This window comes from Phoca vitulina, unplaced genomic scaffold, assembly GCF_004348235.1.
Source record: "Phoca vitulina isolate PV1807 unplaced genomic scaffold, GSC_HSeal_1.0 scaffold36, whole genome shotgun sequence".
NCBI lineage: Eukaryota > Metazoa > Chordata > Mammalia > Carnivora > Phocidae > Phoca > Phoca vitulina.
The window spans coordinates 9,958,873-10,030,961 of NW_022589739.1; the positions used below are offsets into that span (position 1 = coordinate 9,958,873).

At 37.8% G+C, this 72,089-nt stretch overlaps 5 protein-coding genes across 5 annotated transcripts; 4 read left to right on the plus strand and 1 right to left on the minus strand.

The window, feature by feature from the left end:
- The first annotated feature begins 13,950 nt into the window (after positions 1-13,950).
- Positions 13,951-15,370, plus strand: LOC116646479 (olfactory receptor 6-like). The gene is given in 2 exon segments (XM_032427251.1): positions 13,951-14,309; positions 14,312-15,370. Coding segments are annotated over 2 exon segments (1,047 nt in total). The 5' UTR covers positions 13,951-14,086; the 3' UTR covers positions 15,136-15,370.
- Positions 15,371-25,889: 10,519 nt separating this feature from the next.
- LOC116646481 (olfactory receptor 2AG1-like) lies at positions 25,890-27,967 on the plus strand. The gene is given in 3 exon segments (XM_032427253.1): positions 25,890-27,372; positions 27,375-27,575; positions 27,578-27,967. Coding segments are annotated over 3 exon segments (1,020 nt in total). The 5' UTR covers positions 25,890-26,780; the 3' UTR covers positions 27,805-27,967.
- An 8,387-nt stretch (positions 27,968-36,354) lies between these two features.
- Positions 36,355-39,860, plus strand: LOC116646460 (olfactory receptor 2D3-like). The gene is made up of 2 exons (XM_032427212.1): positions 36,355-38,008; positions 38,928-39,860. The coding sequence occupies exons 1-2, from the start codon at positions 37,804-37,806 to the stop codon at positions 39,644-39,646; spliced, it is 924 nt and encodes a 307-aa protein (XP_032283103.1). The 5' UTR covers positions 36,355-37,803; the 3' UTR covers positions 39,647-39,860.
- A 7,755-nt stretch (positions 39,861-47,615) lies between these two features.
- On the plus strand, positions 47,616-49,702 carry LOC116646483 (olfactory receptor 2D3-like). The gene has a single exon (XM_032427255.1). It carries the CDS (start codon positions 48,652-48,654, stop codon positions 49,624-49,626), a length of 975 nt encoding a protein of 324 aa, XP_032283146.1. The 5' UTR covers positions 47,616-48,651; the 3' UTR covers positions 49,627-49,702.
- Positions 49,703-67,570: 17,868 nt separating this feature from the next.
- Positions 67,571-69,742, minus strand: LOC116646438 (olfactory receptor 2D3-like). The gene has a single exon (XM_032427173.1). It carries the CDS (start codon positions 69,252-69,254, stop codon positions 68,349-68,351), a length of 906 nt encoding a protein of 301 aa, XP_032283064.1. The 5' UTR covers positions 69,255-69,742; the 3' UTR covers positions 67,571-68,348.
- Positions 69,743-72,089: the final 2,347 nt, after the last annotated feature.

Below are 72,089 nucleotides of genomic sequence, written 5' to 3' on the forward strand. Positions count from 1 at the left end.
AGCATGCACTATGGTGAGACACCTATCCTTGATTGAATATCACAAATTATTTGCTTATTGAGGGCCAACCATGCATCAGGAACTATGTTGGACACTAGAGCTAAAAAGATGAACAAGATGAAAACAGGATAAAATTGGTATTTTCAAGGAGTTCACAAATCTAGTAGTGGTGAAAGGTAAGCAAAATGATACATGTTGGGGTGCCTGGGTGGCTCAGTCGTTAAGCGTCTGCCTTCGGCTCAGGTCATGATCCCAGGGTCCTGGGATCGAGCCCCGCATTGGGCTCCCTGCTCAGCAGGAAGCCTGCTTCTCCCTCTCCCACTCCCCCTGCTTGTGTTCCCTCTCTCACTGTGTCTCTCTCTGTCAAATAAATAAAATCTTTAAAAAAAATGATACATGTTGTCATGATATGATGCTCTGGGGATGTTACAAAATGTTACAAAACCAGATAGCTGGGGATGATGGGCGGGAGGTAGGTGATAGTAGGGGGTGCGTAGGGGGTTTATAGAGAGGATGAATCTGAGTAGGCATTTGCCAGATGGCAAGAGCTAAGAAGAATTTCAGGTAGAGGACAGAGTATGCACAACTGCACAGTCTTGAAGAGGGATGTTGCCCTGAAAACTACAAATTCTTCAATGTGGCTTGAGCTTCAGTTGAGTATCTAACAAAGGAAGATTAAGATATGAAGAATGTGGGGGGTCAGATCATGAGAGACCTGCTATGAAATGTAAGGAGTTCGGATGTACAGTTGTCACTACAGGATTTGAACTGGAGAGTCCATGATCATATTTATTTTAGCAAAATCACTCAGTCTGGAAAAAGGAATACTGTTTAGTATCTATATGTGTTGTCTTAAGTGGACAATAGTCTTTTTTGCTAGCCTCTGTATGGGTTCTAGCCTCTTGTAATGCATGCCCACTCTACCTCTGCTGAGACTTGAACTTTCAATTTTTCTTTCCATCCTACTTTCACCCAAATTATACAAACTACATTCCTTTATTTCACTATTCCCCTAGTTCTCACCTAACTTCCCCTTCCTTCTATTTCCCACCTATAGCATCTTCCAAGTAATACACATCAATCTAGGGGTACCTCGGTGGCTAGGTCTGTTAAGAGTCTGCCTTCAGCTCAGGTCATGATCCCAGGATCCTGGGATTGAGGCCCACGTCAGGCTCTTTGCTCCGAGGGGAGTCTGCTTCTCTCTCTCCATCTGCCCTTCCCCCCTATACCCCCCCACGCCCAGCTCATGTCTCTCACCCACTCTCTCCCTCCAATAAATAAATAAAATCTTTTTAAAAATACACATGAATCTATTCCTTTGACTCAGTCAGTGAGCCTCCTCTAAGCCAACACTCTTTTCCTAATAAAGACCTTCAGAGTTAGGAAATGGTGACTAGGTGGAACACACCAGGTCAGTGTCTGGATCAGAGGTCAATGTGCAGTGGGAAAGGCCATATAGATTCAGACATGTATGGAGGTCTAACTAGGGATGGGTGAAAAGCATTATGAGTACTAGGAGGTCTTGAATGTTATACATGTTTGGGAGGCAAGTTACTATGGAAAATGACTAGATAAATCAGGTTTTGGAACTTTAGAACCAAGGCTCACATTGGTATAAAAGCTATGAGGAGCTTGGACATGAAAGACTTGAATTAAAAGGAAAATTGGTTTCAGTTTGAGGATCAGGACTGAAGATCAGGAGAGTGGGTGAGATGGTAAAGAAATAAGGAAAGAACAGACTGTGGATACACAATATTGGGGTATGAACTGGAAGCATGGCAGTGGGAAGAGAGAGAGTTGAGAAGCAATACTTAAAGAGGGAGGATTATGCCTTAGTAGAAAGAGCATAGGCTTTGGGCACTAACAGTTTTAGGTTATAATTCCATCTACACCACTTCTTACTTGTATGAATTTGGCCAAATTATTTACCCTGTTATCTGTAATGTGGGACCAATAATATCTACCTTATTAGGTTGTGGTGAGAATTAAGTAAGTTAAATATGGAAAGAACCTAGTACAAATTCTGCCATACGATAGACACCCAATAAAGGATGAATATTTTTATTATTGGATAGATTATATTGGGGAAGGCAGAGATGAGGAGTGAAGATGATGAAGGCCAAGTAGGAAAACTGGGAGAAAGTGAAGGAGAGTAGTTCCATGTGGCCCTCATTCATGTACTCAGAATGGTGGGGTATATGCAGAGATCTAGGTCATGCTGGAGGAAATACAGTAATATCAACTTCCTCAAAGTTTCAAGAATAAAATACTAATCTTAAAAATCAAGGGAGTTCAGGCTAAAATTATGCAAATGAGACTCATCTTGTTTTCCACATGTGGTCAGTGTGACAAGAGGTATTTTGTCAGATGTTGTAGGACGCAGTGTGTGGAAATGGGGAGGGAATTAGTAAAAAATTATAGGAAAAAGTGTGAAGAGGACTAATCATATACAACCTCATGCTCCAGTCTTATCTTGATCCATTTCCCTCCTCCATGCCACCAATTCTTTCTAATCAAAATGCAAATCATTCCATCATTAACTTATTTTTACTTTGTGCCTTTGCATTTGCTATTGTCTCCTTGATATTTCTCCTCCTCTCCAAAACTCTACAAGCTTCATTTCAGTTCAAATGGCACCTCCTTTGTGAAGGGGCTTTCTGGGCTCCTCTGACAAAGAGTTATTCTTTACCCTGGGTTCCCAATACTTAGTATTTTATTGAGAATTAGAACACTCAATATTCTATTTCAATGCTTATTACATTATATTCTAATTCTCTGTTCCCTTCTCTTTCTCCTTTACTAAATAGTTCCAATGTCTATTTGTCTTAGTGTTCTCAGTACATGGAACTGTCATGGTAGGATTGAAGGTGTAGGGGCTAAGGTTAGGTGAGGAGTTAGGGAGTGGGAAACTAAAGCTAACATTTTTAAAAAGGTAATATTACCAGAGAGGTAGTAGCAGTAGAAAGTAGGCAATCAAAGGAGAGGAAAGAGAGGGATTAATTAATTGCACAATTTTTTCAGGCAGATGCAAAAATATGACCGGTAAAGAAGGACTATTTTTAGAAAGAGATAATTCATTAACCATTAAAAAGTTGTAGGAAATGATTTAGATAAGAAGAACCTGCCAGAAGAACTCTTTTTTTTTTTTTTTTTAAGATTTTGTTTATTTATTTGTCAGAGAGAGAGAGAGATTGATCAGGAGCAGGGGGAGCTAGAGGGAGCTCAGCAGGGAGCCTGCTGCGGGGCTTGATCTCAGGGACTCTGAGCTCATGACCTGAGTCAAAGGCAGCCACTTAACTGCACTGAGCCACCCAGGTGCCCCAGGCCAGAAGAATTCTTAAAACATCAATAAGATCAAGTCATTCAACTGATCTAACCCTTTCTAAGTGTCCCCTATCTACTCAGAGTAAAGGCCAACATGATTACAACTGCTTAGAAAGCCTGTGGTGATCTGCTCATCATCACTTCTCCTACCCCTTATTTCTCTGATTTCATTTCTCCCTTCCACTCACTCTGCTCCAAGCAACTGGACTTGCTGTTCTCACATTTTATTTCACTTTAAAGTCTTTGAACTAATTGTTCCTTTGTCTGGAAAGCTCTTCCAATCAGACAGCCAAATGGCTGTCACCTTCATGATTCTGCTCAATGAGGCTTATCCTGATCATCCTATTTGAAATATGAATCTGCTCAACTCTCTGCACTCCTGATTTTCTTTACCTTCCTTGCTCTATTTTCTCCACAGAGCTCATCAATTCTCACATTTATATCCTTATTGTATTTATTCAAAGTCTTGAGAAGAACTGTGTTTACTACCTGTATCCCTCCACTAGGATGTAACTTCTTAATATTAGGGCTTGTTGTCTGTTTTGTTCAGTGAGCTATTTCAAGTATCTAGAATAGTGCCTGTCACATAGTAGGTGCTCAATGAATATTTGTGAGAAGAATGATTTTAATATACAGAAAGAGAGGGGATCTCTGATAGATGATTTTCCTGAAAATGGGATGTGTAGAGCAGATGGAGGGACTGGTCTTAGATAAGAAATAAAGAAGGAATGGGCAAAGATGTGAGAAGGTGAGCATAATGATTTGATAGTGGGAAGTTGAATAACTATGCATCCTATAGCCTCATTTGTAAAATAAAAGGTAAAATTGTCTGCTGAGAGTCAGAGAAGTGAGTAAGGGTGGCAGACTGGAGATCAGAGGCAAGAGTCTTTGGGAAGCGTGGAGAGTGAATTGATTTAAAACATAGTGTAGGATAGCCAGCCATTATTTGTGAATCAGTTGAGCTCCATGACCATAAATTATGGCAGTATCATCTGTCTTCTTTTGTGGCAGTATCATCTGTCTTCTTTTGTGATTTTTCTCTAGCAGGGCTCAGCTGCCCAGGTGCAGATAAAGAAAACCCCATTGCTTTCTTTTTTTTTTTAATTTAAATTCAATTAGCCAACTTACAGTACATCATTGGTTTCAGATGTAGTGTTCAACAATTTATCACTCGCATATAACACCCAGTCCTTATGACATCACGTGCCCTCCTTAATGCCCATCACCCAATTACCCCATCCCCACCTTCCCTCCAGCAACCCTCAGTTTGTTTCCTATAGTTAAGGGTCTCTCATGGTTTTTCTCCCTCTCTGATGACTTCCCATTAGTTTTCCCTCTCTTCCCCAATGGTCCTCTGCCCTGTTTCTTATATTACATGTATGAGAGAAGTCATATGATAATTGTCTTTCTCTGATTGACTTTTTTCACTCAGGATAATACCCTCCAGTTCCATCCATTGCTTTCTTTGAAGGCCACTTCTAAAGGCACTATTAGGACCTTCCTCATATGGGCTACTTGAATATGTATCTTTCTTATGGGTGTAACACATTGGACTATAATGGCTTGCTTACTTGTGTTATCTATTTGTCAAGATTTTGAAAAGGGAAATCTGACTTTTTCATCTTTATATTTTCAAAGTGCATTGTGGGACCAGGTCCCCAATACGTATTCAATAGATCTTTCTCTTAACCACTAACAAGGCTATAAAATGTCTGCATTCATGATTTGTTGAATTTTTTAAGATTATATCCTTTTTTCACTCTCAAGGGAATTAAAATTTAGATAATCTGAGGTTTGATTCAGATTGCAAAGTTGGTAAGAGATAGATCATGGACTAGAATTCAGCTCTTAAAATTATTTGTTCCAGTGGTCTGAAGTTTTTTTTTTTTTTAATATGTCAATCACCATGCATTACATCATTAGTTTTTGATGTAGTGTTCCATGATTGATTGTTTGCGTATAACACCCAGTGCTCTATTCAGTACATGCCCTCTTTAATACCCATCACCAGGCTAACCCATCCCCCCACCACCCTCCCCTCCAGAACCCTCACTTTGTTTCTCAGAGTCCATAGTCTCTCATGGTTGGTCTCCCCCTCTGATTTCCCCCCCTTCATTTTTCCCTTCCTACTATCTTCTTTTTTTTTTTAACATTTAATGTATTATTTGTTTCAGAGGTACAGGTCTGTGATTCAACAGTCTTGCACAATTCACAGTGCTCACCATAGCACATACCCTCCCCGATGTCTAGCACCCAGCCACCCCATCCTTCCCACCCCCCACCACTCCAGCAACCCTCAGTTTGTTTCCTGAGATTAAGAATTCCTCATATCAGTGAGGTCATATGATACATGTTTTTCTCTGATTGACTTATTTTGCTCAGCATAATACCCTCCAGTTCCATCCACGTCATTGCAAATGGCAAGATTTCATTTTTTTGATGCTGCATAATATTCCATTGTATATATATACCACATCTTCTTTATCCATTCATCTGTCGATGGACATCTTGACTCTTTGCTCAGTTTGGCTATTGTGGACATTGCTTCTATAAACATCAGGGTGCACGTACCCCTTCGGATCCCTACATTTGTATCTTTGGGGTAAATACCCAGTAGTGCAATTGCTGGATCATATGGTAGCTCTATTTTCAACTTTTTGAGCAACCTCCATACTGTTTTCCAGAGTGGCTGCACCAGCTTGCATTCCCATCAACAGTGTAGGAGGGTTCCCCTTTCTCCGCATCCCTGCCAAAATCTGTCAGTTCCTGACTTGTTAATTTTAGCCATTCTGACTGCTGTGAAGTGGTATCTCATTGAGGTTTTGATTTGGATTTCCCTGATGCTGAGCGAGGTTGAGCACTTTTTCATGTGTCTGTTGGCCATTTGGATATCTTCTTTGGCAAAATGTCTGTTCATGTCTTCTGCCCATTTCTTGATTAGATCATTTGTTCTTCAGGTGTTGAGTTTGATAAGTTCTTTATAGATTTTGGATACTAGCCCTTTATCTGATATGTCATTTGCAAATATCTTCTCCCATTCTGTCGGTTGTCTTTTGGTTTTGTGGACTGTTTCCTTTGCTGTGCAAAAGCTTTTTACCTTGATGAAGTCCCAATAGTTCATTTTTGCCCTTGCTTCCCTTACCTTTGGCGATGTTTCTAGGAAGAAGTTGCTGTGGCTGAGGTCGAAGAGGTTGCTGCCTGTGTTCTCCTTTAGGATTTTAATGGACTCCGGTCTCACATTTAGGTCTTTCAACCATTTTGAGTCTATTTTTGTGTGTGGTGTAAGGAAATGGTCCAGTTTCATTCCTCTGCATGTGGCTGTCCAATTTTCCCAACACCATTTGTTGAAGAGACTGTCTTTTTTCCCATTGAACATTCTTTTCTGCTTTGTCGAAGATGAGTTGACCATAGAGTTGAAGGTCCATTTCTGGGCTCTCTATTCTGTTCCATTGATCTATGTGTCTGTTTTAGTGTCCGTACCATACTGTCTTGATGATGACAGCTTTGTAATAGAGCTTGAACTCTGGAATTGTGATGCTGCCAGCTTTGCTTTTCTTTTTCAACATTCCTCTGGCTATTCGAGGTCTTTTCTGGTTCCATACAAATTTTAGGATTATTTGTTCCATTCTTTGAAAAAAGTGGATGGTATTTTGATAGGGATTGCATTGAATGTGTAGATTGATCTAGGTAGCATTGACATCGTACAATATTTGTTCTTCCAATCCATGAGCATGGAATGTTTTTCCATTTCTTTGTGTCTTACTCAATTTCTTTCATGAGTATTTGATAGGTTTCTGAATACAGATTCTTTGCCTCTTAGGTTAGATTTATTCCTAGGTATCTTAGGTTTTGGGGTGTGATTGTAAATGGGATCGACTCCTTAATTTCTCTTTCTTCTGTCTTGTTGTTGGTGTATAGGAATGCCACTGATTTCTGTGCATTGATTTTATATCCTGCCACTTTACTGAATTCCTGTATGAGTTCTAGCAATTTTGGGGTGGAGTCTTTTGGGTTTTCCACATAAAGTATCATATCATTTGCAGAGAGTGAGAATTTGACTTCTTCTTTGCTGATTTGGATGCCTTTTATTTCTTTTTGTTGTCTGATTGCTGTAGTTAGGACTTCTAGTACTATGTTGAATAACAGTGGTGATAGTGGACATCCCTGCTGTGTTCCTGACCTTGGGGGGAAAGCTCTCAGTTTTTCCCCATTGAGAATGATATTCACTGTGGGTTTTTCTTAAATGACTTTTATGATATTGAGGTATGTACCCTCTATCCCTATACTCTGAAGAGTTTTTTTTTTTTTTTAAAGATTTTATTTATTTATTTAATTGACAGAGAGAGAGAGACAGCGAGAGAGGGAACACAATAAGGGGGAGTGGGAGAGGGAGAAGCAGGCTTCCCGCGGAGCAGGGAGCCCGATGCGGGGCTCGATCCCAGGACCCTGGGATCATGACCTGAGCCGAAGGCAGTCGCTTAACCGACTGAGCCACCTAGGCGCCCCACTCTGAAGAGTTTTGATCAAGAAAAAATGCTGTACTTTGCCAAATGCTTTTTCTGCATTTATTGAGAGGATCATATGGTTCTTGTTCTTTCTTTTAGTACTGGATTGTATCACATTGATTGATTTGCAGATGCAGAACCAAACTTGCAGCCCAGGGATAAATCCCACTTGGTTGTGGTGAATAATCCTTGTAATGTACTGTTGGATCCTGTTGGCTAGTATTTTGGTGAGAATTTTTGCATCCATGTTCATCAAGGATATTGGTCTGTAATTCCCCTTTTTGATGGGGTCTTTGTCTGGTTTGGGGATCAAGGTAATGGTGGCCTCATAAAATGAGTTTGGAAATTTTCCTTCCATTTCTATTTTTTGGAACAGTTTCAGAAGAATACGTATTAATTCTTCTTTATATGTTTGGTAGAATTCCCCTGGGAAGCCATCTGGCCCTGGGCTTTTGTTTTTTGGGAGATTTTTGATTACTGCTTCAATTTCCCTAGTGGTTATAGGCTAGTTCAGGTTTTCTATTTCTTCCTGATTCAGTTTTGGTAGTTTATACATCTCTAGGAACACATTCATTTCTTCCAGGTTATCTAATTTGCTGGCATAGAGTTGCTCATAATATGTTCTTATAATTGTTTATATTTCTTTGGTGTTGGTTGTGATCTCTCCTCTTTCATTCATGATTTTATTTATTTGGGTCATTTTTCTTTTATTTTTGATAAGTCTGGCCAGGGATTTTTCAATCTTATTAATTCTTTCAAAGAACGAGCTCCTAGTTTCGTTGATCTGTTCTACTGTTTTTTTGGTTTCTATTTCATTGATTTCTGCTCTGATCATTATTTCTCTTCTCCTGCTGGGTTTAGGCTTTATTTGCTGTTCTCTCTCCAGCTCCTTTAGGTGTAGGGTTAGGTTGTGTATTTGAGACCTTTCTTGTTTCTTGAGAAAGGCTTGTATTGCTATATACTTTCCTCTTAGGACTGCCTTTGCTGTATCCCAAAGATTTTGAAAAGTTGTGTTTTCCTTTTCATTTGTTTCCATGAATTTTTTAAATTCTTCTTTAATTTCCTGGTTGACCCATTCATTCTTTAGTAGGAATCTCTTTAGTCTCCATGTATTTGAGTTCTTTCCAACTTCCTCTTGTGATTGAGTTCTAGTTCCAAAGCACTGTGGTCTGAAAATACGCAGGGAATGATCCCAATCTTTTGGTACCGGTTGAGACCTGATTTGTGACCTAGGATGTGATCTATTCTGGAGAATGTTCCATGGGCACTAGAGAAGAATGTGTATTCCGTTGCTTTGGGATGGAATGTTCTGAATATATCTGTGAAGTCCATTTGGTCCAGTGTGTCATTTAAAGTGTTTATTTCCTTGTGGATCTTTTGCTTAGATGATCTGTCCATTTCAGTGAGGGGGGTGTTAAAGTCCCCCACTATTATTGTATTGTTGTCGATGTGTTTCTTTGCTTTTGTTATTAATTGGCTTATATAATTGGCTGCTCCCATGTTAAGGGCATATTTACAATTGTTAGATCTTCTTGTTGGATAGACCCTTTAAGTATGATATAGTGCCCTTCCTCATCTCTTATTACAGTCTTTGGTTTAAAATCTAATTTGTCTGATATAAGGATTGCCACCCCAGCTTTCTTTTGGTGTCCGTTAGCATGGTAAGTCGTTTTCCACCCCCTCACTTTCAATCTGGGGGTGTCTTTGGGTCTAAAATGAGTCTCTTGCAGACAGCATATTGATGGGTCTTGTTTTTTTTATCCAATCTGAGACCCTGTGTCTTTTGATTGGGCATTTAGCCCATTTACATTCCGGGTAACTATTGAAAGATATGAATTTAGTGCCATTGTATTGCCTGTAAGGTGACTGTTACTGTATATTGTCTGTGTTCCTTTCTTGTCTACGTTACTTTTAGGCTCTCTCTTTGCTTAGAGGACCCCTTTCAGTATTTCTTGTAGGGCTGGTTTCGTGTTTCCAAATTCCTTTAGTTTTTGTTTGTCCTGGAAGCTTTTTATCTCTCCTTCTATTTTCAATGACAGCCTAGCTGGATATAGTATTCTTGGCTGCATATTTTTCTCATTTAGTGCTCTGAATACATCATGCCAGTCTTTCTGGCCTGCCAGGTCTCTGTGGAAAGGTCTGTTGCCAATCTAATGTTTCTACCATTGTAGGTTACACACGTCTTGTCCTGAGCTGCTTTCAAGATTTTCTCTTTGTCTCTGAGACTCGTAAATTTTACTGTTAGATGTCAGGGTGTTGACCTATTTTTATTGATTTTGAGGGGGGTTCTCTGTGCCTCCTGGAGTTTGATGCCTGTTTCCTTCCCCAAATGAGGGAAATTCTCTGCTATAATTTGCTCCAATATACCTTCTGCCCCTCTCTCTCTTTCTTCTTCTGGGATCCCAATTATTCTAATATTGTTTCGTCTTATGGTATCACTTATCTCTTGAATTCTGCCCTCGTGATCCAGTAGTTGTTTCTCTCTCTTTTTCTCAGCTTCTTTATTTTCCATCATTTGGTCTTGTATATCACTAATTCTCTCTTCTGCCTCATTTATCCCAGCAGTTAGAGCCTCCATTTTTTATTGCATCTCATTAATAGCCTTTTTGATTTTGGCTTGGTTAGATTTTAGTTCTTTTATTTCTCCAGAAAGGGTTTCTCTAATAACTTCCATGCTTTTTTCAAGCCCAGCTAGTATCTTTAAAATCATCATTCTGAACTCTAGTTCCGACATCTTACTAATGTCCATATTGATTAGGTCCCTGGCAGTCAGTACTGCCTCTTGTTCTTTTTTTTGAGGTGATTTTTTCCATCTTGTCATTTTGTTCAGAGGAGAATAGATGAATGAGAGAACAAAATGCTAACAGGGTAACAACGACCCCAGAAAAAATACACTAAATAAATCAGAAGAGACCTGAAACCGGGGGAAAAGAGAGGGACAGAAAGAAAAAAGAAGAAAAAAAAGATAAAAAAACAGAATATGATCAAATATGATCAGGCTGGTGCATAGATCAGTGCCACACACTAGATTTCAGGCATATTTTGCTTTGTTAGAAGAAAGTGCCTCCCAAAATTTTAAAGAAAGAAAAACTTATATATGTACAATAATAAGGGTAAATACGATAAAGGGATGGAATATGACTGTACAGATGAAAATTATAAAAGATTTTATAAAAAGAATTGATAAGATAAGAAGTTGGTTGAAAAAAGAAAGAAGAGGAATTAAAAAAAAAAAAATGGGGAGAGAATGTCATCAGGCAGGAGACTAGAACAAAGCCATACAGTAGATATTAGGGTATATTTTGGTCTGTTAGAAAAAACTGTATGCCAAAATTTTAAAGAAAGAATAATACACACCAAAAATAAGGTTAACTGCTATGAAGGGATAGAATATGACTAAAAATGAAAAATAGAAAAGATTTTTTTAAAAAAGGGATTGATAAGATGTTGGTTGCAAAAGGGAAAAAGAAAAATTAAAAAAAAGGAAAAGAAAAAGAAAATTTAAAAAATTAACTTTGAAAGACTAAAGAATCATGGGAAAAAAGCCATGAATTCTATGTGCAGTATTCCCCTAGTGCTGGAGTTCTGCCGTTCTCATTGCGGTAAACTTGATCTTGGCTGGCTGTTCTTGCTGATCTTCTGGGGGAGGGGCCTGTTGCCGTGGTTCCTGAATGTCTTTGCCGGAGGTGGAATTGTCCCGCCCTTGCAGGTCCAGGCTAAGTAATCTGCTTGGGTCTGCTCTCGGGAGATTTTGTTCCCTGCAAGCTTTCTGTACAGCTTTGGAGGACAGGAAAGAAAATGGCAGCCTCCCATTCTCCGCCCTGGAGGAGCCAAGAACTTGGGGCCCCACTCCTCAGTGAGCCCCAGAGAAAAGCAGTCAATCACTCCCATCTCCCCGGTCTCCAACCGCACTCCCTGCTCACCTGGCCTGTGACTGAGCGTTTCTATCTCTGGCACCCGACTCGCTGTGGAGTCTCCAAACCCAGGAGATCCCTGTGGTGTGCTCCCACGCCGCTCCTCCCAGGGGAGGAAGGGGAGTCTCCCCAGATCTGCCACTTGTTGGGTCTCTGCTGGAGGAGAAGTGACCCGACTGTGCCACGGATCACGGTTTATGGCAACCCCGAGTTGAGAGCCCGCGCCTCAGCTCCATCTCTGCAGCCGGCTTCCCCGCTCCCATACCTGGGAGCTCTGCTGCACTCAGGCATCCCTGGTCTTCCTGTGACCCTGAGGGTCCTGAGACCACACTGTCCCACGAGGGTTCCACCCCCCACTTAGCCACTGGAGCAACGTCCCTCAGTGGAGCCAACTTCTAAAAGTTACAATTTTGTGCTCCGCTGCTCTATCACTTGCCAGTAGTGGCTGAAGGAGGCTCCCTCCCCTGCCATCTGTCTTCCCGAATATCTCCTCGGATTCACTTCTCCGCACGCATCCTACCTTCCAGAAAGTGGTCGCTTTTCTGTTCAGAGAGTTGTTGCTATTCTTTTCTTCGATCTCCTGTTGAGTTCATAGGTGTTCAGAATGGTTTGATCCCTATCTAGCTGAATTCCTGGGACCAGATGAAATTTAGGTCTCCTACTCCTCCGCCATCTTGCTCCTCCCCCCTTGAAGTTTTCTTCATGCTTTAGTACACTCTGAGTATTGGGGCTCCTTTTGTCCATGGCAAGTCGCTTATTATGTTACTCTTTTGTTTTCTATGATTCCTAGAATATCAGACATGAATGAGTATGCATTCACATGTAAAAATTCCTTCACAGTCTTGTTTTGTAATTGTTCCAATTTAGGCTAGGTCTTCCATACTGCCTCACGATGGGCAAAAATGACCTCCCTGAGAGAGTTGTTAAAATTAATTAAAGGATAATTATTTTTAGTGGAGAAAGAAGTCAAATTTGAGTTCTATTTTACTGTGGTAATTTTTCAACACATATAACCAACTACTTTATTGGAGATCTAGGGGCTTTGGCCCACACAGTATATAACAAATCAGAAGTCACTACCAAACATCTAGAAAATTCCATATCTTGTGCTTTTCAGGTCCCTAAATTCTGCCTTTCCCTTTCTAGGTCATCTCTATTGGTGTCCTTGAAAAATATGTTTCTCTTTTCAGATTAATTTTATTTGTAATGTCAAGCAAATTTTTTTTATTGGGTTCTTTTTTTCCCCTTTTTTAAAATTTTAAATTCAATTAGCCAACATATAGTACATCATTAGTTTTTGATGTAGTGTTCAATGATTCATTAGTTATGTGTAACACCCAGTGTTTAAACTTTTATCTCTACTTTTCTCTTTCTTCTATCCCCACTTGTGAAGAAAGTATTTTTAAATTTCAATTCTCTCCTCAGATCCTATTGTGCCCTAGGAAACCCAGGACTCTTCTGAGTTGTTGAAGTTCCTTACTCTCCACTCTCAAGGTGGCTCCTTAAATGCAACTTGTGCTCAGTAGTGTCCATATTGAGGAGAAGTTTCAGAGTTAAGGAGTAGATAGAATTAATCAGGTAACACTTCTAGCAGTATAAAAATTTTGAACGAGTCTTTGGAGAGGGTATAGATGAAATGTACAAATTAATTTGAGATCAAATGTGAACTATTTTATATGTATATATACAACTATTTTATATATATATATATATATATAACTATTATTATTATTATTAGGAGCCATCTAAAAAATCAAAATGTATTTAATTACTTAATAGAGCAGACATTTCTTCATTCAATATTTTAAGCCATGGGCCTAAAAATAGGCAAGTAATTGTTAAATAGTTTTGCCAGCATTTTCAAGAGACATACTATATAGCCAAGGAGTAGGCCAAAGTCAGCAATTCTCCTATCAGGAGGGTATTTTCCAGTTAGTATTCTGCTTTCATTTTCTCCAGAATTTGAACTACCCTGCTTCCTTGCCTTGCCCTAGACCATCCTTGGCACTTATTCCGATCATGATGGTTTCCTGCCTTATAGCTGCTTGTGAAATCTGGAAATACGCTGATAAGGAAAGTATTTACTCCTAGTACTACCTGAAGACCTCCTTCTGACCCAGATCTGAAGGCCTAAATCCTGAATCTGACTTCATGATTCTGCTTTGAGATTCTTAACTTTGTGTCTTTGGTGGATTTATTTTCAGGTCCTGTTCTAATGTCTGATTTTCTGGAGAGGATCTTGTGGCCTCTCGTGACTCTCAAATCACACCCCAGGACCAGATTGTGGCACTAGGGTTAAGTTTAATGATAAAGTACCTGTAGTCCGAGGGCACCTTGCTGCTAATGTGGATCTCACTAGCGCTATTTTCATTAAATCCTTTGTCTTTTGGTGTCCTGGCCATGTCAAAGGAAAATATCACCCATATTAGTGAATTCATCCTGGTGGGCTTCCCTACTTCCCCTTGGCTACAAGTTCTGCTTTTCCTCCTCTTCCTCATCACCTACCTGTTTGTGCTGTTGGAGAATTTGGTCATCATTCTCACTGTATGGATCACTGGGTCCCTGCACAGCCCATGTACTATTTTCTGGGCACCATGTCCTTTCTGGAGACTTGGTATGTATCTGTCACAGTCCCCAAGATGTTGGCTGGATTCCTACTTAGTCCCAATACCATCTCATTCCTGGGATGCATGATCCAACTCTATTTCTTCATCTCACTTGCCTGTACTGAATGTGTGCTCTTAGCTGCCATGGCCTATGACCATTACGTGGCTATATGTTGTCCTCTTTGTTATCCAGCCATGATGACCACAGGATTTTGTGTGCAGCTGACAATCAGTTCCTGGGTGAGTGGCTTCACCATCTCCATGGCAAAGGTATACTTCATCTCCCAAGTTGCTTTCTGTGGCAATAATACCTTGAACCATTTTTTCTGTGATGTTTTCCCCATCCTCAAACTGGCCTGCATGGACTTTTCTATGGCTGTGATGGTAGACTTTGTGCTAGCCATTCTCATCCTTGTGTTTCCTCTCTCAGCCACTGTCCTTTCTTATGGCTTCATTGTCTCTACCATTCTGCACATTCCCTCAGCCACTGGGCAGTGGAAAGCCTTCTCTACCTGTGCCTCTCACCTTACAGTGGTGGTCATCTTCTATACAGCTGTGATCTTCATGTATGTCCGACCTCGGGCCATTGCTTCATTCAATTCTAACAAATTGATCTCAGCCATATATGCAGTCTTTACTCCAATGCTCAACCCTATTATCTACTGCCTGAGGAACAAGGAGGTCAAAGATGCCATCAGAAAAAGCATGTCAAGTGGCCAAGCCCTTTTCTTGAAAGATTCTTTGCTAAAGAGACTTAGACATTCCTTCTCTTTTCATTTGACTTAACCTCAAAACACACCTACATTAGGTGAAAATCTGCAATTTTAAACATACTGACTTAGTACACAATTAAAGGATAAGAGGCCAGATATCAAAGAAAATCTCCTTTACTTTCAGGATTTAATTAAATGCTTCCTTTTATAATGCAGCGAGTGAAATAACCAGAATTTTATGAGACATGCATTGGTATTGGAGTTATAAAATAATTTTATTTTTATGAAGATGCTAAGAAATAATCAGTTATTATCCAACTAGTTTTTAGAGCTCTATTGGTGAGATTTCTCCATTTTGATTTTGTTTTGTTTTAAAAGCCCTCTCTGTCTTAGGAGGAGTAAACAAAAAGAGGTTCTGCAATCATCAATTTTATGGTTAGGATCTGTTTATTGCTTCCTAGAAGGCTAGGAGCCTGGTTCCTTTTATAATAATTGATGATATCTCACTGTAATTACTTTTTTGAATTTAAGGAAATATGAAAGATAACTCCTTTTAGGATGTAATAGAAACACCATAAGATAGACAACATGGCAGAGAGAAAACAAGATTAATATACATATGTGTGTATATATATATGTGTGTGTGTGTTTGTGTGTGTATATAGTTATATATTATTATATACAATATTTATATATAAAATATATAATTTTATAATACAAAAATGTATACATAATATAGAAGTTCCAACAAATTGTATGTATAATATATAATTTCATGCTTAAATTTTCTTCCCTTGTTGGAATTTCTACATATATAATTTTTTTAGATGTAATAGAGTCAGCAGCTAGACCTTCAGAAAAACTAGTAGCAATTCATTAAAGCCCATTCCTTTTCAAGTGAAGAAAGTATTGACATTGACAAGAGGTCATAAAAGTGCTTTCGCTTAGATGGTACTTGGCCTGGATGTGCAGGATTTTCCCTCTTCTCATTTGTTTTCCTTTTGATTTTAGAAGGGTGGATGCAATATCTTAGTATATGCTTTCATTCAGCCATTATAAAATGATAGGAGAGATGGATTCTGTCTGGCTCAGCAACAATACTGGATGAGTGAATTAATGAAATATAGTCTGCCAAGAGTTTAAGGATTGCAGGTATACTATTTTACCCCAACGCTTTGGAAACCACATTTCATAAGTTTTAATTGGGTTATTGATTTAAATACCCTACTTGCTTTGTTTTGACTTTATTTACATTGTAACTACATGGTCTTCCCATTTTGTATTAAGTTTTTGTATACGGTCACATGAGATTGTTTTCATTTATTTTATATAGATTATTATATTTTATAGACTGTGGTAGTTTCCAATTTATCTAAACCTGTTACAGTCTCCTGGCCATCATTACTTTAGCCTAACAACTGTATATTCATAATGATATATACCATTTTTCTTTAGTCAAAAAGAAGGGTTATGGGCCATGGCCTTCACACAGGCACTAAAAATAATACAAGATGCTCTATTTTGAATCATAGAATTTCTTAACCCAATGTTAGAATTTTCTAATCTTTTTATCAAAAGAGAGCAGTGTTATGCTATATATATTTCTGCTCAAAAATCATTTGTTAATTCCTAATAGACAATTAATGCTATTTTGAAATCTCACAAGTTTATTTTTTATTCTTAAAATTCATTTCAATTTTGGTTAAGCAGCACTGTGGTCATTTATTGTTATAACCTCAAGTATCATCTATATTTATAACCTGACATTCCTTTTCTAGTCTAGACTGTCTGATTTTCAAGTTTTCTATATAGCCATTAGATCATTTGTTATACAAATCCTCTGTGAACTTACTTATCTTCTACTTTATTTGATGAACTTGATTTCCAAGAAAGTTAACTTACTGTTTCCATACAGTGCATTGTTTTCTCCATTTATGATGTTTGCTTTTCATATTTCTTTTACTTTAATATTTAAAATATTTTACTTTTAAGTGTTTAAAACATTCAGAAAGTAGAAAAATAGTAAAATTAACAACTTCATCCACAACTCAGATTTTAAAAATTAAAGATCAAAAGCTGTATGTAATTAGATTTTATAATTATGCTACATATTTAATGTTGTACTCCAGTTATATTACTTTATTCAAAACTGGAAGAGTAGCATTCAAAAAGGGAAGACAGAATGACCTGTAGCTGAGTAGAAATCTGCAGAGAAAGAGATGGATAGGAAAAGGCTATGATTTTCCTGGACAACCATCAGACAGTGAACCAGCAAGAAAGTAATAGATAAATTGTCAAAACTGAGAGTAGCAGGAAGTTTTCCAGATGACTAAATTGGTAAAATTTTCCCTTTATTGCAGAAAAGTTTGTATTGGATGTACAAGTAAGACTTCAACCAAACAAACAGAACCAGTAGGAGATATAAATTAAGAGATTTATTACGTGGAGCTGGCTTATCCAATTGTGGGGGCTGGCAAGGCAAATCTGAAATGTATAGGGCAGGCTGTCAGAAAGGGCAGCCTGGAAGTCTCAGGACTTCAGCAGCTAAAGCTGCTTCCCCACAGGTGAAATTTCTTTTTCCTCAGGGAAGTCTCAGTTCTGCTCTTATAGCCTTTCAACTGATTGAATCAGGCTCCTCTAGATTATCTAGAATAATCTTCCATACTTAAAGTCAACTGATTATAGACTTTAATCACATCTACAAAATGCCTTCACAGCAACACCTAGATTAATGTTTGATGGAAAAACTGGGGACTAAAGCCTAGCCAAGTTGACACAAAAACTGACCACCACAGTCCATCTCTTGTCAACCTGGCACTCATACACATCTCTTTAAACCACACAATCTCCAAATCAAGACAAATACAAAGTCACACTTCCACCTACCACAATACAACTATCCTGTGTAAAACTGAAAATATGCTAACCCTTGCTCCAGAAGATGCAAAGTCCTTGGAGAATGTTTGCTCTTCTCCTTTGATATCCTATAACTTAAATATTGTGATATAAAGTTAATTTATTAATATATCTTATGTTAGGTGGTACAGGGATAAAGGAGATAAGAAAATGAAAACATATTTGTGATATATATAGATATATGTATATTTATATACCAAATATTATGTGTGAGTAATTCATAATAGAAGAAATACTAATAACTATTAAACTATTACAAATCTCATTTCATTTCTGCAACTGCTCACAGGGTCTTAATTAGTATTTGTGATTGACTTCTTCAACCACCCATGCCATATTCTTTTTGTTCTCAAAAAGCACCTCAGCGAACCATGAGAGACTGTGGACTCTGAGAAACAAACTGAGGGTTCTAGAGGGGAAGGGGGGTGGGGGGATGGTTTAGCCTGGTGATAAGAGGGCACGTATTGAATGGAGCACTGGGTGTTATACGCAAACAATGAATCATGGAACACTACATCAAAAACTAATGATGTAATGTATGGTGATTAACATAACATAGTTTAAAAAAAAAAAAAAGCACCTCAGTGGTTCATAGTTCTTTGCCAGGTAGGGTAACCCAAGACTTCATTTCTGAAAGGTCTGAGCCATTAGAAGTACTGCCTGAATTAGATTGTTATAATTTTCCATTAACTATAATCACAGTCATGGTAGTTCTAAGAGATACTCAAGAGATCTCTTGTATCCCAGACATATTCTTCCTTACCTCCATTATATAGTAGCAACCAATTTCCCCTTGGATCAGAATCAATCACCTATTGATTTAGAGACACAAGAGACCAAAGTGGCCAGGTGGCAGTCTCAAATGACAGTTCAATGAAATTAGTGTATCTCCTAGTGGAAACATCCCTTCTTTTGGAACTAAGACCTCTAGACCAGAAAAGTCACAGGGACAGGAAGCAAAAATTTTACTAAGACTCACTAGGGGTAATAAGGAATGGAGCCACTCCCATTTTAACCCCTGATTCCTGGACATATGAATATTGGTATTAGGAGAAACAGCACTATATATTGGATGCTGATTCAGAGCATAGACAGCATCCTGGAGGACATTACTCCAGGCCTACAAAGTATTGCCAGCTGGCTGGTACTGTAACTGCATCTTTAAAAGGTTTTTCTACCATACGATCTAACCAGCTACTTCAGTGACGGTGGAGAACATGTTAAGATCAGTGAATTCCATGAGGATGGGCCTATTGCTATAGTTCATTTACTATGAAGTATACTTCATTTATTGATCAGAAACAATGCTATGTGAAATAGCATGACAGTGTATAAGGTCATTCTGTAAGTCCACAGATGGTAGGTAGTCTTGACAGAAGCACTGCATTTAGGAAAGGCAAATCTATATCCAGGATTAGTGTCTCTTCCAGCGAGAACATAGTGCTGCCCCTTCCATGTTACAAGTGTTCCAATGTAAGATCCATGACAGAGGGATAGTTGTCTATTTTTTTCATTGCTATATAATTTAGCATCTTGCATCTAGCACATAGGAGTTCAATAAATATTGAATGAGAAAATTTAAAAAGAAAACAGATCTATGGAGGGAAAACAAAGCAGAAAACTCTGTATGCATTTGTTCTAGTTAATTTACTCTGAGATACTTATTTATGTTCAGTGAAAGGACTACCTCTTGGGGAAAGATTAAGATAGCCTTGCTTCCACAGCTTTTCTGAGACCATGTGGGATCTTCACTATACCCCGGGACTTGGAGCAGATTGGTAGTACTAGCCCAAGGCATGGTCACTAAGTGCACAGTCAGAGATGTGAAAATGGCCCTCCATGTTTCCTTTACAGGTGGAGGGTTCCCTCTGGGCCAGCAGAGCTCATTTACTGGGAGGAGAAAGCAGAGGTGGAAGGTCAGGAATCACACCTAGGGGATTTATTAAAATCCTGTCTCCTAGACTACCATTTCCAGTGAGGGAACATGTCAGCTGGGGAGAGATTTCCCTTTAAATAAATAGAAGGTCAAAGTCATTGTCATCACACAGGAAGGCAGAAGAGCCATCCTCAAAGACAGGGTCCTGGAGGCAGCTGGATGGCTCAGTCAGTTAAGCATCTGCCTTTGGCTCAGGTCATGATCTCAGGGTCCTGGGATCGAGCCCTGCATCCGGCTCCCTGCCTGCTTCTCCCTCTGCCTGCTGCTCCCCCTGTTTGTGCATGCGCTCTCTCTCAAATAAACAAATAAAATCTTAAAAAAAAAAAAAAAAAAGACAGAGCCCTGGCTCACTGTGGCCCCCAAGGAAAGTGAGGCCAGGCATTGTAAGTTCTACTTTTGGGTCTTCCTCTCATATCCTCTTTCTTGGATTTTTCTTTTATTCAGCTTTTCCTTCAGAGCACAGTAGGAGTGAAAGTGTTTTTAAAAGTCTAAGCTAACTTAACAGACACATGAAAAAATGTTCATCATCATTAGCCATCAGGGAAATTCAAATCAAAACCACACTGGGATACCACCTTACACCAGTTAGAATGGCAAAAATTGACAAGGCAAGAAACAACAAATGTTAGAGAGGTTGTGGAGAAAGGGGAACCCTCTTACACTGTTGGTGGGAATGCAAGTTGGTACAGCCACTTTGGAAAACAGTGTGGAGGTTCCTCAAAAAATTAAAAATAGAGCTACCCTATGACCCAGCAATTGCACTACTGGGTATTTACCCCAAAGATACAGATGTAGTGAAAAGAAGGGCCATATGCACCCCAATGTTCATAGCAGCAATGTCCGCAAGAGCCAAACTGTGGAAGGAGCTGAGATGCCCTTCAACAGATGAATGGATAAAGAAGACATGGTTCATATATACAATGGAATATTACTCAGCCATCAGAAAGGATGAATACCTACCATTTGCATCGACATGGATGGGACTGGAGGGGATTATGCTAAGTGAAATAAGTCAAGCAGAGAAAGACAATTATCATATGGTTTCACTTATATGGGGAACATAAGGAATAGCATGGAGGACATTAGGAGAAAGAAGGGAAAAATGAATGAGGGGAAATCAGAGGAGGAGAAGAACCACGAGAGACTATGGACTCTGGGAAACAAACTGAGGGTTTCAGAGGGGAGGGGATGGGGGATGGGTTAGTCCAGTGATGGGTATTAAGGAGGGCACGTATTGCAATGAGCACTGGGTATTTTACGCAAATAATGAATCATGGAACACTACATCAAAAACTAATGATGTACTGTATGGTGACTAACATAACATAATAATTTTAAAAAAAGTCTAAGCAGTAATCTCAGCCTGACAATTTCTCGGTGACTAGAAAAATTCCTTCAAAGGGTAACTGGGTCAGAGAAGCAGTCTATCCTAACTCTTACATAAGAGGAGACAGGCAACCTCTTGTTCCTATGTGAATCTTCTCTCAGTAGTGCTGGCCATTCAGAGACAAGGCTGCCCATTCCCAGAGGGGTCTGCAAAGCCAGAAGAATGGGAGGGCCTTGAATCACTGATCTCACATACCTCCTCACAGCTGGTACCTTCCCCAATACTGGCAAATCCACCTTTTTCATCAATTTCTATTTGCACTCCTTGGTTCCCTCAAACAAGCTACTACATCTTACAGTAAAATCTACCAGCAGTGTCTCCAATCCATCTGAGGTAAAGATTTTATCTCTGTTTGAGGGGATATTATGAAGTATGTGTCTGTGAATGATTAGGAATTAGGCAGGATCCAGTTAGGAAATGTGGCTGGTTAGGAACCAATACCTGTCCCTTTGACCATCTCAGTAATGTTAGTCTCCGTAATGAACACCGCAGTAATGTTGGTCTCTTCATTCATTCATTCATTTAACTAATAATCATTAAAGATATTCTATAATTCAGACTCTGTGCTGTATGTTGAACAAACACTGTGAATAAGACACAAACCCTGTATTTAAGGATCAATATAAGAATATTTAAATATAATAGTCAAGGTAGCTGCTCACTCTGCGAGAAGCAAGTCAAGTTTCTAGGAGGTGGTGGCAGCTAATGTTCTGGAGTAACCAGGAAGCTGTAGCCAAGAAAAAATGATCAAAGGTATGAAGGATGGGATGAGAGGAAAGAAATGAAGCATTCTAGGCAGAGGGACATGCAGTTGCTAAGGCCTAGAGACAAGAGAAAACAGTTTCTTGGGGAATTCCAAATTGATCACTATGGAGGGAAGTGGGGTTTGGATAGGGATGGAGGAGTGAGGGGAGGCTGGGGTCACTGTAAGAAATGAGGCAGGACAAATCAGAGGGGGAGACAAACCATGAGAGATTATGGACTCTGAGAAATAAACTGAGGGTTTTAGAGGGGAGGGGGGTGGCAGGATGGGTTAGCCTGGTGATGGGTATTAAGGAGGACACGTATTGCATGGAACACTGGGTATTATACGCAAACAATGAATCATGGAACACTACATCAAAAACTAATGATGTAATGTATGGTGATTAACATAACATAATAAAATAAAATTAATTTTAAAAAAAGAAATAAGGCAGAACAGATCAGCCTAGCCAGATTATGAACTTTTTTTTAAAAGATTTTATTTATTTATTTGAGATAGGGCAAGAGTTTGAGAGGGAGAGAGAACAAGCAGGGGGAGCAGCAGGCTCCCCGCTGAGCAAGGAGCCCGACGCGGGACTCGATCCCAGGACCCTGGGATCATGACTTGAGCCGAAAGCAGACACTTAAACAACTGAGCCACTCAGGCGCCCCAAGATTATGAACTATGTTGCGTAATATGCCAAGAAGGTTGGAGTGGATCTTGAGAGCAGTCATGAAAGTATGTTAAGTAACAGAGTAACATCAAAGTTGTAATATTAAGATTTCTATAACAGTGCAGAAATGAATTGCAGGAGATAAAACTGAATCCAGGGAGAAGCCTAGTAAGTTAGGTGACCTTGAGGTCATGACTTCCTCTCAGTTCTCTGTCAACGATATATATAAATTTAAAATCCATCCTCAGTGTTACCCCAAGGACTTAGATCATAGCCTTCTTTTCATTCCCTAGTTGTCATTATTTTCGATGATTTTAGTGTCCATAGGAATGATTCATTTTAGTTCCATAGTTTTAAAACTCAAATAACTTACATGTTTAGATAATTTAAGTCACCCATTCCAGTGGGTGAAATATTTCTTCACTTTTCTTTCCTGCCCTGTGGGTTTAGATGTCCTACAAAGTCTCTATCCTTTACTTATACCTCCTTCACATTGTATTGTGAATATCTGTTTATTAAGGATATGTCTTTCCTTTTAGACTGTGAAATTCTTAAGAATACTGATCAAAAATTTTTGCTCATCAAAGTACTAGGTTACCACTAGGCACCAAACCTATATTTCACTAGACAAATATAAATGCTTTTTGAACATTGACTGAGTGGCAAATTTTTATGTTGTATTAATATTGTCAGGCTTGGATGTCATTTCGCATATGTTGTATGGGATTGTTGTTTCCTGAGAACCCAAAGTCTCCCTGGTGTTTGCTGACTCCTGAAAGAGCTCTCAAAATAGCCCTCACAAGGGAATGTCAAAATTAAATAATGTATTATATATATGCCCTAAATTAGTGGTTTGAAGGCATTTGGAATATTAAGATGAACTGTTGGAGGTCCAATGCTATGCAGACCTAATATTAATTAGAAAGGCTATTATACAGAAAGAATTGGAATGAATCAGGTAGACACCAGATATGCAGGGAAATTTTTGAATCTATCATTATGCTTAAAGAAGAAATTTGACACCAGGAGGGCTGAATAGCTTAACATTATATACTAGCATATTATAAATATTACATATTTTGCTTCCTGTAAATAGGTTTGGAATATTCTATTCATGATCTAGAAACTTCTTTTGGCTTAGGATCAATTTGAGTCTTTTGTGAGCTAGAATAAAATTATTTTAAAAGAATGGGTTTCCCCTACTGATATACAAAATATATGTAGCTTAGAGGTTTTTGTCTTGAGGCAAAGTAATATGATGTGATTTAAAATTCTTTATAAGATGGGCTGAATAACATGGCAGTTAAGAAGTGTTCTCTGGCACCAGATTGTCTGAGTTCAAATTCTTACTCTGTCATTTAGTAACTGTATAATCCTAGAAAGCCAGATAATATCTCTGTGCCTGTTTCCTTATCAGTAAAGTAGATTTAATAATTCATCCACTTCATAGGATTGAAGGAAGAAAGCTCTCAAAATAAATCCGGCACATAATGAGAGTTTAATATATTTTCTCTACTATTCTGACATTAATTCTTTGGAGCCTGGCCATAACCTATGATATATAAGGTACAGGACTCCAGGAATAGCCTCAGACACCTCTCCAATTGCCCCTTTTCTTTTGGAATTCACCATGCTGATTTGGAGGCGACAACAATGGGACAGAATTGGCAGAGATATTTTAATATTAGAGTTTAAAATAACTTTTTTTGAAAATTTGTCTTTGAAGTAGACTTGTGTAAGTACATGACCTGCCTACTGCATGTGAGTCAATAAAGTGTCCTAAGTCTCTTTAGGACAAGTGGAGTTGGAACCAGTAGCAATAAGAGCAAAGTCTCTCCAGTCTATAAAAAAATAAATAATAAATAATTAAGGACTAGGAATACTGAATAAGGATCTGAGCTGTGTTGAGCTGGATAACATAAGTTAGCTGACAAAGGTAAATGTATAGACAATACAGAATATTGTAATATTGTCATTGTGATGCATAAGTCACTTTCAATTCTAGTATAGACCTAAAACTATGCATTTTGCAAGAGGAAAGAGTCCCTGAATTCCAAGCTTTCCCACTAAGTCAATACCTCTTTTCCTTCTATCCATCTCATTCATCTATACACACTGAGCAAATAGATTTCATTCTCATGGGAGTTTCTGGTTCTTTAAGAACTCTTAACTCTTCTATTTATCACCTCCCAAACTGGCTTTTCTTGACTTATTTCCATTGCAAATATCTAGCCAATCACCAATTGTTGTTTCTGCTTCCAACATGTATCTTGAATCTATCCTACCTGTGCTATTGCCCTGATTCACCTTACCTATATGACCTCAATCACTTCTGCACATATCATTTTTTATTGTTGTTCCAAGTTTTTATTTAAATTCTAGTTAGTTAACATATAGTGTAATATTGGTTTCAGGAGTAGAATTTAGTGATTCATCACTTACATATAACTTACTCCTGCCCATCTTCTATTACTCCTTCGTACAACTGTAAGAGTTATCTTTTAAAAATAAAAATTGCCTACTGTCACATCTCTGTGTGTGTGTGTGTGTGTGTGTGTGTGTGTGTGTGTGTGTATGCTTTGCACTGCAGTCCATATCCCCTAAAAGGCCAAACATGATTTGGAACATGTGTATCTCTCCAAATTTATCTCAGTTAGTACCCACCTCATCAGTCTTTATTTAGCTCCTCAGAAATTATAAGCTCTTTTCTTTTTCAGAGACTCTGGATAAAATGTATCCTCTGCTCACGTACCTCTTCACTCCTCTTCATTTGAATAATTTATGATCATCTTTAAAAACTGAGTCACTCCTCTTCCTTTGAATAATTTATGCTCATCTTTAAAAACTGAGCCTGAAATTCAGTCTCAGAGAGGTATTTCCTTAATTACCAATCTACATGAGAACCACTATTATTTACCTTTATGATAGTTTTCACATTTGTAATTACACCTATCTTTAAATGCTGTTCACAAGAATGTAACTGAAGATAAGTGTACTCCTAAGGTAAGTGTACACTTATCTTGATGAGCACTGAGTAATATATAGAATTGTTGAATCACTATATTGTACCCATGAAACTAACTTAACACTGTATGTTAACTATACTGGAATTAAAATTTTAAAAAACAAAGTAAAAATCAGAGAAGTGAAAAAAAAAAAGAATGTAACTGAATGTGGTCAGGTATTCTATGTTATGTACTCCCTTCTATACTTGGGAGCTTCACAATGCCTGGCACACAAGAGCCATGGGAAGGGATGGTTCTTTCTCTCTTCCAAAATTTGCCTCTATGTCAAGGGAATGGTAATGTAAGATACCTAGTCTTCACTCCTCATTTCTTCTCAAGGGATTATGAAATTGAAGAATGCACTGGGATAAATTTCTCTTTTTTTGGAAGATACAATGGCTAGGACTTGATCTATCTGTTCCCCTTTCCCACTATTCCTTCCTTGTGGGAATACCAATTTATTCCTATATTGCCTGTGATTGCAAAAGTAATTATGCACTTGGGGCTTAGTATTAGTAAGCCCATTGCCCACTGACGTATAAGCTTCATTCTTGAATTTCTGCTTTATGAAAAATAGAGGTGACACTTTGGCCTGCACAAATACCTTCTCTCTCAATTGGTTCAAAACCTGGGTGGGATAGAGGGGGATATATATTCCCTCTCAAAGACCCTGCATCTCCTGAAAAGAAGGCTGGACAGTACGTGTCCAGATTTTCCCTTTAATTTCTCCCATTAAGTTGCTCCACATTTCTCAGAAAAAGTAAATGGAATGAAAGGCAGAGATAAGCCCAGAATTATTGTACAATGGGACTCCCCTAACATTGAAGAAAACATCAGAAGTGGGGGAAGAAATGTGCTCTTATAACAGTATGTGATCGGTACATATTTGGTGAGTTAATTCATGAATGAAAAAGTGTAATATGATATGATAAATTGAACAACCAATCCTGCTGATCAAGGGCTATAACATTGTAAAGCCAGAGAGTCCCCAGGTACCACATCAGAACTATTTTGCCTAGATCTTATGTAATTTCAGATAAGTAAAGAAACCACAGAATGGAGCTGTGGAATTCCACCTTGGGAAATGGCTTCATCTTGGTGGGGATTCTGAATGACAATGGACCTCCTAAACAGCTCTGTGCCACAAATGCTGTCCTGTACATGTTTGCCCTGACCAGCAATGGCCTGCTGCTCTTGGTCATTACAATGGATGGTTGGCTCCATGTGCCCATGTACTTCCTGCTCAGCCAGCTATCTCTCATGGACTTGATGTTTGCATCTGTAGCTACTCCCAAAATACTTGTGGATTATCTCCATGGGGAGAACACCATCTCCTTTGAAGTCTGCACCTTTCAGATGTTAGTAGTTCTCACTTTGGGAGGTGCAGAGGACCTCCTACTGGTGTTCATGGCCTATGATAGGTATGTGACTATTTGTCATCCTCTGGACTACATGGTTCTCATGAGGCCAAGGATCTGCTGGCTCATGATAACATCTTGGATCCTGGCATTCCTGAATAATGTGATATACACCTCATATACTATGCACATTCCTTTCTGCATATCCCAAGAAATCAGACACCTGCTCTGTGAGATCCTGCCCTTCCTGAATTTGGCCTGTGTAGATACCACCATATATGAGCTCATGGTATAGTGATGGGTATGACCTTTCTCATGCTTACCCTTGCTGCTATCCTTGCCTCTTATACATTTGTCCTAATTGCTGTCCTTCACATGTCCTCAGGTGAGAGACAGCAGAAAGCCCTTATCACATGGTCTTCTCACCTGACTGTGGTAGGAATGTACTATGGAGCTGCCATGTTTATGTACATCTGGCCCAATTCCTACCATAGTCCCAAGAGGACATCCTCTCTGTATTTCATATTATCATTACTCCAACACCGAACCCTCTTATCTGTAGCCTGAGAAACAAGGAGGTAATGGAAGCCTTCAGGAGAATACTGGAGAGATTCACTTCTGTCCAGAGACGGGAGATGCCAGTGTCCTGTGGAAGCCCTATAGCTTCTAGATGGGACTCCATATCTGCTCTTGGTTTTGAGCTCACATCTTCCACATTTTGAAAACTCTGAAAACCTGTCACATTGGAGATAAGTCCTCATGTTTCATGAGCTATGTTTTAATAGCTGAGAATGCATTCATTTCTCTGATCAACACCCAAGGATCTGGTTGAAATTCCCTTTCTGTTTTAACAGAGATGAGTTTATTTTTCACTTCATGTTTTTCTTTCCCTCCTCTACAACAATCCTACACCCAGCCACACAGGAAGTTGGGCCAGAACTTTTTCTTGATAGTTCCATTTAAAGCAGGAGATAAAAACTAAAGAGGAAAATGAAGATACTGAATGAAGATTCAAATGTTAGACTTTACTAGTTGCTAGTGACAAAATTTCTCAATTCTTACCTCTTTATTAGTGTGAATCTGTAGTCATAGAATATTAAATGTTTTACTGTGGAGAGATCTTCCCAGGTCCATATCAGAGTTCCAGACTCTGGAAAAAGTTCCTATCAGACACCTATGTTTTGGATTCTAGCATCAGCTCCTTAAGCTGCCCATATTACATTAGGACAGCCACATGCATTCCATGTCACATTATTTATAAATAAGCTTCATTACAAAATATTGATGCCTTAAAGCTAGTGTGTGAAAGCAGCCAGAACACATGATAGTGAGAACCATAATGCAAATGTTCTCTGCTGGGAACATGCTCCATAAAAGCCTCAGCCCCAATTAATACTGAATGTGAACAAATGGTCGAAATCAACATCTGAAACAAAAATGGTGTTTCCGATATCTTTTCCATATCTGCATCATTGCAATTACACGTTGGCCAGTGACTAGGCTTTTCCTTTATGACTCCGTCCTGACCCAGTCCTTTCAAGTTTGCTTGAATTCCCAATTTAAAATGGGACTTCCCTTTTTTTTTAAACAATAGAATCAGAATTTGAACCAAATTCTAGTTGAGTCCCAGCCTCTCTTTTTCCCACTGCATGAAAAGATTTTAAATGTCCTTCTCTCCCAATACAGTTTAAAGTCCTTACCTGCAGGACCTGTGACTGAAACATTTCTGTCATGAAAAGTACCTAGTCTAAGTTGATGCTCAATTGTTTATTTCCTTATGTTTCCAAAAGCATTTATAAAACATTTTACACAGGCTTAGCACTAAAATATGTTTCAGAAACTCAAGAAATGTTCCTATCTGGTACTATTAATCTAGAAGACCCAGATCCAATGAAGCTGTTAAAATAAAACTGTTCCACAAACTAAACTAAAAATTAAAATTAAAAAGAAATGGAACTCCTCTTCATTCCAAGCCCCTTGCCTGAAAACCAACCAAATCAGTTACCCTGTAATGCTTGAAGTTGACTCATAATGAAAAAGATTAAAAGGTACCTTTCCACACACACACACAAACAGAATTAATATTTCCTTTGGACAAGAGTTAAAAAAACAAACAGAAAAGGCAGAACAGATACTGAAATTAATGCTCATGAAGGAAAGAGATATCATATACTCACTCAAGCCAAAATCTTAGGAATCATTCATAATTTTTCCTTTTCTCTCACAACTAATATACAATCTATCAGCAAGTCCTGGGTTGTATTTTTTTTCCCCCTGAATACATCCCAGATTATATCAGTTCTCAAAACACAAATATTCCACACCTCTGCCCTGAGCTTTTACCACAGCAGCTTACTAACTGGTCTCCCTAAATACCACCACCTAGCATTAGCAATACCATTTAGGGCTTCTGCCTATTATTCCTTGCCTTTCACCAAATATCCCAGTTCCCGATGGCAACAACATACTACTCAGTTGTTTTATCTTACCATACACACATCATGACCTGGATATATAGCTAGATTTGTTTATTTCATTTTTCTTTTAGTTTTTAGGGATTGCTTTTAATTTTTCAATTTGTTTTATAATTATGTAAAATATTTACCTGATTAAAAAAACCAAACTATAAAACAATGTCTAACCAGAGAAGTCTAGTTGATATCTCTCTGTCTTGTCCAATTTATTCACTTCCATTCCCTATGGGTAATTATATATGTATACTGTTTGTATTGTAACAATCTATTGAAATTTATTGAGATTGGGTTTATAAAAATATTTGCAATATTTCAGTTACATTTGAAAGAAGATATAATTTTTATTATGATGGTTTACAGTTTGATATGTACTTACATTATCCACTTTATTGGTTATATTTTTAGGTCTTTTTATTTTTGCTATTTTTGTCCTTTTGATCTGTCTTGAATTACAAAAGGTATATTAAAATAGTCTCTCTTCACATATTTCTGTCTATACCTCATTGCATCTTCTGTAGAGTCTGCTTTGTGAACATTATTATTTTATGTATAAATATTAATAACTGTACTTTTAAGTCTTTAGAATTATAAAGATATAAGCAAGACAAATATTATTCTATTCCACATATAAAATGACTAATTCCCAGAAATGTTTGGTGGCTTATCCATATTCACATAGCTATTAAATGTTCTCTCCTAATCTATATTCACAGAACCATTATATGTTATCTCAATCAAAGGGGGTTTCTCCTCTGCCTTTGCTGAAAAAAGAATTTTTATTCAGTACTAAATCAGCATATATTCATTCCTCTGCTGACTTTCTGCTGTCTTGAATGGAGAAATGATCAGTGAATACTATTAGTTCAATTACTCTGTCAGATTGTTGTAAGAATTTCTTATTGCTGCTTGTACAAAAGTAAAAGTAAAGTAAATTCAGTGAGATAACTATGAACAGAAAAAGTACTTAAACACTGTAATAAAATTGTGATCATATTGTTGAAGATCTATAACTAATAGGAGAAACACATTAAAAGAGGAAATAAATATATCAATAAGTAAATAAGCCACATATGTGTGCCTGTGAGTGTGTGTATATGTGTATACCAAGTTTTACACAGCAAGAGCTTTTACTCCCAGTTGAAATGTAAATAATTTGTATGAGAAATAAATAAATCCTGACTGGAAGTCCCTGAACCTTGATTGTTGTAAAAACTGCCATCATAAGACTTTCCTTCACCCATTTGCCCTCGTGATAAGATTTTCCAATAGATAATTTTCTATTCAAACAATCATAAAATTGAAATTTATTAAATACATTCATCAACAGGATTTTGGTTCCACTCCCACCTTGGAATGATTCTCAAGGAGACTCCAGGCAAGGAAAGAGAGGAAGAGATAAGTAATAAATTCTGGAGGACCTATCATATGGGGGTTGGTGCCAGTTCAGCTTGGGAAAGTACCTTTGTCTTTCATACTTACCCTTCCTTCTTGGGACTTGGCAATTTCATGCCTTCAATTGCCCATTTAAATTCATAATGATCCAAAATGTAGACTTAAAATGCACCTTTCATTCATCTTTTCACCAAGGCCTCATCTTTTTTTTAAAGATTTACTTACTATTTTAGAGAGAGAGAGAGTACAAGTAGGGAGGGGGCAGAGGGAGAGGGAGAGAGAGAATCCCAAGCAGATTCCATGCCCAGTGCAGAGCCGGATGTGGGGCTTAATCTCACTACCCCGATATCACAACCTGAGCCAAAATCAGGAGTTGGATGCTCAACTGACTGAGACACCCAGGCACCCCAAGGCTTCATCTTTTTATGGGGTACAGAGAAGATGTGGGAATATATAGCACAATTCTGCTTGGTGAGTCCCATCTGAGCAGTAGCCTTGAATTCTTACTATATTCTGTCATAGTAGGTAACTTTACAATATACCCTCATTTCACCATAGTGATTTTTTTCTCTCTAACAAGACCCAGTAAATATGGGAAAACTAATGGAGATCTTACATCCACCACTATTGCTTTATTGCAACTGGACTACTTCAAGTTAATATTCCTATGTCAAGAAACCTCCTTATTATACAATGAGATTTCACTTTCCTATGTGGTAACTATCACCTCTATCGATATGCCTTTTAATGGCTCACTGATGCCAGAGGGCTAAACCTCACTCCACCACTTCAAAAAGACAGTTCTACAGGCCCTCCCACCTCTTCCCAACAACTTTAATCTGGATTCATGAGATTTTGAGCTCAGATCACGTGTATGTTTCATCCATTACTAAGATCCATCTATATAGGACTCAGTTATTTGAATAGTAATCCATGGGATTTGAGTCATATTCCTTCCAAATATAAATTATAACCCTATAAAGACATAACTAGGCCTTTTCAAGTGGGTCAGCTTAATCTTTCTGCAATGCCTCCAAGAAAAGAAAAAAAATACAAACAAAAATTTAATAAAGCTCTAAGTTAATCAAAGTTAATCAATTTTTTTAGTTTCTGAATCATCAAATAAATATGGATTCAGAGAAGTAATTTAATTTGATTGGCTTCTGTGGTTAGTAAAATGGGTAATTTCAAGAGACAAGCCAAAAACAGACTCTTAACTATAAAGAACAAACTGATGGTTACCAGAAAGGAGGTTACTGTGGGGGGATGGGGGAATAGGTGAAGGGGATTAAGAGTATACTTATGATGAGCACCAAGTAATGTAAAGAATTGTTATATCATTATATTATTCACCTGAAGCCAATATAAGATTGTATGTTAATTATATTGGAATTAAAATAAAAATAAATAAATAAAAGAAATTGGGTAATTTCTTCAAATAATTAAGTGTAGTTTAACTCACCAGATATGTAAATATTCATCGTACTTTGTAGGAAAATATAAATTTCTCTCCGTCCATAGAAATATAAATCAAAAAACCAAGTAGAATTTAACAGACTTGGCCCTATCAAATCCAAGGTCCCACCTCTCAAATATTCTTAACAAAGACAGCAAAAACACTTAGTAAGGTATAGCAACAATACAGTCATGAAATCATAGTCAAAGCCACCTGAACTAAGATAGAAATAAAGAGAAAAGGATGTTTTTCAGAGTTATTTATAAATTAGAAATGATAGAACTTGTGCCTGAGTTGTTATAGCTTAAGGAGAGAATTTAATGGTATAATGATTACTTGTGATATATATGAATTATGAGCAGGCAACTAGCAATGTCTAGGTTCTACCCACTATCCTGAAGGAGAAACAATGAGCAGCCCCCTTCTTTTCTGAGTTCTCCACCAGTAATACATGAGGAGATATGGTCCAAGAGTCCTTACCCTTCGGTTCCGTAATCTATCACACACACCTTTCTTTTTTCCCCAGTAGATTTAACAGACAATCATGTGTCAAACAGAAGTATGTTTCTTCCTCTTGAGGGATAAGAGGAGTGGATCTGGTAAACTCTGCCTCTACGTTTATGAAGCCACAGACACATTAGCTATCATTGCTCTTTTATGTAGTCTGAGACCATCAGGTGGGCAGTCTTGGGGAGGGTAGAATATTTCATGTCTCTCATTATATCTCTTCCTCTGCTTATACAAAAGAGGAAAACCATTCTACTTCCATTTTTTACTATTCCGAGCATATTTGCTAGCTCTTGTACAAGAAAAAAAAAAAAAATCCCATGGTAATATAGGGAATAATACAGGACATGAATTTGGGCATGCATTTCCTGGTGACCAGGGTACCTGTGTCCTAAGAGGGCCAAGTTTAAACTCCATATCCTTTCTTGCACTACTGAACATGAATAGGAATGTAAAAAGACATTGAATCTTCTGGGAAAGTTGGCCCTTTCTTCTCTTCATTTCTTATGTCCATGTGGCAAGTACACAGGTCCTGGCCCGTAGGGATGGATTGTTCATCTTGGTCCATGTCATTGTTGGGTAGCAGACTCAAGGGCTCTCAGGCAGTTCTCTACCTCTATGTAGACATGCTTTCACATGCTTGTCCCAAACTTTAAGATAACCCAGATAACACACATTGGCCTTAAAACTAATGTATGAACCTTATGCTTGCTAAAGGGTATTAAATATTAGGAAGTGGTACAGCATGAAATAAGAGAGATACCCTTAAGACTAGTCTTAATGTTAAAGATTAGAGTCTTAGCTTATTTCAACTGTGACTGACCTTGGTTAGGCTACTCACTTAATCTATATGACTTTCAATGCCTTTTTCTATAATATGAGAACAGTAATAATAGCTAGTCATACTAATTGTCCCACATATCCTTAATCAGGACAAATGTCACTAACATCTACAGAGTCTTCTAAACTAAATCTCAAATCTTGATTTTTTTTTCTCACCCATCCCATTCAATAGACAAGTTTTCAGATCCTATAAATTCTATTGAAAAGTCTAATAATTATTAAAGAGTTAAGCAATTAGAAATTAACATTTGAATCCCGTTAAATGGAAAATATAAGAATATAGATTTTTCTTACCACATTCTGACAGACTGAAAACATATTCATGCTAAACTGATTTGAATAAAGAAAAAGCAACAGGGATGTAGTAGAGAGAATTTGAAAGGATAAATTAGTCCCATTCCTCTGGAGAGTTGTAAGCATGTATGAAATCATCATGAGATACCACAAACCAGAATAAGTAACACCTTGATTGAAAAGCCAAGGATCAAAAATATTGTCAAAAGTAAAGAAAAGAACATTTTTATAGAATATCTATAATATAAATAATGAAATTTGGAGTAAAAAACACAATATATGAAATATGGAAATATTTGACTGATAAAATGTATAAATACTGTTGAACAATAAATAAATAATCATATTAATGCTGTCATTAAAGAAGTAAATAGGGAAAATTTAGTAACACATATACAAAGGGTTACAATATTTTTCATATAAAAAGAAATAAACATTGACAGGAAAATATAACATTGAGTAATTTCAATCTAGAATCCCTCAGAAAAATATGGGTCTGTCCTTGCATTTGACATATTGGCTCAAATATTTGATTTTTACAGAGATTTTCTCAAACCTGTTGCTTTTTAGGACCAGTTAAAATTACTTAACAGTGGCCACTACATCCTAAAATAAGCAATAATTTTAAACTCATTTTAATAGAAAAATACTGTCAGAGTGCAAATATACACGTTTCTCAGGATTTAAAGTAAAGAATGCACAGATATGCCTACAGGTACTTTACACTCTAGATTCTGCTCCCAAGAAGAAAATAGGAATGGTATAGATGGCTTCCTGAGTTCTCCTCAGGCCCAGAATATATGAATTTTTTTCCCTTAGAGAAAAATTGGAAATTAAAAGAGAATCACAGTATTCCATATGACTACCAAAAAAAAAAAAGTCCCATGGTAGCTCATTGTGTGTAGACATAATAGAGTAAGCTGTGCCCAAAAGAGAACGCTAGGGACCGTCCCATGTGCATCACTTCTCAGGGGCTCATCTTTCAATAACCTCTCAGAATAAGGTTCATTTCACTGTTGGTGCTCAAAAAGTATTTAACTCATCCAAGAATACAACCTGAGTTTGGAATGGAATCCACTGAAAAGTCCATTTCAATGTATCCAGCTCTTAGGAGAGAAGGCTGAGAATCACTGGGATCCAATACCCAACTCTGGATCTGCATCTTGGATCTCTCATTCTTCTGTACTCTGTGTGAGGTACCCTCCCATGTAGTTCCACGCATCTCCAAAACAAACTCATCCCATGTCTCCAGGTAAAAAGAAGGAAGATACTAAAGGAATAAAGTCTCTCCAGAACCAAAACTTTTGTGTCTATCTTGGAAGAAGGTCACACCTCTATTATTATAAACCACAGCCTATTTGTGAGAGGAGATTTTTCTTTTTCTCTCTTCTCTAGAATCCTCAGTCTTAGAAATCTTGCTACTGGACTCTTTTTGAGGGGGTCAGTTTATGTGCTGAGAGGTGCAAGGAACAAAAAGATCCATTGTCCCTCAAACTAGCTACTCCTTTTCAACTCCCAGAATCTTCCTTTACTTTGACCTTTTACCCTTGTTATTATATTCTTTTCCTCTTTCAGTTTGCCCACACTGTCTGGGTGATACCCACTGGACTCATAGGGCACTGCCTAGGATGCACGACAGAGCTTCTTGCAATGTGCTGCTCATTGTTTAAGAGGTGAGAACAAGCCAGAGCTCAGTGAGTGCTAATGTTGGGTGTGTGGCCACTCCCTGCCACATTGCATATACCCTAGTACTCAGGTTGCTACCACATTGCATATACCCTCTCAGGGACTAAAAAGAAAGAAAACAGGATTGCATATTGAGGACCTATTCCACTGGAAGAACTACCACTGATGTACTCTCACCCATACAAGCGGTCCAAGTGATCATCCTTTGTGTTTCTCCTTCTGACTGGTCACAGGATACCCCCATTCCAAGCTGGACCACATAGCTGGACCAGTAAGTATTAGCTATGCCTTCTGAATGCTTTAGATAGGACGACTAGCACTTAGGAGTGCCTTAGTGCATGTGTGTGTGACAGAGATGGTGTGTTGAAGAGGAGTTTGTTCATTGCTGCGTGCATTCAGTTATTCATTCATCCATTCAGTGAACATTTCTTGAAAATTTACTTTATGCCAGGTAATGCAGACATACGGGTTGAGATAGAATTTCGACCCTGAAGAAACTTATAGCCCAGTCAGAAAACAGGATTGTAAATAAACCATAATGTATAAGTTAATAAAAACCTTGTATTATTATATCAAGGTATATTATTATATACATATATCAAAACTCACCAGATTGTACACATGAAATATGCATAGTTCATTAAAAGTAAATTTACCATGATGAAGCAGTGAAAAAATGCACTTATCAAAAATTATTGGAAAATGATAGTATATATTATTTTGGCTACTGAGGTTATAGACTATCAGTGATCCTTTTGTGTATTCTCTTTACACTGTATCTAAAGAAAAGATATTTCTCATTTAATTTTGCCAATTCCTCAAATAATTCCCTGACTCTGCCTTCCTGGTTTCTTAGACCAATGGACTTCTACTATAGGTTCAGGCTGGACCCATTTCATTTCCATCTGGGTGAAAATTCATGAATAGAAACCTCACTGTCAACTTGTGGTCCTGAAATCAAGTCATACTTGGCAGCTCATGAGCCAGTGGTCCAGCCACAACTGATCTGACCACACTTTTCCTATACTTCCAGCTAGATGTAGAGTCTAATGTGTGAAAACAAACCTTTCTATGTTTGCAGGCTTTGATTTCTGTCTATCTCAAGATAGCATTGCCAGTTGGGCTATCTGTTCTGACATCGTTCTAAAGGTCAATTCTAAGACTAGTACTTCAACCCTTCTCAAGGATAGAATACTCCAGCCCAAGTGCCAACTATTTGTCCATCCCCCCAGCTACCTTCCCTCTTTCTAATTTCCTTCTTATATCCAGCCATGTTATTCCTTGCTTGTTCCTGACGTACAGTAATATATAGACTGAATAGTATTTCTGCCTGACTGCAAAGCATTGGGCCAGTGCCTGATTTCCTACTGAAGTACCTATCCAACTCATTGGATACTCTGAAACAAACTGAAGCATGAATGAGCTCAAACACTAGTCACACCAGAAAACAGCTATTGTGGTGCCATCTGGTCTCCAGAAAGGGTTGTCCCTGCTTCCATAGCGTGTGGTGCTACCTAAGTCTGATCTTGTCTCCAATGTCTTGGTTCAATAATGATGAAGTCCCATCATGCCTTAATATTTAACACTGCCATCAAGCCTTAATTCTCTGATACAGTAAAGAATTTAGAAAAGGACAAGGACTGTGGATTACAATGTGATCTAAATGGTTTCTTAAAACTCCCTTCCTACTAGGAAGGATGATAAAGTATCCCTCGGAAACACAAAGGAAAAGATAATTATTGGTTCTGCTCCTTGATGAAATGAAAGTCAGAATCTGCTGACTGAAAAATAAACTAGAAAAAAGAAAAACCTGGGCTTTCTACTAAAGGCAGAACTCTTCATATTTTTTCAGATCCATATAATATGTCAGCATCTTTTTTAAATAGCTTCAGTAAGAATTAGGAATGGAAATTTTAGAAAATCAAGTGTCTTAAATGCTTCCAATAATTTTTTTCAGTCAAGTACATTTGTTCTTCCAATGAGACCTTTGCTTTCCGGATTTGTTTTTCCATCATAGTCAACTTCTGATTGCTCTATTTATGCTAATATGTAGACAGAAATAAACATCAATGGGCACAGAAAACCAAACGTATCTGACTGAAGTCATCTTGCTGGGCCTTTCTTCAGATTGGCAGATCCAGATCCTACTCTTTGTGGTGTTTCTCATCATCTACCTGCTTACTCTGTTTGGAAATCTTCTCATCATAGTGCTAATTCATATTGACTCTCGACTTCATACACCAATGTACTTCTTCCTTAAAAACTTGTCATTTGATGTTGGCGGGGATGCGGAGAAAGGGGAACCCTCCTACACTGTTGGTGGGAATGCAAGCTGGTGCAGCCACTCTGGAAAACAGTATGGAGGTTCCTCAAAAAGTTGAAAATAGAGCTACCATATGATCCAGCAATTGCACTACTGGGGATTTACCCCAAAGATACAAAAGTAGGGACCCGAAAGGCTACGTGCACCCCGATGTTTATAGCAGCAATGTCCACAATAGCCAAACTGTGGAAAGAGCCAAGATGTCCATCAACAGATGAATGGATAAAGAAGATGTGGTATATATATACAATGGAATATTATGCAGCCATCAAAAGGAATGAGATCTTGCCATTTGCAACGACGTGGATGGAACTGGAGGGTATTATGCTGAGCGAAATAAGTCAAACAGAGAAAGACATGTATCATATGACCTCACTGATATGAGGAATTCTTAATCTCAGGAAACAAACTGAGGGTTGCTGGATTGGGGGGTGGGGTGGGAGGGATGGGGTGACTGGGTGATGGACACTGGGGAGGGTATGTGTTCTGGTAAGCGCTGTGAATTGTGCAAGACTGTTGAATCTCAGATCTGTACCTCTGAAACAAATAATGCAATATATGTTAAGAAAGAAAAAAAGAAGAAGAAGAATGTAGCAGGAGGGGAAGAATGAAGGGGGGGAAATCGGAGGGGGAGAAGAACCATGAGAGACAATGGACTCTGAAAAACAAACTGAGGGTTCTAGAGGGGAGGGGGTTGGGAGGATGGGTTAGCCTGGTGATGGGTATTGAGGAGGGCACGTTCTGCATGGAGCACTGGGTGTTATGCACAAACAATGAATCATGGAACACTATATCGAAAACTAATGATGTAATGTATGGAGATTAACATAACAATAAAAAAAATTAAAAAAAAAAAAAACTTGTCATTTACTGATCTCTGTTTCTCTACAACGATCATCCCCCAGATGTTATTCCACTTGCTGGTAATGAGAAAAACCATTTCCTTTGCTGGGTGTTCACTTCAGATGATTTTTCTCCTAGTAGCTGGGTGTACAGAAAGTTCCCTCTTAGCAGTGATGTCCTATGACCGGTATGTGGCTGTCTGCAAGCCCCTTCACTACTCCACCCTTATGACCCAGAGTTTGTGTGTACAGCTGACCATAGGGTCCTGGGCCACTGGAACATTTGTGTCTCTAGTAGACACAACATTTACTTTATGTCTGTCATACCATGGACAGAACATAATTAATCATTATTTTTGTGAACCTCCTGCACTCTTGAAGTTGGCTTCAGAAGAAACCTACAAAGCTGAGATGGCCATCTTTGCAATGGGTGTGGTAATTCTCCTTGGTCCTGTCTCCCTCATCCTTTTCTCCTACTGGAATATTATCTCCACTGTGATTCAGATACAGTCAGGTGAGGGGAGGCTCAAGCTCTTTTCTACTTGTGGTTCTCATCTTATCGTTGTTGTCTTCTTCTATGGCTCAACAATATTTACTTACATGCGTCCAAATTCCAAGAAAATAAGTGAAGGGGATAAAGTGATCTCTGTGTTCTACTCAGTCATAACATCCATGACGAACCCATTCATTTATAGTCTGAGAAACAAAGATGTGAAGGAGGCATTTAGGAAAGTATTTGGAAGATAGACCCTCTCAGAGGCAATGATCTTTATATTGATATACAACTGTGCGAATGAAGACATTCCAAATGGTTCAACTTTTTTAACAGCTTTCTCTCTGAACTATCTCTAGGTTGATACATCAGTAAGGGTCATACATGTACCCTTGTACATCTAGGATGTTTTCAAGTTTGTCAACTGCATCTTGCTCAAGCTTCTGCTCTGTGGTTATAGCTTGCTTGCCTCATAACAGCTTTTTTGCTATTATATTACATATTATAATATAAATTATATTTACATATCATATTATATGAATATTTTTATATATCAAACAGGATCTTCATTTATACTGTATTATTGGTTCACTAATGCATTTTCACCCAGAGAGAGCACCTTTTGGTTCTAAACTCCATAGCTGCTTGTCAGCCTCATCCCATGCTAACATCATCTACAGCTATCCACAGATGCTAGAATCCTACCTGATGTCAATGTGCTAGACTCTACAGTTTCCTGTGAGAAAATATCAATTTTTTTTACCCTAAAACTCTGATATGGAACCCTGTTTATTGTTTTGTTTTGTTTGGGGGGGGGTGTTTTGTTTTGCTGTAGGGTCCCAAAATACTGCTATAGTCAATTCAACTACACATGGGGGAGCTACTGGCTTAGACAATAATGTGTGGGATCTCATATTCCAGCATACATCTTTCATATATCACACACTCCTTCCATCCAAGGACAATTGCTGGGTTGAACGAACTAGAATTAAGAAGCAACGTGCCTACATCAGAACTCTCTTATCAGAAACGTCTGTGACACCAATATACCAAAGCTCTTCCCTCCTCAGACATGCTCTTCCCTCTTCTGCAAGTTTGATTGTGCCAGTACCCATTAAGTTCTCCTTTTTGGAAAGTGGAAAGGATAGCTGACATATGAGAAGCAATCCCAGAAGATGTAGCTTGTTCTGTGGGATTAAACGGCCCTTTAGCCTTTTTAACAACTGCTATAACCTCGGTTTTGGCAAAAGCACCACTGGTAATGCTTGTGGCTACTCACTGATGTTCAACATGTGCACTGCCCCTCCCTTGGAAGAAAATCCACTGTTGTCCTCTACCTTCAGCTAAAGCTCTAACTGCAGGTATTAAGTGGAATTGACCCAACTCTTCATTGGCATGTAGAAATACTACCAATTTCCATCCCTGGTTGCAGAGCCTGTGAGCCATGAAAAAACATAGCTAAGGACCATCAAAGTTCTGGCCATTTCTCCCCCATGATTGTCTCTTTCTCCTGGCAGAAGTCCTATGACACAAACATATACCATTTGTACTTCATTTTCCAGACTTACAAATATCCCCTAATTATCCCACCCCATCTGCCATGGAGCTGTTTGTAGGGATTCTTGTCATATAGAAAAGAGTGCTGCTAAACATAGCCAAACCCTCCTTTCACACAGCAAGAAGAATATGGGAAATTTTATCTTTTACCAGGAGCAATTTCAACTTGGAGTTCTGCTCTCACTTCATGACCATCTATAAACAAAGTAACTGTGGATGAAGTATGGCAGGAGCCAGAGAAAATGAGAAGAACTTGATGAAAATCAAGCTTGCCACATTGAGGTCTGGCTGCTCCAGCTTCAATGCCCATGGCCTGTCTTGGGTATCCAGTGCTGGTCATTCTATGTAATGATGTCCTTGCTGAATTGAATGCATTGTGTGTAGAAGGATTCTGCATGGAAGAATAAATGTATGCAATAATAGATTCACTAGGCAGGGGTGTGAGTTGTATTATTTTCAGATTATGTGTTCCAGCATGATCTTATACAAGGAAACAAAAACTGGTCTTGTACTACAGATTCTTTGAGAAGTTATGTTATAAATAATGGCATTTACTTTTTAAAAATTGAAGTTTAGATGACATACCATATTATATTAGTCTCAGATGTACAACATAATGATTTGATATTTATATACATTACATAATGCTCACCACAATAAATGTAGATATCACCTGCCACCTGACAAAGTTATTATAATATTGTTGGCCAATTCCCTATGCTGTACTTCACATCTCCTGACTTACTTATTTTATAACTGAATGTTTGTACCTCTTAATCCCCTTCACCTATTTCACCCATCCCCTTATCCCCTCCCATCTGGCAATTACCAGTTTGTTCTCTGTATTTATGAGTCTGTTTCTGTCTTATTTTATTTTTTTTGTTTCTTAAATTCCACATATAAGCAGAATCATATGGTTTTTGTCTTTTTCTGTCTAACATATTTTACTTAGCATAATATACTCTAGGTCCATCCATGTCATTGCAAATGGCAAGATTCCATTCTTTTTTATGGTGGAGTAATATTCCATTGTATACATATACTACATCTTCTTTATCAACTCATCTATTGATGGACACTTAGATTGTTTCCATATCTTGGCTAAATAATGCTGCAATGAACATAAGGGTGCATATATCTTTTCAAATTAGTCTTTTCATTTTCTTCATTTAACTACCCAGAAGTGGAATTGAATGGCATCTACTTTTAGATATGCTGCTGCTTTGTGGCCATTCAGAAGCTCACTTTACCACTTCCTCTTTACTTGTTATTAAGTAAAAGGGAATTAATATCACATACTTGGAATGATTACTGGAAAAGTGGCCATGGATCACTTTGAGTTATGTAAAAACTATATAACTGATCTCACTAGGGAACTGGTGGAGTAAATAGGGTAAGAAAACACAGATACTGATATATATTTTTTAAATGAAAACATCAGTCTCTGGCTGGATGCCAGACTACCAATAACTATGCAGGAGCAGCTAAACAATGATAGCATGTGAGAAACTAACAAGCTACTAAAGTCACCATATTCTGGGAACTACCCTTGTCCTCTAGAGCAAATAGTTTTTCAGTTTTTTTTTTAAGATTTTATTTATTTATTTGACAGAGATAGACACAGGGAGAGAGGGAACACAAGCAGGGGGAGTGGGAGAGGGAGAAGCAGGCTCCCCGCAGAGTAGGGAGCCCGATGTGGGGCTCAATCCTAGGACCCTGGGATCATGACTTGAGCCGAAGGCAGATGCTTAATGACTGAGCCACCCAGGTGCCCCAGTTTTTCAGTTTTTAAAAGAAATTAATTTTCTTTCATTTATGCCACAGGTTTATGATTGCTACTTTTGTATTAAATCAACTCATACAACATTGATTTCAATAGCACAGCTTGAGTTCACTTATTCAATGAACATCTAACTCATTTGTTAATTTAATATTTATTGAGACCTCTTCTATGTACTGAATATACAGCAGTAAATGAAGTTTAAAATTCCTATTCTCATAGAACTTACATTTTAGAAGAGGATGATAAAATAAACAAGTAAAACATATGTCTGATGGTAACAAGTTGTTATGAGAAAATAAAAGTAAGGAAAGGTTGGTTGCAATTTTAAGCAGGTGTTCAGGAAAGGCCTTTCTGAGAAGATGACATTTCAGTTAAAGGACACCTTACATCTTAGAGGAATTAACATTTTGTGCTGTGACCAGAATGTTGAGAAGAAAGAACCAAGGCATTATTTGGGAGAAGAGAGTCTAGTCAGAGAGAACGGAGAGTCTGAACGACTTGGATGGGAATAAGTTTTTTGAGATCAGAACAGAGAAGTCAGAGTGATTGGAGGCTGGTAAGTAACAGGAAGAGTGGCAATGAATAAGATCACAGTAACAGGCAGAGGCAAGATTGGTAGGGCTGTTGTATTAGTTTCTTACCGCTGCCATAACAAATTATCATAAACCTTGTAGCCTAAAACAACAGAAATTCATAGTTCTGGAGGCCGGAAGTCTGAAATCAAGGCATCTCGCTCCATCTTGTAGACTATTCTCCCTCAGAAGGCCCTGGGGGAGAAGCCTTCCTTGCTTCTTCCAGCTTTTGGTGCTGAGATGTTCCCTAGTTTGTGGCAGCATAACTCCAATCTCTGCCTGTGTCTTCATATGGCCTTCCTTCTGTTTCTGTGTCTTCCCCACTTCTTTTTTTTAAAGATTTTATTTATTTATTTATTTATTTATTTATTTATTTATTTATTTGAGAGAGAGAGAGAGAGCGCGCGAGCGCACACAAGCAAGGGGAGGGCCAGAGAGGGAGGGAGAGAGAATATCAAGTGGACTCCCTGTTGAGCATGGAGCCCAACTCAAGGCTTGATCTCACGACCCTGAGATTATGACCCTGAGATCATGACTTGAGCTGAAACCAAGAGTCGGATGCTCAACCAACTGAGTCATCCAGGTGCCCCTATCTTCCCCTTTTCTTAAAAAGATATCTGTCACTGGCTTAGGGTTCACCCCAATCCAGGATGATTTCATCTTGAACTTTCCCTTAACTACACTGGCAAAGATCTTTATTCCAAATAAGGTCAGGTTATGAGGTTCCAAGTGGACATATTTTTTGGGGGTAATATAATTGAACCCATTACAACCTTGGAAGTCCTAAAAAGGTGAATGATTTTATTTTAGGTTCCACAGAAAGCCATTATGATATAATACTTTTAAAAGATCGTTTTGAGTTTTGTGTGGAGAGTGGATTATAAGTGGACAAGCATGGAAACAAGAAAAGCAATCAATAAGACTGAGTTTTATTGCAGTTGCCCAGGAGAGAGATGCTGGTCTTAACCAGGGTTGTAGCAATGGGGGAGCCAGAGGAGATGGTAAGACACGTGGATAGATAGGATATACAAGATGACAAAAGAGTAATGAAATATCCCTAAGTCTTTGGCCTGAGCAATGCTGTGGATGATGCGGGAGACTGAAAAAGGGAGGAGTCTGGTGAAGAAATCAAGAATTCTCTTCTGGACTTGTTTACATGGCCATTTGTTATATGCTGACTTTGTTGTCACACCACCCTTTTATAGTTGAATAGCTACCTACAATAAAGCCTTCATTTAAACAGTCCTGACATCTTAAGCTGCATTGCCCACCTGTAGTTAAGGTTTTTGTCCCCTTCCCCTTCCATTAGCTGAAGATTTTAATTAAAGCATTTTGAGTACAATTGCACACATGAGTTCTGAAGTCCTTGGTAGTAGTTTGGTAGTCATCATACAGATGATGCAAAATATACTTTTGTCAGCTATCTTTTATATTATCATCATTATTGAAACATCCATTTAAAAAATTTCTAACAGAATCTGGAGACACAAGTGGTCCTTAGATTGCTTTGAGAAACCGTAGGGTAGTACCTGATTATCAGATAAGATTCAGATATTTCAGTTTGTGATTACAATGAAAAATGCCCCAGGGTATCCCTTATTGTAGAAAGGTTTTAAAAAGTTAATAGCACAATTGCTCCAGGGAATGCCCTGTTTACAATAGTTCTTAGGACCTCAGGCTTAAAGACTTACTCCCAGGAAAATCCTTAAGGCAGGTTCCTTGGTGAATTGGGGATTTTTTTTAAAAGATTTTATTTATTTATTTGACAGAGAGAGACACAGTGAGAGAGGGAACACAAGCAGGGGGAGTGGGAGAGGGAGAAGCAGGCTCCCTGCTGAGCAAGGAGCCCAGTGAGGGACTCCATCCCAGGACCCTGGAATCATGACCTGAGCTGAAGGCAGGCGCTTAACGACAGCCACCCAGGCATCCTGTGAATTGGGGATTTTAATAAAATGGTGCTCCTTGGCTTGGGGTATAATAGGACTCATAGTCCAGACGATGTCCCAACCTTCAGAATATGTGGTAAATAGCGATGGAAGTTGCCTATTAGGCTATGGATTAGCAGACTGCAGAAACCATAACTTCCTTTATTCATTAACTTCCTCTTCATCACTGACCCCATTGTCCTGTGTTTGTCTCATGCCAGTCCTCCAGGTGAGAGCGGGGAAGGTGATAGGGGGAATTAATCCTTTTAGAGAGTCTGAAATTTTGATTCTGTTCATTGGGGTGGGCTCTGCCTTTCACTCCCCTCTCTCTTTTTTTATCTGGCTTCTACAGAGAATACATGCCCTTCTTTTTTACTGATTCTCTTGAGTGATAGCCTCATGAATTCTGTTTTACAGCTCCTCTGGAGAGGATTACGCTACTGACCAGGGATACCTGAGTGACTGCAAGGGCTGTGAATACCCACTGTCTCTCCTTTTGCACCAAAAGCTAATCTGCCAGATTCCGCTCTGCTCCTTGTTGTTTCAATGTTCTCTTTTCAGGGATTCCCTCCTTGTTCCAATTAGCCACTGGGTTTGGACAGTGGGAGTAGGAAGGACCAGGATGGAACCTTGACCACCTGCCCTAGGGCACACAGGCAGAATCTTCTTGTGGTCAGACATCCCTGGATGGCACACAAGACTGTGTTGAGTATGCTAATTTGTATGTGCAGGTATACATAAATCCAGGTATCTTGTGCCCTGTCACACTGAACTCACCCTTCTTTGTTTGGATGTGGGTAACAGTTCATTCACTCTCTTTAACCTGGTGATCAATCCTGGGATCTTCTAAACCAAGATTTACCAATCCCAGGTCAGAGTTCAACATCTCAACAGTCAACATAGTCCCTTCTTCTAACTTACATTTCTCTTGAGAGAGGGAATATGTTGGTGTGCTAATGTGTTGGTGTGCTAATGTGTTGATGTGGAATGTCAGCATGACTCTATTTGTTCACCCATTCAGCTTACTTTTTTTTAAGATTTTATTTTTAAGTAATCTCTACACCCAATGTGAGGCTTGAATTCACAACCCCAAGATCAAGAGTCACATGCTCTACCAACTGAGTCCAGCCAGGCATCCCTCCCAACTCACTTTTAAACCTCCACTATGTCTCAGGTGATACTGATAAACAGATAATAAAGATAAGTGACATATGTTTTACTGTCTTGAAGAAAAAACAGTCCAGGGAAACAAAAAAGAAGAAAGAAACAAAGAAACAAAGAAAGAAAGAAAAATAAACTTCAAATTCCTTCACAGGACCATTCTGGTCCCTATGAGTTTACCACCCAATAACTGTCTAAAATAAGCTTTAATGTACTTACTTACTTTTAGTTTGTTTGTTTAATTTTTTATTTAAATTCAATTTAGTTAACATATACTGTTATTAGTTTATTATTATAATTATATACTATATAAATATATAATATAAATATTATATATATTTCAGGGGTAGAATTTACTGACTCATCAATTGCATATAACACCCAGTGCTCATTCCATCAAGTGCCCTTCTTAATGCCCATCATCCAGTTATTTCATACCCCCCTTCACCTTCCCTCCAGCAACCCTCAGTTTGTTTCCTATAGATAAGAGTCTCTTATGGTTTGTCTCCCTCTCTGGTTTCATCTTATTTTATTTTTCCCTCCATTCCCTATGATCCTCTGTTTTATTTCTTAAATTCCACACATGAGTGAAATCTTGTGATAATTGTTTTCCTCTGACTGACTTATTTCACTTAGTATAATATCCTCTACTTCCATCCACATCATTGCAAAAGGTAAGATTTCATTTTTTGATGGCTGAGTAATATTATATACATATATATATATATATATATATATACATGTATATATACATGTATATATACATGTATATATATATCACATCTTCTTTATCCATTCATCTGTTGATTGCCATATGGGCTCTTTCCATAGTTTGGCAATTGTGGACATTGCTGCTATAAACATTGAGATGCAGGTGCCCCTTCGAATCACTATGTTTGTACCTTTGGGTAAATACCTAGTAGTGCAAATGCTGGGTCATAGGGTAGCTCTATTTTTAACTTTTTGAGGAATCTCCATACTGTTTTCCAGAGTGGCTGTACCACCTTGCATTCCCACCAGCAGTGTAAGAATGTTCCTCTTTCTCTCATCCTTGCCAAGATCTGTTGTTTCCTGAGTTAATTTTAGACATTCTGACTGGTGTGAGGTGGTATCTCATTGTGATTTTGATTTGTATTTCCCTGATGCCAATGAGCATTTTTTCATGTGTCAGTTGGCCAACACCACCCAAAATTATTTAAAAATATCTATTCATATATGCCTGACTGTTTTTGTGCCTACAGATAGCTCTGTCACAGTGGATTAGCTCTAAAACCCATAAAATGGAGGTCTATGGATTTGTCTTCAAGGAGTGGATGTGGGGAATAGACAGATAAAATTGGGTGAAAGTAACCTTCTCTACAATGTGTTTTTGAGTAAGAAAGAAAAAGAATTGCAGGATACAGAAAGACTGAGAAAGCTTAAAATTTTTTCTGAATCTTTGTTTCATCATCTATGTACTGGGGATAATAATAACTACCTCAAATGAACATAAGACTTAAAAATAAGTGTACATAAACAATGACTGGCACCAGGGACCAACACATGAAAATTAATATTATTATTGCCAAAGGACTTTGTGCAAAGAGAGATAAAGTGTGGAGGACAGATTAAGGCATCTTTAAAGGATGCTACTGAGTGCAACAACCAATGAGGCAGCCTTTTTTTACTGATGTTCCTCAGCATCCTCTTCACACTAAAAACAAATAAGGGAAGAATTTATTTAAGGGCCAGGATCACAGACTATTACATCATTCTTTAATTTCCTATTCCTTGCTCAGAGTGCTTCTTTAGGATTATTTTGCAAAAATAATGGGAAAAAATCAGCCTTCATAAATGTTATCAGATAGTTTTATCAGATAGTTTGCAGCATAAAAACCTAACTAGTTTAAAACAACATCAATTTGTTTGCTGCCAAACCTACATAAAAGGAAGGATGCACTGTGAGCAGCACTATAGTCTTATCAGGACTATATGTATTCCTGCTAAATTTTGGTCATGTAGCATATTCAGGATGATTTCTGCCCCTCTGGTGCTACTAAAAGATTCAAGGGGAGAGAAAATCAGAAATGACTCTCATCTGTCAAAACTACTGAGCAAAAAGAGAATTCTGTCTTCTGACATATGGAATCTGTTAAGAGATGGAAATCAATAGCCCAGTTTTGATGTTGATTAATACCTAAGTTACTCAGATATATTTTTTTATAACTGAACAATATGTGTTTCTTTTCTTGGTGCTGATATAGAAGCAGTAATGAATTTTCATGGGAGAAGAAAACCAAACCTGTGTGACTGAATTTGTCTTCCTGGGCCTCTCACAGGATCCAAAGACACAAGTCCTGCTCTTTTTCCTTTTTCTGATCATCTACCTGCTGACAGTACTGGGAAATCTGCTTATCATTGTGCTCATTCACATAGACTCTAGACTCCACACACCCATGTACTTTTTCCTTAGAAACTTGTCCTTTGCTGATCTCTGTTTTTCTACCACCACAGTGCCCCAGGTGCTGGTCCACTTCCTGGTAAAGAGGAAAACCATTTCCTTTGCTGGATGCTCAACACAGATATTTGTTTTACTTCTGGTTGGGTGTACAGAGTGTGCACTGCTGGCGGTGATGTCCTATGACCGGTATGTGGCTGTCTGTAAGCCCCTGCACTACTCCACCATCATGACCCAAAAGGTGTGTCTCCAGTTGGCCATAGGGTCCTGGGTCAGTGGAGCATTTGTGTCACTGGTGGACACCACATTCACACTGCGTCTGCCCTACAGAGGGAACAATATCATTAACCATTTTTTTTGTGAACCTCCTGCCCTCCTGAAGATGGCTTCGACAAATACCTACAGCACAGAAATGACCATCTTTGCAATGGGTGTGGTCATCCTCCTAGCTCCTGTCTGCCTGATCCTTGTCTCCTACTGGAATATTATCTCCACTGTGATCCAGATGCAGTCTGGGGAGGGGAGGCTCAAGGCTTTCTCTACCTGTGGTTCCCATCTCATTGTTGTTGTCCTCTTCTATGGCTCAGCAATATTCGCCTACATGAGGCCAAACTCCAAGATAATGAATGAAAGGGATAAAATGATCTCTGTGTTCTACTCAGCAGTGACACCCATGCTGAACCCCATCATTTATAGTCTGAGAAACAAGGATGTCAAAGGGGCTCTCAGGAGAGTGACTGCAAAATCGTCTTTTGGAAGGTGGGGATCTTTAATCATGATGACAATTTTAGGGATGTAGAGAGAAGTGATTTTCTTGGAAACTTTTCCAATTTTCATCCTATTCTCCACTTCTTTTTTCCTATGTCTCTTCTAAGATAAATTCAGTAAATTGCCTATTCAAAGTAAGACACCCTTGATAGACACATGAAAGAAATATAGAAGGGGAAGAGGGTGGGGGAATGGGTTAAATAGGTGATGGGGATTAAGGAGTGCAATTGTGATGAGCACCGTTTGTTTTATATGTTGAATCACTAAACTGTACACCTGAAACTAATATTTACACTGTAAGTTAACTAACTGCAATTTAAATTAAAACTTTAAAAAAAGGTTTATTCCAAGGTATCTTATGCTTTTGGTGCTACTGTAAAATGAACCTAACCAAAGAGGTGAAGGATCTATACTCTAGAAACTACAGAACACTTATGAAAGAAATTGAAGAAGACACAAAAAGATGGAAAAACATTCCGTGTTCATGGATCAGAAGAATAAACATTGTTAAAATGTCTATGCTGCCCAGAGCAATCTATATTTTCAATGCCATCCCAATCAAAATCATCATTAGCCATCAGGGAAATTCAAATCAAAACCATGTTGAGATACCACCTTATACCAGTTAGAATGGCAAAAATGGACAGGGAAAGAAACAACAAATGTTGGAGAGGTTGTGGAGAAAGGGGAACCCTCTTACACTGTTGGTGGGAATGCAAGTTGGTACAGCCACTTTGGAAAACAGTGTGGAGGTTCCTCAGAAAATTAAAAATAGAGCTACCCTATGACCCAGCAATTGCACTCCTGGGTATTTACCCCAAAGACACAGATGTAGTGAAAAGAAGGGACATATGCACCCCAATGTTCATAGCAACAATGTCTGCAATAGTCAAACTGTGGAAAGAGCCGAGATGCCCTTCAACAGATGAATGGATAAAGAAGATGTGGTCCATATATACAATGGAATATTACTCAGCCATCAGAAAGGATGAATACTCAACTTTTACATCAACATGGATGGGACTGGAGGAGATTATGCTAAGTGAAATAAGTTAAGCAGAGAAAGTCAATTATCATATGGTTTCACTTATTTGTGGAACATAAGGAATAGCATGGAGGACATTAGGAGAAGGAAGGGAAAAATGAAGGGGGTGGAATTGGAGGGAGAGATGAACCATGAGAGACTAAGGACCCTGAGAAATAAACAGGGTTTTAGAGGGGAGGGGTGAGGGGGGATTGGTTAGCCTGGTAATGGGTATTAAGGAGGGCATGTACTGCATGGAGCACTGGGTGTTATACAAAAACAATGGATCATGGATCACCACATCAAAAACTAATGATGTATTATATGGTGACTAACATAACATAATAAAATTTAAAAAACAAAACAAAACAAAATACCAATGGCATTTTTCAAAGTGCTGGAACAAATGATCCTAAAATTTGTATGGAACCAGAAAAGACCCTGAATTTCCAAGGAAATGTTGAAAACGAAAAACAAAGCTGGGGGCTTCACGTTGCCTGATTTCAAGCTATATTACAAAGCTGTGATCACCAAGACAGTATGGCACTGGCACAAAAACAGACACATTGATAATGGAACAGAATAGACAGCCCAGATATGGAACCTCAACTCTATGGTCAAATAATCTTCAACAAAACAGGAAAAAATATACAATGGAAAAAAGACAGTCTCTTCAATAAATCGTGCTGGGGAAATTGGACAGCTATATACAGAAGAATGAAACTCTACCATTCTCTTACACCATACACAAAGATAAACTCAAAATGGATGAAAGACCTCAATGTGAGACAAGAATCCATCAAAATCCTAGAGAAGAACATAAGCAGTAACCTCTTTGACATCAGCCACAGCAACTTCTTTCAAGATACATCTCCAAAAGCTAGTGAAACAAAAGCAAAAATGAACTTTTGGGACTTCATCAAGATAAAAAGCTTCTGCACAGCAAAGGAAACAGTCAACAAAACAAAGAGGCAACCCACAGAATGGGAGAAGATATTTGCAAATGACACTACAGATAAAGGGCTGGTATCCAAGATCTATAAAGAACTTCTCAAACTCAACACCCAAAAAACAAATAATCAAGCCAAAAAATGGGCAGAAGACATGAACAGACACTTCTCCAAAGAAGACATACAAATGGCTAACAGACACATGAAAACATGTTCATCATCATTAGCCATCAGGGAAATTCAAATCAAAACCACACTGGGATGCCACCTTACACCAGTTAGAATGGCAAAAATGGACAAGGCAAGAAACAACAAATGTTGGAGAGGTTGTGGAGAAAGGGTAACCCTCTTACACTGTTGGTGGGAATGCAAGTTGGTACAGCCACTTTGGAAAACAGTGTGGAGGTGCCTCAAAAATTTAAAAATAGAGCTACCCTATGACCCAGCAATTGCACTCCTGGGCATTTACCCCAAAGACACAGATGTAGTGAAAAGAAGGGCCACATGCACCCCAGTGTTCATAGCAACAATGTCCCCAATAGCCAAACTGTGGAAAGAGCTGAGATGCCCTCAACAGACAAATGGATAAAGAAGATGTGGTCCATAAATACAATGGAATATTACTCAGCCATCAGAAAGGATGAATACCCACCATTTGCATCAACATGGATGGAACTGGAGGAGATTATACTAAGTGAAATAAGTCAAGCAGAGAAAGTCAATTATCATATGGCTTCACTTATTTGTGGAACATAAGGAATAGCATGGAGGACTTTAGGAGAAGGAAGGGGAAAATGAAGAGGGGAAAATCAGAGGGGGAGACAAACCATAAGAGACTATGGACACTGGGAAACAAACTGAGGGTTTTTTCGGGGGGGGATGGGTTAGCCTGGTGATGGGTATTAAAGAGGGCATGTATTGCATGGAGCACTTGGTGTTATACACAAACAGTGAATCATGGAACACTACATCAAAAACTAATGATGTACTGTATGGTGACTAACATAACATAAAAAAAAGAAAGGGCATCCAAACTGGCAAGGAAGAAATAAAACTTTCACTATTTACAGATGACATGATACTCTATATAGAAAACCCAAAAAACTCCACAAAAAAATTGCTAGAACTGATACACGAATTCAGTAAAGTTGCAGGATATGAAATCAATGTACAGAAATCTGTTGCATTTCTATACATCAATAATGAAGCAGCAGAAAGAGAAATCAAGGAATTGATCCCATTCACAATTGCACCAAAAACCATAAGATACCTAGGAATAAACCTAACCAAAGTGGTAAAAGATCTGTACTCTGAAAACCATAAAACACTGATGAAAGAAATTGAAAACAACACAAAGAAATGGAAAGACATTCCACGCTCATGGATCGTAAGAACAAATATTGTTAAAATGTCTACATTACCCAAAACAACCTACATATTTAATGCAATCCCTGTCAAAATACCAATAGCATTTTCCACAAAGCTAGAACAAACAATCCTAAAATTTGTATGAAACCACAAAAGATCCCAAATAGTCAAGCAACCTTGAAGAAGAAAAGCAAAGCTGGAAGCATCACAGTCCAGACTTTAAGTTATATTACAAAGCTGTAGTGAACAAGACAGTATGGCACTGGCACAAAAACAGACACATAGATCAACAGACCAGAATAGAAAACCCAAAAACGGACCCACAACTATATGGTCAATTAATCTTTGACAAAACAGGAAAGAATATCCAATGGGAAAAAGATGGTCTCCTCAACAAATGGTGTTGGGAAAACTGGACAGCAACGTGCAGAAGAATGAACCTGGACCACCTTACACCATACAAAAAATAAATTCAAAATGGATTAAAGACCTAAATATAAGACAGGAAACCATCAAAATCCTAGAGGAGAACACAGGCTTGACATTGTAGCAACTTCTTTCTAGATATGTCTTCTGAAGCAAGGGAAACAAAAGCAACAATAAACTATTGGGCCTTCATCAAGATAAAAACCTTCTGTATAGTGAAGGAAACAATCAACAAAACTAAAAGTCAACCTATAGGAATGTAAGAAGATATTTGCAAATAACATATCTGATAAAGGGTTAGTATCCAAAATATATAAAGAACTTATCAAACTCTACACCCAGAAAACAAATAATCCAGTTAAAAAATGGGCAGAAGACATGAATAGACATTTTTCTGAAGAAGACATACATTACAAAGAGATACATGAAAAGATGCTTAACATTTCTCATCATCAGGGAAATACAAATCAACACTAGAATGAGATACCACCTCTTATCAGTCAGAATGGCTAAAATTAACAACACAAGAAACAACAGATATTGGTGAGGATGTGGAGAAAGAGGAACCTTCTTACACTGTTGATGGGAATGCAAACTGGTGCAGCCCCTCTGGAAAATGGTATGGAGGTTTCTCAAAAAGTTAAAAATAGAACCACCTTATGATCCAGCAATTGCACTACTAGGTATTTACTCAAAGAATACAAAACTACTAATTTGAAAGGATACATGCACCCCGATGTTTATAGCAGCATTATCAACAATAGCCAAATTATGGAAAGAGCCCAAATGTCCATCAACTAATGAATGGATAAAGAAGATGTGAGATATATATATAGTTAGATAGATAGATAGATAGATAGATAGATAGATAGATATGCAATGGAAAATTCCTCAGTCATCAAAAAGAATGAAATCTTGCCATTTGCCACAACATGGGTGGAGCTGGAAAGTATTATGCTAAGTGAAATATAAGTCAGTCAGAGAAAGACAAATACCACATGATTTCACTCATATGTGGAATTAAAAAACAAAACAATCATGGGGAAAAAAGAGAAAGGCAAACCAGGAAACAGACTCTTAACTATAGAGAACAAACTGATTGTTACCAGAGGGGAGGTGGGTGGGATAATGGTGAAATAGGTGATGGGGATTAAGAAGTGCACTTGTTATGATGAGCACAGGGTGATGTATGTAAGTGTTGAATCACTAAATTGTACACCTGAAACTGATATTACACTGTATGTTAACTAACTGGAATTTAAATAAAAACTTATAAAAAAGAGGTACAAACTTCCAGTTATAAAATAAATAAGTCACAGAGATGAAAAGTACAGCATAGAGGATATAGTCAATAATATTATAATAACATTATATGGTGACAGATGGTGACTACACTTATGGTGAGCACTGAGTAATATATAAATTGTTGAATCAATATGCTGTACACCTGCAACTAATATAACATTGTATGTCAATTATATTTAAATAATGAATAGAAAAGGGGGAAAAAGAAATATAGAAAGGAAGGGGAAAAAAGGAAAGGAAGGGAAGGAGGGAGGGAGAAAGGAAGGGAGGAAAGAGAAAAGGAGAGAGGGAGGGAAGGGGGAAACAGGGAGGGAAGAGAAAATGGAAGGTGAGTAAGGAGACAGTCTACTCTCTAGGCCCATACAAGCTAATATGGAAATTAAAACAAATAGACATACAACTATATGAGGGGGGAATCCTACAAGGAACCAAATAAACAAATAAAACTATCACAAATTTTAGAATACATTCCAGCAAATGGAATTATTTCTTCATTTTTGCATGCATTCATCAAATATATTTTTGAACAAGAGCATTTCTAGAAGCTGGGGATACAGACATGAAAAGTAAGGTCTTCATGATATTTAGTTCTAACATGGTCTTAAATTCTAAATTTAATAATTTCTGAGCTGTAAAAGAAAGTACATTTAAGGAATAACAAATGTAGAATTTTTCTAAGAGTATGTGTAATGTTAGGAAAATAGTGAGCTATAAAGCTAAAGAGTAAGACCAAGAGTCTAGATTGAGAAATGATTTGAATTCAATAACAAAGAATTTGCCCCATATGTAATCCTTAAAATGCTGAAGATTGGGAAATTTATGGGGCAGTGATGGAAAATGAGGATAAAGTTAAGAAAACGAGGGCAGGAACATCTGTTTTATATCTTAGTAAGGCATTTATAATATAGACCATGTTTTGTATCATGACTTGAAGTGGTCCCTGGGTTGATAGTTGAAAATATTTCTCAGTATAGGATTGGGTAGGTCAGTCGATCTCAGGAGTCTCTATCTGTAACAAGCCCCAGGTGATTCTTCAGGACAGTAAAAATTGTGTGCTGCTTTTTAGGCAACGGGATGGCTTTTATTTAAAAGAATTGCGTGATTATTTGTTTAATGTCTGACTCCTCCATTAGTGTGTAAATTCCATGGCAATAAAGACTGTGACTGCTTTGTTGATCTCTATATTATCACTTATAGAAAAGTGCCCAGCCATTGCTGTTACTCAAGAAGTATCATTTTGAATGAATAAATTAAGCTGGAGTTTAGGAGAGAGAGATATGGGCTGGAGAAATAGATTTAGAAATTTACTACATATAAATGCAAGTGAATTTTGACATACCCAAAGGTTTTAGCAATACTCATGTTTTGTGAAAATATCCCAAGGTAATTCTGAAGTGCAATCCTGGATGAGACGTGGTGTCGGAGACAACAGGAAAGAATCCGAGATAGAACCTTGGAGTTATCAATGTTTCAAGGTAGATGAAGAGTAGCAAATCAGGCCCAGAGGGGGATCAAGAATCAGAGAAACAGAAAGAGAAGCTGAATAAATGTGTTGTCAGAAGTGGCAAGAGGAGAAGCCTTCCAGGAAAGATTTCTCAAATGTCTCAGACTTGAATTTGCATATAGTTATAGACTTTTAAAAAGCATACAGAATAGTTCCTGAGGAGGTGATTTTTGAGTTGAAAACTGAAGGATGAAAGAGTTAATCAGGTAAAGGTGTGGTGGGGGTAAAAGGTCGGAAGGCAAAGAATAAGAATAAGGGGGAAGAGTACATAGATTTCTTTTACTAAGAGAGGCTTTCTTCATCCCTAAGTAATAAAAATAGTCTCCTGTGTTATGCTCTAGTTCTAGTTCTCCTTTATGTAAGGTGACACTAAGTTATTCTAACATAGGGATCAGCAACCTTTTTCTATAATAAGTATTTCAGTCTTTATAGTCCATACTGTCCCTATCAAAACTACTCAACTATACCATTGTAACAGGAAAACAGTCATAGCTAATACAAAAAAATGAACGTGCTACAATAAAACTTTATTTGTAAAACCAGACAGTTTGGATGTTGCCCCAGGGACATGTTTGCTGAACCTGCTTTAACAGATAAATCCCAAATCTCAGTGGCTTAACAGGTAGAAGTTTATTTTTCACTTACATAAATTCTTTTTTCTTAATTTAAATTCAATTAGCCAACATATAGTACATCATTAGTTTCAGATGTAATGTTTAACAATTCATCAGTTGCATATAACACCCAGTGCTCATCACATCATGTGCCCTCCTTAATGCACGTCATCCAGTTACCCCATCCCCCCACGCAACTCCCCTTCCACAACCCTCAGTTTGTTTCCCAGAGTCAAGAGTCTCTCATGGTTTGTTTCCCTCTCTGATTTCTTCCCATTCAGTTTTCCCTCCCTTCCCCTATGATCCTTTGCACTATTTCTTATATTCCACATATGAGTGAAACCATATGATAATTGTATTCCTCTGATTGACTTAAACCACTTACATAAATTCTGAGGGATGAAGTGACAGGTGTGTGGACTCAAGCTGATAGAGCTCTTTAATCTGGGGCTTTCAAAGTCATCCTGCATGTCACTATCCATAAAGATGAAGATAAAAAAGTTGTTCACTGGTAGGTTTTGTAGCTTAGAAGGAGGACAGCACATCTGCTCACATTCCATTCATTGAAACTCAATAATATGGCCCCACATAAATGCTGGGAAACAAGCAGGACATGAATCTGGGATGGGTAGTCTGACACAGGATTTTGTTTTTAACCATTAGATCTTTAAAATATCTGGAATTAATTTTATAAGAATTTATGTATGTGAGTTAATATGGCACTTTTTTTCTAAATATTTAGCCATTTGTTCTAATACCATGGTAAGTCATTCTATCCCCATTAATTTTAAATGCTGCCATATTATATACTAAATTTCAATATGCATATTGGCATATTTGTCAATTACTGCACTTGTTTTGCTGTATTTCAGTTACTATAGATTTAGCTGGCAAGACAAGACTCTTATTTTTCTTCTATTTCACAATTTTCTTGATAGTTCATAAACTTTCTACTTCTCAGCTTGTCAAAATCCACTTCTAAAAATGCCATTAGAAGTTTAATGGTTACTGAGTAATATTCCATTGTATATATGGACCACATCTTCTTTATCCATTCATCTGTTGAAGGGCATCTCGGCTCTTTCCACAGTTTGGCTATTGCAGACATTGCTGCTATGAACATTGGGGTGCATATGGCCCTTCTTTTCACTACATCTGTGTCTTTGGGGTAAATACCCAGGAGTGCAATTGCTGGGTCATAGGGTAGCTCTATTTTTAAATTTTTGAGGAACCTCCACACTGTTTTCCAAAGTGGCTGTACCAACTTGCATTCCCACCAACAGTGTAAGAGGGTTCCCCTTTCTCCACAACCTCTCCAACATTTGTTGTTTCTTTCCCTGTCCATTTTTGCCATTCTAACTGGTGTAAGGTGGTATCTCAGTGTGGTTTTGATTTGAACTTCCCTGATGGCTAATGATGATGAACACTTTTTCATGTGTCTGTTAGCCATTTGTATGTCTTCTTCAGAGATATTACTCAGCCATCAGAAAAGATGAATACCCAACTTTTACATCAACATGGATGGGATTGAAGGAGATTATGCTAAGTGAAATAAGTCAAGCAGAGAAAGTCAATTATCATATGGTTTCACTTATTTGTGGAACATAAGGAATAACATGGAGGACATTAGGAGAAGGAAGGGAAAAATGGGCGGGGGGAATTGGAGGGAGAGATGAACCATGAGAGACTATGGACCTGAGAAACAAACAGGGTTTTAGAGGGGAGGCGGGAGGGGTGATTGGTTAGCCCGGTGATGGGTATTAAGGAGGGCACGTACTGCATGGAGCACTGGGTGTTATACGAAAACAATGGATCGTGGATCACTACATCAAAAACTAATGATGTATTGTATGGTGACTAACATAACATAATAAAATTTAAAACTACAAAAAAAAATTAAAAAAATAAAGGATACTGATTTCAACAAGTAAAAAAAAAGTTTAATGGTTACTACACTGAATTTATAGATTATTTAGCAAAAAACACATTTAAACAAAAATGTTAAGCCTTTTCGCCTAGGAACATGGCATATTCCTCTAGTTTTTCAGTAAAGATATACACATGCGCATACCTTTTCACATTGCATTGTAGAGATTGCATTTTATATATTCCTAGATTTTATGGAGAAGCTATGACACACACACTGCATAGTCCATGCTCTCATGAAGTTTTCATTTTGAAAAGTGGAGAGAGAGAGTAACAAGTCAACTAAAGTATAAATAAGAAAGTTTCACGTAATAAGTGCAATGAAGACAATAAAACACAGGGTATGATAGTGCCTTTTGGTTTGAGCACATGCCATGTAGATTGCTAATCTCTTTGAGAAGTTAACATTTTTAAGATGGGACTTTACTAAGCCAAGAAGATTTGATGACAAAACATCACAGGGAAGGAAAATAGATATTAATTGGCCCTAAAGCGGGAACAATATTTTTTAAATGTTTTATTTGTTTATTCATGAGAGTCAGAGAGAGAGAGAGAGAGAGGCAGAGGCAGAGGGAGAAGTAGGCTCCCCGCCTAGCAGGGAGCCCGATGCGGGACTCGGTCCCAGGACCCTGGGATCATGACCTGAGCCGAAGGCAGATGCTTAACCATCTGAGCCACCCAGGCGACCCATAAGCAGGAACAATTTTGAATCATGTGATGGAAAGCAAAAGGTCAACGGAGTTAGATTAAAGTGAGTATAAGAGAGCACAGTTTTATATATGGACTGAAAGGCAGGCAGGGCCAAGATCATGCGCACCCTTGTCAAAAAGTGACATAATCTGAAAGAAATCAGAAAGGGAGACAAACCAAGAGAGACTCTTAACTACAGGAAACAAACAGGGTTGCTGGAGGGGAGGTGGGTGGGGGGATGGGGTAACTGGGTGATGGGCATTAAGGAGGGCACATGATGTGATGAGCACTGGGTATTATATGCAACTGATGAATAACTGAATTCTACATCTGAAACTAATGATGTACTATATGTTGGCTAATTGAATTTAAATTAAAAAAATGACATAATCTGATTTGTATTTATGAAGGTCAATCTGTATATTAAGGAGAAACAGATTATTGTGGGACAAAAGTGAAAAGGGAAAGACCAATTAGGAAGCTATTGTAGAGCAACAGGCAACAGATTATGATGACTTGGACTAAGATACTTTTAGGGGACACCAAAAGAAGTGCACATATTTGGAATATACTGTATAGATGAAGCCAAGAGGATTTATTTACTTATTGGGGCAGTAAGGCAAAAAACGAAAACAATGTATATAAGTTTATTTTGATCAGCTGCATGGATGGTGCTTATTGATTTAGATTAAAAAAGAATGAGGAAGGAAGAGATTGGCAGGAGAATGTATCAAGAATTATGTTTTAGATTAAGTTTGAAATTCCTATTAGACATGGCAAATGGGCAATTAGATATATGAGCCTGTGGTTTATGGAAGTAGTCAGGTCTTTGGCCATCAACAGTGTGTAGGTGGTATTTAAATCTATGCAAATAGATTAATTACTCAGGAAGAGATTATTGAATGAGAAGAAAGAGAGGTCTGTATTTGTACCAAGTGGAAGTTCTAAATTCAGAAAGAGAAGGGGATTCAATAAGGTGAAGAGAGTTAAGGGAAGAAGGAGGAAAACCAAGTGTGTGTTGGAATCTGGAAGCCAAGAGAAGAAACAGTTTCAAGAGGAAGGGAATAGTCAACTGTGTCGAAGTTGCTGAAAGGTCAAGGAGGAAGATACAGAAATGACCACTTTACGAGTGCCTGGGTGGCTCATTCAGTTAAGCCACCCACTCTTGATTTCAGCTCAGATCATGATCTCAGGTCCTGGGATCGAGCCCTGCATGTTGGGTTCTGCGCTCAGCAGGGAGTCTGCATGAGGGTTTTCTCCCTCTGCCCCTCCGCCTCTCCCCACTCCCGCTTGTGATCTCTCACTCTCTAAAATAAATAAATAAATCTTAAAGAAAAAAAAAAAGAAAGAAATGACCACTTTATTTGAAACAGCAATGATGACTTTGACAAAGAACAAGTCCATGGAAAGAAATAAGAGCTTGATTGGAAATGGGATAATATGTGAATAGAAAATCAGCAGAGGAGGAAGTGGGCATAGACACACCTTTTAAGATTTTTTATCTCCCTGAAGAGAAGCTGAAAAAATGGGTCAGTACCTGAAGAGGATGTGGAGCCTTGGAAAGGGTTCTTTATGATGGGATAATTAGAGGATATTTGTATCCTTGTGGTTATCACCCAGAAGAGAAGAAAATGGTTTCAGATTAAAGAGATTCTGCAGGAGAAAAATCTTTGGTAAGTGAGTGAGACTGGGATTCAGAGTACAAGTGAAGGGGTCAGCCTTTAATAGACAGATGTAAAGGGGGAAAATCGAACATAAACATGAAGGTTCATACAGGTGGGTGGGAGGTTTGAAGAGGGGAACATAAGGGGCTGCCCTTTCTTACTTCCCTTGCCCTTCTTACCACATACTTCACTTTCCGTTCCAAGTAAGGTACATATGGGGTAAGGTCATCAGCTGAGACTGAAGGTGTGAAATAGTCATTTTCAGAAAGGATACAAGACTGGGTTCAGAAGGTGCAGTAGTATACTATGTTCTGGAGGGCATGGGTGAGTATTGCAAAAAATGCCTAAATTAAAAATTACTTTACCAGTTGAATATATTCATGATCAAATTACCAGTGGGTTTTTAAGATGTAGATGACAGAAATATCTTCAGAAAGACTAAGGAGAGAAAGAAGCTACAACTGAATAGATAGACAAGAAATGTAGCTTAATACTACATTTATGAGACATAATATATGATTTTAAAAATAGAAGAAATTAATGGAGAAGAAGTATTTTAAAATATTACTAAGAAGGTGGCAACTTTGAGAAAAAGTTAAAACTTCACCATACCAAGATAAATTAGAAATTTATTCTAAAAGTTAAATGCAAATTATAAAATTAGGAAGAAAAAAAATATATAAATTGTTCCCTAAAGAGAGAATAGAAAATTATATCCTAGCAGTAAAATCACTGAAAGAAAACAGAAAAGAAGGATAGATTTCACTACATAAATATTTTCAGTACTTCTCTGTCTAAAAATCCTTACCATGGAGATATTAAAAAATAAAAGATTCATGAAGTTATTACTACAAATATAACAAGGTATCAGCATCCCTAATCTGTAAAGAATTCCAACAACTCAAAAAGAAAAATATAAATTAATTATGCAAATTAAATATATTTAAATGTTATACTTAATAAATTAGTAAAAGCTGTTTATATACTAAACTTAATATGAAAAAAGATGTAATGGATTGAGTACACTTATATGTTGCTGGTAAAAATGCAAAATGTTTAACATATTAAAATCAGTTCATCTTTTTATATCAAGAATATTAAATAGAATATTAAATAGATTTTGACTTTGGTTTTAATATTTCCACTCACAAGAATTTATTCTAAAGGAAAATCAGTCATATATCCAGAGGTCAACATTGCTATTTTTAGACACACACACACACACTAAATGTATAACAGTGATGAAATAGCCAATTCTATTACAAAGCATCCATATGATATAATATTATGTCATCACATAAAAATATTTTCAAGGCTATTTATTCATGTAAGAATTAAGATTTATTAAATACTCATTATATGCCAGGTGCTATTCTAAATGTCTTACATTTATATTTGCTAATTTATTTAATCCTCACAATGACTATGGAGTAGATCTAACTATTACTGCCAATTTACAGTTTAGAGATGTGTGACAGGTACAGAGAGGTTAAGAAATATGCTCAAAGTTATATAAGTAAGTGGGGATATATTGAATTCAAACCTCGGTACTCTGACAACTGACCCCAGACTCTCTCTTTGTTACTGCTCTATATGGCTGCCATATAATGTAGGGGGAAAATTCACTATGTATTAATAAATGAAAAAAATCTCTATTTTATGTGCACATATCAACTCAGTAAAATGCATGCCTGCATAGAAAATGTATCTAAATGTGTGGAGGTTATCTCTGGATAAGATTTTAGTTAGTTTTTGCCTTTCTTTTAGTATTCTTTTTTTTAAAATTTTATTTATTTATTTGACAGAGAGAGACACAGTGAGAGAGGGGACACAAGCAGAGGGAGTGGGAGAGGGAGAAGCAGGCCTCCCGCTGAGCAGGGAGCCCGATGCAGGGCTCAATCCCAGGACCCTGGGATCATGACCCGAGCCAAAGGCAGACGCTTAATGACTGAGCCACCCAGGTGCCCCTCTTTTAGTATTCTTAATTTTATTAATTTTTTCCAAAAAACTCCTTAGTGTTACTCCTTAGTGTTAGATGAAACAATGCTGTTTTATTTTTTTTAAGAGAAAACATTAACGAATTTCCAAAAAGAGCAATATTTTTATTCCCCAAAATAGTGCCATTCAGATGAACCATGTTATTTTGAAATTTCAAAACAACTTGTCCCATCCTTTCCAGCACAAATACACATCCACAGACTCACACATCCACACATATCAAGCATATGAACCCTTTGCAAGCGTAGGGACATTTCAAGACAGAAACCAGTTCTGTTTGTTTGTTTTGTTTATTGCCAAGGAATAAGCATAGTTGTTTCCCATGGACCTTGCTAATGAGATACCTTTCTATTTTATTTATTTCAGTAATATTTGGATTTTAGGAGGTATAAAAAATCTCCATGTCAAAAACAAAGACAAACAAAAATACCTGTTTGAGGATCCAGCTGTTTTCTATAATGGCTGTTTGGAAAAAGGACGAGAGAACATGATACAAATACATATAATATACTACTGGTTAATTAGGCTGCCTACATGATCTTTGAACAAGGCCAGTTGGTCTAAGATTTGTGCAAATCTCAAGGTCTGCTCCCCTGATGTGGGCCTTGCTTAGGCTTCCCACTTGAAACTTTCTTTTCTTTGGTTCATATGTTGGTCCAGTATGGACTACCCAGTCAGAGGTCATGTCCAAAATTGGCTAAAGCTCCTAGCCTCATTTAACTCAGTAGCTAAATGGGAAAACAGAGAGCAAATTTTAAATAGAGTGTGAATCATTTTTTTATAAATTACCTGATGGAAAAAAGATTTAAAAGAGCATTTGATCATGAAATATCACCTTAAACATGTCAGAATGGCTAGGATCAAAAAGACAAGAGATAAGTGTTGGCGAGGATGTGGAGAAAAAGAAACCTTTGTGCAATGTTGGTGGGAATATAAATTGGTGCAGCTACCAATACTAGAAACAGTATGAAGATTCTTCAAAAAATTAAAACAGAAATACTATATGATTCAGTAGTTCCACTACTGGGTACTTACCCAAAGAAAATGAAAACACTAATTCATAAAGACATAAACGTCCCTGTGTTTATTGCTGCATTATTTACAATAGTCAAGATAATGAAAGCAACCCAAGTACCTGTTGATAGATGAATGGATAAAGAAGATGTGGTGTGTATATATATACAGTGGAATATTAATGAGCCATAAAAGGAATGAAATCTTGCCATTTATGACAACATGGATGGACATTGAGGGTATAATGCTAAGTGAAATAAGTCAGAGAAAGACAAATAACATATGATTTCACTTATATGTGGAATTTTAAAAAAACAAAATGAAAGAACAAATAAAGATATAGATGTAGTGAAAAGAAGGGCCACATGCACTCCAATGTTAATAGGAGCAATGTCCACAACAGCCAAACTGTGGAAAGATCTGGGATGCCCTTCAACAAACGAATGGATAAAGAAGATGTGGTCCATATATACAATGGAATATCCTCAGCCATCAGAAAGGATGAATACCCAAATTTTGCATCAACATGGATGGAACTGGAAGAGATTATGCTAAGTGAAATAAGTCAAGCAGAGAAAGTCAATTATCATATGGTTTCACTTATTTGTGGAACATAAGGAATAGCATGGAGGACATTAGGAGAAGGAAGAAAAAATAAAGGGGGGAAATCAGAGGGGGAGAAGAACCATGAGAGACTATGGACTCTGGAAAACAAACTGAGGGTTTTAGAGGGGAGGGGGTTGGGGGATGGGTTAGCCCAGTGATGGCTATTAAGGAGGGCATGTATTGCATGGAGCACTGGATGTTATACACAAACAATGAATCATGGAACACTACATCAAAAACTAATGATGTACTGTATGGTGACTAACATAACATAATAAAAAAAAAAAAAGAAAGAAACAACAAAAACAGACTATAAATACAGAGAATAAACTGGTGGTTACCAGAGCACGGTGGGGGGAATGAGTGCTCCGAGATATAGTCTTAAATTTACTAGAATGTATAAAATGATGAAGAGATTAAAAAAATGGTTGAATGATGAGTCTAATGAAGAATAAATAAATTTAACATGGTATATTATTTTTAAATTGTACTACTTGACTGAATTTCCTAGAATTTCAGGTAGATATTGCATCTACACTAATGTAATGGAATAGAAATATTATCTGAAATCCAAAAATAAAACAATATTTGCCACATACCTCCAAATTCTAAACATGAGAGAGGACTTACATGGAGGTGATCAATAGAGGATTTATAGGCATTAAACCTTAAACCCTTCTAGGGTATAAAAGAGAGATAGTTGAAAGCTGGTAGAGAGGAATACCCTGAAGATATGTTTCAGGGTAGTCTTTCACTCCTCCTTCCATGAGAAAATAAGGTGCTTCCCCTCACCTTAAGTGACAAGAGCTTCAAAAGTACTACTGGAGAACTTCATGTGTCTTATCTGGAATTTGATGAATGTTACAATAAGAACTTCTTCATAAATAAAAAAATCTAAAGGTCAATTACGGACTTGCATAGTCTCCCTAGTTGAAGAGACAGCATTCCACACTCCCAGAATTTAACAAAATAGGATCAAGCATGACTCCAATTAGCCATATGTGAATCCTATGGAAAAGAATCAGCCAAGATGTTTTGTAAAGGTGACTCAGGCCAATAGAACCACCTGGTAGGTTTAGGTGACCTCCCAACAGAGGGGTAAGCTATTAAGGGGGAGTCATATGTGACCAGCTAAAAGAGTTAGGGCCTTTAAAGGGGTGATTAAGTTAAATTTGGTCATTATGATGGGCCATAGTCTAATCTGAGTGGTGTCCTTATAAGAAAAGGAAAGTTAGACACACAAAGAGATATATGGGTACATGCACACGGAGGAAAGGCCCCGTGAGGACACAGAGAGAAGGCAGCCATATGCAAACCAAGTAGAGAGGACTCAGGAAAAACCAAACCTGCCAATACCTTGATCTTGGACTTATGTCTTTTACTTTCTCTTTTCTCTCTTTTCTTTCTCTTTTCCTTCTTTCCACCCAACCCCCATTTGCCAATCTCACCCCAATTCAGTGATTAATTTTTCCTATCCAAAATATTTCTGGTGGTTGTTCACACCAGCCACTTTCAGTACCAAATCTTATAATAATATTTTGGAGCTCTTGTCGATATCATCAAACCCAAAAGTTTCTATAATTGGTTTAAATATTATGCTATTGTCCTCCAACCTTCTCGGGCTGACAGCTCTCTATAGCTCCGTATCCACTTGGAAGAAGATTAGCAGCAATTCTATTCAGATTCCTTTCACTGTGGGTTTGGTGAAATGGCAATGAGACTTATTCAGGTTCTTCATGTATATGAACCAATTTTAATTTTTATTACCTCACCACCACTGCACACTCTCTTGAGAAAGGAAAAGAAAGAAAGAAAGAAAAAGAAAGAAAGAAAGAAAGAAAGAAAGAAAGAAAGAAAGAAAGAAAGAGAAAGAAAGAGAAAGAAAGAAAAAGAAAGAAAAGAAAGAAAAGAAAGAAAGAAAGAAAGAGAAAGAAAAAGAAGAAAGAAAGAAAGAAAGAAAGAAAGAAAGAAAGAAAGAAAGAAAGAAAAAAGAAAGAATGAAAGAAAGAATTCTGAAAGGATAAAATTGAAATGTTGGCAGGACTTATTCCTGGAGGGGGAATCATATGTGATTTTATTTTATTTTTTTAATAATTCTCACATTATTCCTTCCATAATCAGAAAAGGAAACATTTAATTTTATTTTCTGAGGTTGAATTCACCTGTCCTCTGTACTCCCTCCAAAACAAAGAATGATAAATTTGAAAGCACTCTCACACTTATTGGTATGAGAGATTGCAGACAGCTACAAAGATGAGGAGGGTATGTGTAGTGATCCGAAGGGGCACCTGCACCCCAATGTTTATAGCAGCAATGTCCACAATAGCCAAACTGTGGAAAGAGCCCAGATGTCCATCGACAGATAAATGGATAAAGATGTGGGGTGTGTGTGTGTGTGTGTGTGTGTGTATATATAATGGAATATTACACAGCCATCGAAAAATGAAATCTTGCCATTTGCAACAACGTGGATGGAACTAGAAGGTATTATGCTAAGTGAAATAAGTCAATCAGAGAAATACAATTATCATATGATCTCACTGATATGTGGAATTTGAGAAACAAGGCAGAGGATCGTAGGGGAAGAAGGGAAAAAATGAAACAAGACAAAACCAGAGAGGGAGACAAACCATAAGAGACTCTTAATCTCAGGAAACAAACTGAGGGTTGCTGGTGGGGGAGTGGGGTGGGGAGATGGGGTGGCTGGGTGATGGACATTGGAGAGGGTATGTGTTGTGGTGAGCACTGTGTGTTGTGTAAGACTGATGAATCACAGACCTATACCCCTGAAACAAATAAGACATTATATGTTAATAATAAAAAAATACTAAAAAAAAAAAGATGAGGGTATGAGAAACAATTAGGTGACACATGAAATTGGCCTGAGATAAAGTAGTACTTAGTAAAGGGGGGAGAAGGAATCGGATTCAATACTATTGGTAGAGAATTCTACATGGTCAAGCTTATTTGTCACAGACAACAGACACACATACAAACAGACAATTGTACATACTTGCATGCTCTTTTATACTTGCAGGTGCTATGCATAAAATCATGCACCAAAAAATGGAGGAAAGAGAAAAGAGAAAGAAGGAAGGAAGATAGATAGATCCCAGAAGACACACTTATGTCTGAATGGAATGCTGGCTTTTTAACCAGTTACTGTTGATTTAGTCAGGAATGTGGAAACAGAACCTCAACTAGCCCATAGGTGACTGTATGACAACTTGGGCTTCCCAGCTCATTTAGTGGGTGAAGGATGCTAGAAATATGTTCAGGGAGATTAATCAAATTTTTTTTCTTGGTCCAACATTTCAAGGGTGAAATTACTTTCCCTTGATATATTTCCCTCAGGGAAGAACTGCAGAAAGAGACCATTAGACGACAAAAGAGTGCAACTCCCCTTAGGACAGAGCACGACTCTCTCTTGTCCCAGAGGTAATGAAATCTTCTAAGGAAGGCATGAAGGTTTACTCATATTGTGATGTTCTGGACACAGCGCTTGCACAAAGTAGGCATTTAATGAATATTTGTGGAGAAAAAAATCAACCGAGGCATATAAAGTGAGGGAAAGAAAGGATGAGAAGAGTAGAGCTATTGTTGTCAATCACAATCTTCCAAGTGCTTAAGAAAAATGTCAGAAATCACTGCCTCTGAAGGTAGACTATCTTCTAACCAGGTTCCTGAGAGCCCCCTTCACATCCTTGTTCCTCAGGCTGTAAATGATAGGGTTCAACATGGAAGTCATAACTGAATAGAACACAGAGATGACCTGATCCTTTTCATTCATTGTCTTGGAATTGGGTCTCATGTAGGCAAATATTCCAGAGCCATAGTAGAGAACCACAACAGTGAGATGGGAGCCACAGGTAGAGAAGACCTTGAGCCTCCCTTCCCCTGACTGCATCTGAATCACTGTGAAGATAATAGGCCAGTAGGAGACAAGGGTGAGGGAGAGAGGTGCTAAGGGGATAATCACACCTATTGAAAAGAGGGCCATCTCAGCCTTGTATATGTCTGCTGAAGCCAGCTTCAGGAGTGCAGGAAGTTCACAAAAATAATGATTAATTATATTCTGGTAGGGAAGACAAAGTGTAAATGCACTGTCCACTGAACATACAAATGCCCCACTGATCCAAGACACTATGACCAACTGGACACAAACCCTCTGGGCCATGACAGTGGAATAATGCAGGGGCTTGCAGACAGCCACAGAATGGTCATAAGACATCACTGCCAGAAGTGCACACTCTGTACACCCTGCGAGAAGGAAGACAATCATCTGTAGTGAGCATCCAGCAGAGGAAATGGTTTTCCTTTTTACAAGGAAGTGGATCAACATCTGAGGAACAATGCTGAGGTCAGCAAAGGACAAGTTTTTGAGGAAGAAGTACATGGGAGTGTGAAGTTGAGAGTCAGTCTGAATAAGGATTATTATGAGCAGGTTTCCAAACACAGAGAGAAGGTAAATGATCAGGAAAACACAGAACAGCAAGATCTGGATCTTTGGATCCTGTGAAAATCCCAGCGAGATAAATTCAGCCACAGAAGTTTGGTTTCCTTCTCCCATTGATGTTTATTCCTGTTTACCTGTCATCAGAAAGAAAACACATGCATTCTGAATGTTCAGTTTTCACAAGCTGTATAAACAACACAATGACAGTGAGTGTACCTTGTTGGACTATTGGCTTTCAGATGCTTCCTAGTACATGTGCCAGTTAGCATTAGGATGCATATTGTTGTTACATAGTTTTTAAGCACATTTTTCCTTGCTTGATCCATTTGGTAGGCTGAGTATTACACCCAATACGGCTTCTCAAATAATCCTGATGTCAACATATTTACATATTGCTAAATTACTACGAAGTTTTATCAGAGGAATTGTCTTTGATTAAATTTAATTTTTTTCTTCTCAATAAATATTTCGTATTTACCTGAATTAGCAGTCTGAGAATGAGGTGAACTTGTTTAGTCAATAAAAACCACTTTTGTTTTTATAATTCAAAATCAAAACACAGAGGTCAATGACAAATTTGTTTATCATAGAGTAGGAAGTTCAAATTTGGTTTAAAGAATCAACAGGTAAATTGCAGCTATTAGTTCTTGCTTTTTCCCATAGCATTTTTAAAAGAGGCTTCTTAAGTAGCAATCAAACAGGGTAAAGGAAGAAAAGAAAAATTTATATCCATGGATCATAATCCTGGCCCTGGTACAAATATTTCACATGACAAAGAGGAAAAGTAGCATGAAAAAATGTGACATTCAAAAATGTAACATAATGATACTTGAGTGTCTACGGTCCTGTTCAACATCAACAAAAAAAGCCAGTACTAAGCAGGAGCTTGAACTTCTGAACTGGATATTAGTGAATTTTACAGTTCCATAACACCTAATCTCAGCTCACCTCTGACCTCCGCTTCAGATGTAGTGGACAATTCTGTTGCTTGGCACTGCTGACGTTCTACTTTAAGGACCTCCTGCCTTGTCTTTTGGCATTCTGCCCAAGATGTTAGAAGTATGGGCAAGTTAATGCCCCAGAGGCAACCTTTAACCAGAGGGCAATGGAAATTGATGAATAAAGGCACCAGGATATTTCTGGGAGGCACTCTGTATGCTTCTTACGGGTTGAGCTCTATGGAGTTAAGTCCTCCATTGTCTATGCCATGTTTATTATTATTATTAATACTATTATTATTATTATTATATCCCCTAAGAAGCTTTTTCAGAATTTTTTTCTTAATCATCAATCACCATGAAATTTTAACAGCACAGATATACTGTACTGATTTATATACTACAGCCCTCTAGAGGGCTATAAACCATTGCAATATTTAAGATTTCTTTCTTCTTCTAAGAACTTTGGTGTCTATATTGCCCCCATAAAGAAGATATAGCCTACAGTAACAACTTCAATAATCCAGCTTCATTGGTGTTTAGTTGCATATTGTCTTACTCTTACTCCTTCCTTACACCACTTCCTGGAATCACTTGTCAAATAAGCTGTCTGCACCAAAGTTCTTTTCTTAGGCTCTGCTTTCAGGAACCTATACTAAGAGAGAAAAGTCTCCTGAAATGGAGACTAGATGAAGGCAATATGGCAAGGCTGCCTTCTTCAACCAGGGAGTCCCAGCTATGCCTGATGATAATGACTAACACTTACTGAGTGCTTACTATGTGCCTGGCAAGTGTTACTTAAAGAGCTATACCTTTAGAATGGGGAGTGAAATGGAAATATATAAACCATCTTGTTTAATCAACACAATCTCTGATTTGCATAAGACAATCTTCTCCTTCCCTAGATCTCTGACAAAAGCGAAATAAATTGTCTCTTGGAGGAGGTAACATATTCAGAACCTCAAATTAGCTTTATAATATTCCATGCACAATGTCTTAGACTAAGCAAAATGAAATATAAAAACAGAACTACTTCTTAAAAGAAAAGATGAAGATAAAGGGAGAGGGAAAAGTGAGTCAGGGCAGAAGAGAGTAAGGGACAGGGAGAGAGAGAGGAAGAGTGCCCAATAAATAACATGAGCCAATATGGGAAATCCAAATATTTGTGTTATCAGATATAATCTTTCAAATACTGTCAGTTAAAAAAATATTTTTATTAGATAATAAGTTAGAGAATTTAATTAGAGGATTAAAAAACATTAGGAAAAAATAAAGAATTTTTAGTTCTAAAAAATAAAATCATTAAAACAAGAACACAAAAAATGATTTAACAGCATATTAGACATAGACAAAGATAGGACCAGTGAACAGGAAGAGAGATAAGAAGAAAATATTCAGATTGAAGGATGGAAAGACAAAAAATAAGAAGTAAAAATGAGACATGTGGGATATGTGAAAAAAAGTCCAGCAAGTATAATTGAAGTCTCAGAGGGAGAAAAAAGAGAAAATAGGTTGAAAGGAACATTTAAGGAGGTAATAGTTGAGAATTTTTCAAAATTGATTAAAGAAAAAAACCCATCAAGCTATATATTTAATAAAGCTAATATATTTAATAAATGTGACAATGGGAAGCTAAATGATGGCTGTGTAAATTTAAATCTCATAATGTTTCTTTCCATGGCAATAAATAAAAGGAATAAAAATAATTAAACTAAAAATCACGAGCTTATTATAATTAAAAGACAGAGAATGCCTAAGCTTTAAATTACCTGAATTAGGGAGAAAAAAATCCCACCAAATCCCAGAAAACTATCTCTCATATTCCTGATGTAAATCTTTTCAGAAAGCTATAACAGTCCAATGAAAACTGAGTGGAAAAAAAGAAAAAGAGATGCCAATAGAAAGCTCAAGATTGATCTATAATCATCACCTGAAAGAGAAAGTCCTTCTTCAGCACTGGAACACTGGAAAAAAAAAAAAAAAAAAACACCTCCTGAAAGTTCAGGGCTCT

Excerpts from the sequence above, each read along its gene's own strand:
- LOC116646460 (XM_032427212.1), top strand. The coding sequence starts at position 37,804 with ATGGGCACAGAAAACCAAACGTATCTGACTGAAGTCATCTTGCTGGGC. Across the intron at positions 38,009-38,927 it reads CCTTAAAAACTTGTCATTTG|CTGATCTCTGTTTCTCTACA; the intron begins ATGTTGGCGGGG and ends ACTTGTCATTTA.
- LOC116646483 (XM_032427255.1), top strand. The coding sequence starts at position 48,652 with ATGGGAGAAGAAAACCAAACCTGTGTGACTGAATTTGTCTTCCTGGGC.
- LOC116646438 (XM_032427173.1), bottom strand. The coding sequence starts at position 69,254 with ATGGGAGAAGGAAACCAAACTTCTGTGGCTGAATTTATCTCGCTGGGA.